Source organism: Pipistrellus kuhlii, unplaced genomic scaffold (assembly GCF_014108245.1).
Source record: "Pipistrellus kuhlii isolate mPipKuh1 unplaced genomic scaffold, mPipKuh1.p scaffold_m20_p_7, whole genome shotgun sequence".
Classification (NCBI taxonomy): Eukaryota; Metazoa; Chordata; class Mammalia; order Chiroptera; family Vespertilionidae; genus Pipistrellus; species Pipistrellus kuhlii.
Genome location: NW_023425573.1, coordinates 59,678,710 through 59,750,798, shown reverse-complemented (window position 1 = coordinate 59,750,798; position 72,089 = coordinate 59,678,710). Strand labels below are relative to the sequence as shown.

At 39.8% G+C, this 72,089-nt stretch overlaps 1 protein-coding gene and 1 long non-coding RNA gene across 4 annotated transcripts; one reads left to right on the top strand and one right to left on the bottom strand.

Moving 5' to 3' along the window:
- Positions 1–18,571: 18,571 nt before the first annotated feature.
- LOC118709876 lies at positions 18,572–44,238 on the top strand. Of its 3 annotated transcripts, none has more exons than XR_006740498.1 (5): positions 18,573–19,055; positions 19,640–19,728; positions 19,945–20,072; positions 21,136–21,295; positions 41,183–44,238. It is a non-coding gene; the product is annotated as an uncharacterized LOC118709876 (long non-coding RNA). The 3 variants fall into 3 exon arrangements; XR_004985176.2 differs by lacking the exon at positions 41,183–44,238 and adding an exon at positions 23,745–24,475; XR_006740497.1 differs by lacking the exon at positions 41,183–44,238 and having other exon boundaries at positions 18,572–19,055; positions 21,136–22,202.
- Positions 44,239–52,488: 8,250 nt separating this feature from the next.
- On the bottom strand, positions 52,489–53,136 carry LOC118709809 (60S ribosomal protein L12). Its single transcript, XM_036422086.2, has one exon. The coding sequence runs from the start codon at positions 53,044–53,046 to the stop codon at positions 52,585–52,587; it is 462 nt and encodes a 153-aa protein (XP_036277979.1). The 5' UTR covers positions 53,047–53,136; the 3' UTR covers positions 52,489–52,584.
- Between the last annotated feature and the right edge of the window lie 18,953 nt (positions 53,137–72,089).

Genomic DNA, 72,089 nt, shown 5'->3' with positions numbered 1-72,089 from the left:
CACTTGTTATTTTCTTGTTGTCTTTGTTGTTAGCCATCCTAGTGGTATTAAGTGGCCTAATTTTTAAAATCTTTTAAAGTCTTTTCAAGGAAGTTTTATTCTTTACTCTTCTGTTTTCCCAAGCACTGGATTATGCCTCCCTTAAGTTATTTGTCACCACATCCTGTGACCTCCTTCTCTCTTTCTCTGACTCCTTAGCTCCCTCTTGAAACCAGGATGCCTTTACATCCCCGGGAACAGAGCCCAAGCTCAGTTATAGGTTGTAAATGAATGAATCAAGGAATAAGGGGAGTTGTGGGAATAAGGAGGGTTGAAAACAAACATTTCTTTATGAGCACCTTCATCATATATAATCTCAATTAATCTTCCTAAAAATAATAACAATAAAGTCTTTATTTTACAGAAGAAACTGAAACTAGAGACAATCTCTTGTCACCCAACCACTAAGCACAGAGCTTCTGTTAATATACCCAAAACTTCTGTTAATTTCACAACAATATTACTACTCTTATTACTATTATCAAGACTTCCTCCATGTTTTGGATTCTCCCTGTGTGCCCCAAAAACCATGACAGGTACTTTGGGGATACTATCTAATTTAATCATTTGAAGAATCTAGTAAGTTAGACATTATTTTTATTTTAGACAATGAAATAGTCACTGAGAAGTCAAGTAATTTACCCAAGAACAAATATCTAGTAAGTGATGAGCTCAAGATCAGGTCTGTTGAGTTGCAAAGTGTTATGCTCTTCTATCAATGTAGGGAAAATGCACTAGAGATCTGAAAGGTTACCTGGTTACCTGACAATGTGGGTAATCAGGCAACCAGACTACCCAACAAAATTTTCTAAGTACTGTTTTTTTTTAATTGCCTCCAATCATAATTTCAGTGGTGTAGATATTCAGCTCAATCTATATATTATGAAAAAAGCATTCTGTAGCCCTACAAGAATGTTTTGTTCACTGGATTATTGTGTTTTAAAGCATCTTACCTATATATCTAAAGAATACTGATACTACACACCCGATTGAAGCATTTATTAGATAGTAATAAACTGTCTCCTGTTTTTAAGTACTTGATCATTCATTGATTCATTCATTCATTCAATATTTATGCCACATAGTCATTTTTTTCTTTTACCATATAAATTCTATCTTAGAGCTGTATGAAATACTGCTAAGAATCTATAGTAAAGATAAATAAGAAACATTATAACTAGATAGAAGATTTTAAAAATATATTCTAATTTTATAGGGATTTATATATCCTGATTATAGAGTTTCTTTCTAGGATTTATAGGCTATTAAATATTGAGAAACCTCGGTGTAACCATATTTTGGGATTCAGTATAAGTGGAAAAGGAGAGGCATCAGATGACTTTAACCTTCAAACACAGGCCTATGTTACCATTTGGCATATGTCCTCCTTGTCATGACATCTTAGAAAAAACCCCCCACAAAAAACCACCTCCCTCAGATGCATTCATACAGGTTGGCTGACTGTAACTGTGCCAGGCTTCAAATGTGTCACCTTATTAAATCCTGCAAATTGTTCTGAACATTGTCTCTGTAAATGCTTTGGAAGGGCTTTCCTGTCAGGTCAGCTACCTACGGGCTAGAAATATGTCAAACCTGGCAGCCCTACTTTTAGTTAAGAGCCAAAATACAAATAAGTCGATTACAAAGCAATCAATCAATAGGGCCTTGCAGGATGTTATGGTTGGCATTGACCTTGGAGTTCGGCCCCATCATTTAACAGATGAGTAAGCTCATCTGTAAACTCTGCAGGAGATGCTTTTTTTTTTCTGGACTCAGTTACAGCTGGTCAGGTAACCTTGGTTTACTGCAATGCCTCAGTTTCCTTATTTGATAGAGAGGAACTTTCCCTTTAATAGATAACCCCCCAGGCATTTTCCCACTGTGAGTTTCTAAATTCCCTATATTGGATGTGATGCATTTCTAGCCCGTAAAAAGCTTCTGAGATCACACATAAGATGGTTCTAATCTCTTACCAGGTCTCCTTAGACATTCTCTAGAAGTTGGGCACACTATCAATGTACAGTTCCTGGCAAATTCATAACTTTCATTCGCTATTGAAAGAATAAACACGTAAAGATCTTTGTTTCCTCGTTCAGAGCGTTTCTTCACTTTTCCCCCTCCCTGGTTTGTTGTTGTAGGGTTGCTTGGGGATATTAGGTTACTGATCTTTGTTTTCCTTTCTACAAGAAGCTTTCACTAAAGTATTTTTTTTGGGGGGGTCATATAAGAAACAATGACTCTCACATGCAAGTAATTAAAGGGATGTAAGGAAGGAAAAAGTGGCACAAATTTGAATTGCCTAATTTTCTTCTTTCTGAAAGCTTGTGGAATCTAATCTGAACATCGTATCCAAAAGTGCACAGGCTTTCTGAGACTATGCACTCTCCTACATTACATTGAAGCCTTGACTGAGTTTAGTACTCTTACAAGGCCTGGGCATGCAAGTTTGGCAAGCTTGGCAAACAATCTAATCTGATATGATGCACACTTTTCTACTCAACCGTAAACATCTCTTTCATTCAGATATCACCTGCTATTCTTATGGCAAGTCTTTGGAATAGAGATCCTAAATGTGTCAAAAGTGTGTAATATATCTGTGACTGGAATAAATAGAGACTAGGGTGATTTAGCAAACTTGTTTTCACATGTGCTGGCCAGCACTCGCAGAATTTTAAAGTAGGTTATGTTAGCCTTTCCACTTTCAGTGTCTTTATGGATGTGGTGTTTATATATCCTAGATTTTCCAGGGCAATCCTGGATTGTAAATATTCTGTCCTGTTGTTCCCATAAGTACGATCAGACTTGTCAAGCTATGTGTCCTGAGTTTTGGTTTGGAAAATATGGACTCCGTATGTCCATCAGAGCCTGTTTGTTCTGGCCCGGTGCCTCGTGCTATTGCTCTGCCGTGCCCTACCCCTAGCCCACTTCCCGTTCTCATCAAAACCTTGTTTCTGCTTCAGTCCACTTGCTCTCTCTGCCTAGTGTCTAGGGGGCAATGTGAACAGTAAAGTAATCTGTGCTAATGGGCAAGCAGGAGAAAATCAGGGTCAGGCGAATCCGCACAGCCATAGTGTTCTGTCTCCTCCTGGGCAGGCTAAGTGGCGCTCTGCAAATAGTGCCTTGGTTTCATTGGTCTCCAAGACAAAGTTCTTCTACAGATGGTTGGTGGGGGCAGATTTCTTAGAGGAGGCAGGAGCCCCCACATTTCACTGCAAAGATGGCTTCCTACTCTGTCCATATCTTGGGGCCATTTTGCATACGTGTCCCAGATTCGAGTAGGCTCCCGTAACAGTAGGAGAGGAAGAAAAGGCCAGTGTGCCAACTTTATTTCTCTGCCCTCAGTGATTTCTTCTGGTATGTGTACACTGCTCAAGTGCTCTTTTTACAAAGTTGGAAAGCAAAACTGTTTCTATGACAATATTTGCTGAGACAGCAAGACAAATCTAAGCCTCTCCATTCCCAACTCTGACTTAAAAAAAAAATTATTCTTTAACGAGGAGGCTAAGTTTAACATTTGTAGAACGATATTTAGGGTTCTTTGAAATATTCTGTAGATTTTAAGCTCATTGCCTGTCATGTTCCTTTTAGCCTAACCTTGTTATTTTTATTTATTTTTCTGAGTTTATTATGGAAACCTATAAAGATTTCCACTAACTGTCCAAACAGCTTGCTTTTAAAATCTCTGCTTAAACACTTCTATTTGTATCTTTTTTTTTTTTGCCTTGGTTTAGTACTTAACTGTGATCTATTTTAATTGAAGCTCCTCTAATTCTTTAAAAAATAACTCCTTATTCTTCTGTAAAACAGTTTACCTTTAGACATTCAACCAGTGTTTCTTCTGGCAGTTTATATTATCTTAGAAAGCAGCTTTAGGCCCTAACTGGTTTGGCTCAGTGGATAAAGTATCGGCCTGCGGACTGAAAGGTCCTAGGTTTGATTTCAGTGAAGGGCATGCACCTTGGTTTTGGGCACATCTCCAGTAGGAGGTGTTCAAGAGGCAGCTGATTGATGTTTCTCTCCCATCAATGTTTCTGACTCTCTATCCCTTTCCCTTCCTCTCTGTAACAAATCAATAAAATATATTTAAAAAAAGCAACATTAGTACCTTGACTTTTCAGTCTTGAGAGCAATTGCTCAACAAGTCGCTGTCAATATCACCTATTTTTTTTTTTTTTTTAATCAGACCTGGTTAAGTCTCAAGAACTATCACTTGATATTGTTGACTATTTAGGAAACTAGAAGAACAAGCAAGCATCTGGTGTCTTTAGAAACAGAATACAAATTTAGCATCATTCTTTTCCTAATCAATATCTGAGGAATTAAATTGACTTACTATCAAATCCATGCTTTCCTTACAATCTATTACCAGTTTGGTTTTGTTTTTTTTTTTTTTAATCTTTCATGTCTGTATTCAGCTAATGTAATGCTCATTGTAGAGTCACCCAGTCTCCCTTGTTAATTGTAATCTTCTAATAATTGAATGTAACTCAGGGCTTAGTATACATCAAACATATTAACTTCTAAAATTTTAATGACAAATCTGAGAGACTGGTATTATTATTCCCATTTTACAGATGAGAGCTTAGGTTCTGAGTGGGTTAATCATACTTTTTTTTCAGTCTCACAACCAGTGAGAAGGAGGCTTAAATTCAAACCAAAGTCTGTCTGACATAAAAACCCCCATTTCTAACCACTGTGTATAGTACTTCCTGTTCATGATGGGTAAACGTGTCTGTATGTAAATCCACATAATCATTGACAATGGACTTCCTTCTTTTAAACTTCAATGTGCATATATAAAATCACTTAATATTAACTTGTTGGTTTTCTGTTTTTTATTTGAAGAAAAAAAAAAAAAAGCCAAAAAAGAAAGCCCATCATAGAAAATAAGAAGTGAAAGACTTCCCTGTCCCTCCAAGGTCTCACCCTTCTTAGTGTGTGTACTTTCCAAGTCCTCTGAGGCAGAGTGAGATGTTACTCTATAGACATTTCCTTTTTAATTTTTAAAGCCTTATCTTGAGGTTCATTCCAAAATCATACATCGAATCACTTTCTGCTTGCATAGGAAACACATAAAAATTCATTTCTCTGCAAAACCTGATAAAATAGTTTCATGGATTGTTTTTTTCCTCCCGTTTTTATAAGAATTTTGAGAGTCCGAGTCTAAAATCTGCGACTACATCAGACAAATTGTCTTTTAGAACCCTGACTCTCCTCTTTTCTAGGAAGAGTGATAAAGTCAAATGCTTAATATTTCTTATTAATTTCTCTCTGAGTGGGTGGTTGGAGATTCCTGTAGATCCTTTCCTCTTTCAGATCAGAAATTTCTTTTAAAAACAGACCCTTAACACAGGTTTGATCAGACTTCCACCCTCTACTAAAAACGGGGGCGTTTTCATAATGAACAAGTTGGGGAGGCGAGGGTGAAAGGCTGAAGGAAAGACAGTCATCATCGCCGAAGTTCCAGGAGCAGTTGGGCTCCTTTGAACGGACTAGAGCTGGTCTTCCATGAAACTGAGGGCAGAGCGTGCCTTCACCCTTTCCTTGTCGAGGGCTTTCTCCCGTTTCCTCTGGGCTCCCACGGATGGCTGTAAATCTAATGTATTTCCAGGTACGTATCTTTGTGTTTGTTAAATGCTGGTTTCTCTTTGATGAACTGTCAACTCTGAAAGCCCAGGACTTTGTTTGAGTATCACAGTGCCTAGTCAGTGTTGTGTAAATGGGTGCAAAGGGAAGGCAAACGTGTATGGGAGTGATTGAATGATGACTGATTGCTGTAAACGACACAGGAATTTGTACTAAGGTATTACGTTAGTGTAAAAAACAGAGGTTAGTGGACAGAGCACAGGTTTGGAGTCATTTATATCCCAAACCCTCCACTTCCTAGCAGTGTGATCTTGGTTGAGCTCTCAGGTTTTGGAGCTCAGCTGTCCCATCTGTGTCATGGGCATAATATCACTCACAGCCTGTGCTGCTGTCAAGATTTCATGACAAAATGACGTGACATGCCTACCCTAATCTTCAGACAACATAGACTTTGTTGATTTCAACATTTAGAAATATTTACTTGTGGTAAAATACAAATAATATAAAATTTACCAACTTAAACATTTGGAAGGATAGAGTTCAGTAGAGTTAAGTACATTTACGTTGTTGTGCAACCAACCTATGGGAACCCTTTTTTCTTGGGAAACTGAAACTCTGTACTCATTACACTATAACTTCCCATTCTCCCCTACCTCTGGCCCTGGGAACCACCATTCTGTCTCTGTGAATTTGACTAGTCAAGGCACCTCATGTAAGTGGAACCTGACAATATTTGCATTTTTGCAATTGACCCTTTTCACTTAAAACCTAATGTCCCCAAGGTTCACCCACATTGTAGCATGTGCCAGAATTTCTTCCCTTTTCAAGGCTGAATAATATTCCACTGTAAGTATGCACCACCTTTTGTTTATCATTCTTTCATTCATTTACAGATGGGTTGCTTCCATCATGTGACTTTCATGAATATTACATTTATTATTATTATGGCTATACAAATATCTCTTCTAGACCCTGTTTTCAATTCTTTTGGGTAAATACCCAGAAGTGGCATTGGTGGATCACATGGTAATTCTATTTTTAATATTTTGAGGAACTGACACACTGTTTTCGATTGTGACTGCACCATTTACATTCCCACCAGCAGTGAACAAGTTCCGATTTCTCCACATCCTTCTCACCACTTGTTATTTTCTCTCTTTTTTGGTAGTATTTATCCTCATGAGCGTGCAGTAATACTTCACTGTGGTTTCTATTTGCATTCTTCTAATATTAGGTATCTCGAGTATGTTTTTATGTGCCTTGGGCCATTTGTTTATCTCCTTTGAGAAATGTCTATGCAACTCTTTTACTACTACATCTACTTTAAATGAACAGCAATTGTAACATGACTACATTAATGATCATTCATTAATTTGATAGTTATTTATGGGGCCTCTTCTGTGGCAGAGCTTATTCTAGGCATCAGTGATACAAAAGAGGGCAAAACGGGCCTAATTTCTCTTCTTGAGCTTACATTTGGGAAGACATACAAAATAAAGGCGTAAAAATGTAGAATATCTTAAGTAATGATAAACATGTGGGAAAAAAATAAAGTGGGGAGGGAGGACAGGAAGTGGGAAGGGATTGGCATTTTAGACAGGGTGGCTAGGAGACACCTCATTGAGAAGGTGCATACAGTCCTGAAGAGAGTGAGGGAGTGAGTGGTCGCAGTCTCTGAGGGAAGAACTTTCCAGACAGCGGACAGAACATAACTGGCACAAAGGTCAAAGGAAGAAGCATGGCTGGTATATTCGAGGTCCAGTGTCATTGCCTTTGGTCTGGAGCCCAATGGAAGGAAGGACAATAGGAGAGTAGGACTCAGGTGTATGTGTGAGCAGGTGCTTGCATGCACACCAGTGAGCATGTGCCTAGCCAGGTAAAGCCTTGCAGACAAAGTTGTCAGATAAAATATAGATGCCCCATGAAGTTTTAATTTCAGATAAACAATGAATACTTTAAAAAAAAATAGAGGGATGTCCCCAATATTGTATGAAACCTACTTGCACTAAAAATTATTCATTTAACTGAGCTTTTACATTTTTATTAGCTAAATCTGACAAGGGTCCTTGTAAGCCATTGCAATGACTCGGGGTTAGATGGGGTGTGACACCATCTGATTCAGTTTTAACAAGGTCACTTGCTGTTGTGTTGAGAATATACCCCAGGGAAGCAATGATGGAAACAGAGAGACTAGTGAGGAGGCTTTGACTAATCCAAGCAAGACATGATAGTAGCGTGGACCAGAGCAGTAGCAATAGAGATGGTGAGAAGTGGTTTGATTTTGAAGGTTATTATCAATTTGATGTATGTGCTTCTCCTTCAAGGAATATTTATATTTTTAAAAGAGGATACCCTGAGCCTACACGGTGTGGCTCAATGGTTGATCATAGACCTATGAACCAGGTGGTCATGGTTCAATTCCTGGTCAGCACACATGCTCAGGTTGCAAGTCCAATCCCCAATAGGGGGCATGCAGAAAGCAGTTGATCAATGTTTCTCTCTCATCATTGATGTTTCTATCTCTTTCTCCCCCTCCCTTACTCTCTGAAAGCAATAAAAAATATATTTTTTAAAAGAATGCTTAAAAAGAAGAAGATACCCTGAGCAGTCAATATTTTATCTAAAGGAATGAATCTTCATTTACCCAATTAACATTTATTTAACATTTGCTCTATGCCAGACACTGTGCTAGTTGCACACAGTTAAGTAAACACCCAATCTTGGGACTCAGGGACTGGTATTGCAGCTGGGAGAAATCGGACTTGCTGTGTGGGGAGAGGAAATGCGGAGGCATAGGTGTTTGGTGCCCTAGAAGTCATACCAAGTAGATGCCATCCATTATCCTAGAAGAAGGGTGGCCATGCCGAGACCGGTTTGGCTCAGTGGATAGAGCATAGGCCTGCGGACTAAAAGGTCCCGGGTTCAATTCCGGTCAAGGGCATGTACCTTGGTTGCGGGCAAATCCCCGGTAGGGGGCGTGCAAGAGGCAGCTGATCAATGATTCTCTCTCATTGATGTTTCTAACTCTCTATCCCTCTCTCTTCCTCTATGTGAAAAACCAATAAAATATAATAAAGAAGAAGAAGAAGAAGAAGAAGAAGAAGAAGAAGAAGAAGAAGAAGAAGAAGAAGAAGAAGAGGAAGAAGGGTGGCCATATAGTTAATCATGCAAACTGGGACTCCTTTGAGACTGTAAGGATACATTACTAATCATTACTCCAGGTAAAGAGATTCAAATCAACACTGTCCCAGGCAAACTCAGATCTAAAATCTTTGTCCTTCTGAGGTGCCCTCCAACAGTGGTTTTGATGACAGATGGTGGGAATGGGACATACCCTGTCACCAACTTTTAGATGAATTCCATATTTTACCTATTAACCACCAGCAAGAAAAGATTTACTATCTGAAGAACTTTAGAAATAACGTGCAGAGAAAGTAAAGAACTATTGACCACAGAGCAAATGTTTGTATGTTTCCATAATTGTTCTGATAACAAATGCTCCTTTTACTGAGTCCTTGCTCACTGAGTATAGAGAAATAAAAACATGGTTAAATGAAATTTGACCTGATTTCTTATAAAGAGTATAGAGAAAGCTCCCTATGTCTTCCTTTTCTTGAATGGCATTATTTTGACTCATCATGTTTTGCTTTTTGAAAAGTGCTTGTTATTCTTACTAAGTGACTGAAGGGTTTTTAGCCATCACCATTATGTTTAGATCAACGAGGCAAAGCACATGAAGGGTTTACAGCTTTATTGCAAGTTTTATGTGCTGGAGGTAAGGTCTATATAGACCCTACCTTGTGGACGGAGTCTGTTTTCCGCTACTGAACCAGGCCTGCGGGCGTTTTGGTCACAGCAGGGAGAGTGCTGGTGAGTAAATGCAGATGCACTTTAGTGCACTGTAATGTGATTTTTTAAATTGTTCAAACAATCAATTTACTGTTGTCATCACATCCCTTCTGATTTTCAAGTGCAAATTTGACACCACCGTACTTATTAACAACTACAAAAAAAAAGTTTTGCCCCTCAAGGTTCCATTATAAGGGATGCATTCTTGACGTGATGGCTACATTAAAATTCTTGCTACAAATGAAGCCAGCTAAAAATGTTTACCAACTTGAATGGAGCTCATCATGTTTTGTTTGCTGAATAGTGTTTTGTGATTTTACCAACATAAGAATGAATCTCCAAACTATTTTTAAAAGTGGAGCTTTTACTCTAAAGAAGTGCTTGCCTCATTTTCTTCGTGCTACTCCAAACAAGATGTTGTTTATTACTTTGAAACACTATATGTAAACCCCAGGAATATGTTAAATATGATTGAAGTCTTGGCTGTCTTTAACAAATTGAAGTTTCCAGAAATTTAGCTGTGTTTAAAAACCAAAGCCATGTTTTCAGGAAAGATTTCTATTTCCAAATATGTGGTTGCCCAAACCTTTTATATTTTCATGTCAAATTCAGCTGCCAAATAACACACACTGTACCTTAGCTATAATAGAAAAACACACATAGACTTCAGCTTTTCAAAAGCACTGCAAGAACAACTATGATCATATTTCTTGAACTGATGCTATTCGTATGCATGTAAGTGTGTTTGGAGTAAGGTCTGTAAGGCACCAGTCACTTATACTGCTACAAATTGACAGGCTCAGCACAAGATTGGCACCGTGTAACAGCCGATCTGGGAAAATACAGGAATTCCTAGCCAGACCAAAATGTGAGGTCAAGGAAGTCACTTTTATAATAACAGTGGTTATCTGTTTAGTGTGTGATCTGGCAGTGATATGATGCTGACCAAAGGCAATTATGTGTATTTCTAAACTGGTTGTGTGCAAGCCCAGTGTAAGAGAAATTCTTCCGTTTGTGATAAAAGGGTATTTATTGCCCTTTTACTTCCTTCATATGCTTTACTTGATCATTTATAAAAGACAAATTAATAGTGAATGCCAATTGCATTTTGTGTTTTATTATGTAGCCATTCCTATACGTTTGGGATATCTATTAATATGCGCTCTTAATAGTTTTGGCACAAGTTCAATGTCAACGAGTGAATGATGTACACATTTTATAGTCTTCTTAAGGGATTATAATGTGGTTCAGTGACAGTGTGTCTTGATTTGGGAAGGGGGCTGGGTACTCTGATATGACTCATAAGGGATAGAGACCTATTAGTTTTTTTTTTTTTTCTCATCTAGTGCAATGATGTAAAAACATTTTTTCCCCTCCATTATAGTGCATTTTCTTAGCATGGCATTCTCAGGATTAGTGTGTAGATTAATGCCTAAGAAAGTGGTTGATCACATGGGACTATCTTTTCCTTTATCCTCTCCCTGTGACTGAAAAGCCATACTCTGCATTTTCATATCGACGGCAGTGTGATGGCACAGCCAAGGAGTTATAGGGGCTTGGTGCACAGATCTAGCGGAATCTACCTTTCTTTGCAGAAAAATGTTATTTTGAACAACAAAAAAGACACCTGAGTGTTTAAGAATCAGGAAGGCAATGTGGGAGAAGGTTATTTACCTACTTCGTGAGCAGAACAGGGAGAAATGGGATTGCATTTTAGTAAAAGTGGTCTAAGTGAGCCATGCAGAGGCACTTACATAAGCCGCCCCAGTGGGCTGCAACTTCTGCCCTATTCCCAAGGACTCCAGGGTGGGCTCTCCTCACCAGGACTCAGCACAGTGCCCTGGGTGGGGGGTGGGGGAGGATGGCACCAGGAAGGGGCACGGCCATTATTAACTGAGTGAAGAGAAAGGACAGATTAGGGAGCTGCTTGTAAGTGGCAAAGCATTGGGTCCCAAGGTGAGGTATTCATTGTAAGGTTTAATGGAACATCTACAAGAAAATCAGAATTGAAAATATTGAAAGAACTTCCTAGAATTTTTAATGAAAACAATATGCCATATTTACCTACACAGTTTCCACATGTTCCTCAGACCATTACAAAAAAAAGTTTGTACAACAAAAAGGATGTGGGGCTATCACACTGGGAGGGGTGGGCTGGGCGACTCCTGCCCCCAACACAATTCACTGTTCAGGGAGGGGCCTGGGAGATGAACCGCAGTGGTTGCCTCCGAAGACTGAAAATGAGATGGTGCCGAAACTGGTTTGGTTCAGTGATAGAGCGTCGGTCTGCAGACTGAAAGGTCCCGGGTTTGATTCCGGTCAAGGGCATGTACCTTGGTTGCGTTAGAAAACAGTTTTTAGGTTCAACATTTCCTAAACATTCCTCTACATGCAAGCATTCCTCTACATGCTTATTGATCACTTGGAAGTCATAGTCAGTTACAAATGCAGCATATTACTTGAAGCCTAATATTTCAGAAACAAAATTATAAAAACCCTTTTGAGATTTTTACAGTGAAATGATCAATGTGGGCTATGAGTGCATTTTAATCTGTTTCATATAATTGGCCTCTGGACATAATGGCCCATAGGGTCTGCAGAGCACTTACATGGCCTAGAATCTGGGAGAGACTGAGCGGAAAAATAAGAGGTTAGGTATATTCTAAAGATATCACATATAGATGCCCAACAATATTTTCTTAGAAAGTGAAGTATCCCATGAGCCTGTTACTTTCAGTGAAATCTTTTATGGCACCAGACAGATAATTTTGGACGTGACAGATCCAGTCCTTAGGACTCATTAGCCAATCTGGATGAGGAAGGGATGGGAATGTGACCTCGTGTAGCTGATGCTGTGCAGTGCATCTTGTGATGTGTGCTTTTATGTTAAATGCCGAAAGTCGGTTTAATCTGTGCAATCAAGACAAGGGCTCATTGTCTCCCAGGGGAGTACAGCCCGTCGGTGTAACTCGTGAGTTGGGCAGGGCGATGACCACGCTGGTTTCAGCTGGAGGAGCTGTGAGCGAGTGCACAGCTCTCCCTGGGGTATTTCTTCGCCTGCTTTGAACTTTGCTCAGTAATGTGCAATGAAGGTTTTAAAGTATGTTTTGTTTCTTACATGACCGCACTGTTTGCACATCAACAGATAAGAACTCACAGGTGCTCCATGGCAGGCTACTCCTAGCTATGTTTTTAACATCCTAAAGAGCTATATTTATATTTCGGCAAGTCTTTCAATGCACAAACAATGGAATGCTCTTAATTAATCTAGTTGTCTAGTGCATAGATAGAATCAATTGCTCAGGATTTGTTTGTATCATTATCTTGTATCCTTCACAAGTTAGGACAAACGCTCAGGTACATGGAGGTAATAATAGCTTAAAGGTCCATTTTATCAACATGCACACATTTGGGAGGTAATATTTCTGTAGGATTTTTAGGTTTACTCTTTTTTTCTTTTCTTTCATACAACACTATGAAGTGTTTGTTGCAGGTATTCATTTCATTCTTAATAGATGAGACAACTGAAGGCCCGGACGCATGAAATGAATTGCAAAGAAGACCGCAGGTTTCAGTTGATCCCCAAACAAGGGCTGCTCTACGGGTTTCCAGATGAACTCTCCCGCAGCCACAGCCTTTTGTGAAAAAGAGGCAGGATGCACTGTTTGAGTCATTAGTTCTCCTGCTCCATGCTCTTTCCTTGAGTGGTCCCAGATAAGAGCATCTTCAGGTAGAAGCTAACCCACAAGCTTCATGAGGAAGGGGCTCTGTGTGTCCTGTCACCTGTGTTTCTCTGGGCACGAAAAACTAAGTAATTACTAGTAAGTATCTGTTAATCAATAAGTGCCTGAATAAATCAGTGGGAGTAGTGGCTCCTAACAGATGTTTGCCAATGGCAAGCAGGGATCTCTGCAAAGCTCCATTACCATGGGCCTCTATCTGACCAACGACCTGACACAACGCAGGAGCCACACCACTGTCGTAATGTCTCCCTTGGCCTGGTTTTGCCTGCTCTGCCCCTTCACTCAATCTCCTTTAGACAACATAGATGAGGGGATGAGGATCTGGTGCAGAGGCCACCAGCTTCGATCTTTTTTTTTTTTTTTTTTTTTTTTATAATATATTTTATTGATTTTTTACAGAGAGGAAGGGAGAGGGATAGAGAGTTAGAAGCATCGATCAACAGCCTCCCACTGGGAATGTGCCCGCAATCAAGGTACATGCCCTTGATCATAATCTTGGGACCCTTCAGTCAGCAGGCCGACGCTCTATCCACTGAGCCAAATGGGTTTCGGCAAGCTTCGATCTGTTTCTCTGCAGCAGAAGAGGTTAGAAAGCGTGAATCCTTTGAAGATCAGATGAAGTAGGTGTAAAGGGGCTTACTCCCAGGTGAAGATGGTTCAGGTGTTGTAGCAAAGGGTGTTAGAGGACTTAGCATTAGTGCGTTTCAGCTTGCACATGGCTCAGCATCACTCGCATTCAGCACAATCCTCACCTTCCTCCTGTTCTTTCCCGGAGACAACCAGTTTGTCAAAGAGCTGCCATGACTGAATTCCGCGCAGTGCAGAGCTGGTGCCTGATGCTAATCACGGTGGTACCACAAACAGCACTGCGCACAGTGCAGTGCTCTGCGTGCTGGGAGGTGCTGTTGAAGTGACCATTCCCTGCTCTATACCTTGCCTTCTCAAGGAGGGCCACAGCGACAAGTTTCTCTGTGGTCTCATAACCAGGCATCATTGTATCTCCCCTGGGCAAATGGGTGGTTCTTTGTTTTGAGGACACTGCAATTGATGTAATGGCAACGTTTCCCTTTTCACATAGCCTGTCTGGAGGCTCAGATTTGAATTTATAGATTATATCTCGTAAGTATTATATCAAGTATATAACACTTCCTTGCAACAATTTTGTTTCCCTTAATTTCACTGTATTTTCCCTAAGGCTCATTTTCAATTTAGTTCATCTTATTGTATCAAGTGTGTGTTTTTTTCTTTAAATAAACCAAGTTAAATTCTTTGGGAGAAATGTAGGGTGGAAGGAAATGAAAATGAAGACCAGTGTGTTCATGAAATACCTTCATTATAGGCTTTTTTTTTATTCCTCACACCTTAATTTATACCCTTTTCTACTCTAATCTTAACATCAATCCACCACTTTCTAGTGTCATAATCCCTTTCGGATTCATTTATTTATTCTTTTGGAGGGTGGTGGTAAAATTTGACCTTGTATTAAATATAAAGTATTAATAACTGATTCCTGCAGCTTCTACTTTCTAAAAACGTGAGTTTAGCTAAATTACTTAATATGTTTCATTTATAGGAAGAGTAATTATATTAATTTTTTTGTGAAGGTTGTGAGAATTATATGAAATATTATATGTAAATTATCTAGTATCTTCTGTGACACACAGTAGGCCTTTTGGTTCAAAACAGTCTACTAGTAAGTGGAAAATACACTGAACCTGGAGTTTAAAATCTCTTATTCAATCATTAGCTTATGACTTTCAACAAATCACTTTACTTCTTTGAACCACATTTTTCTCATATGTAATTTTACGGCATGGACCTAGAGTCCTTAGGATTCTAGCTTTACTTTTCTTGGGTTCTAAGGCTGGCCCTGAGTGAGACGGCTCTCTGTTCACACTCTTCATGGCATAAATATACTTACCTGGCCCAGAGAGGTCTCAGGGAAAGGAATTCGGTCTGAAGCAGGGAAATGAACAGGCTCCTTGCACTGGGATTTATGTTCTTCACTGGTGTTGAGTGTGGCATTTGCAAGGGAAGCAGTGTCTTCTGGAATACCCTGAATTGCTAAGGATTATGGTCCTGAACTCAGGTAGGTTTCAAAATACATGTCATCATGGATGCTGCTTTCTCTAACGAGTGTCTGTAACCTGGTTGCTTGGTGACTAGTTGAAGAGGAAGCAGTAGAACAAAGAGACCTGCTGCTGGTGGTCAATGGCATGTTGGTCAATGACCCCATTTGGTTCAATCATGGAGTCAGTCAAAACAAGTGTCTGTGTACAAGATTTGGTTTCTGTTCAGGAACTATTGGGCAATAGGAGACCCCCAAAGCAAGAGGGACCTCATTTATCAAAAGATAAATAAAGGAAGAGTTTGTAATAAATGATGTAGAAGAACAATCTACGCTGAAATGAAGCTGCACTCATAACAGTTCATCAAGATGCAAGGGAGCCTGTGGTTAAGAGCACAACATTTTTAGTGTGTGGTTTTGGCCAAGTTATTTAATCTCTCAAAGCCTCAGTTTCCTCATATCTCAGAGGGATATTGATACCTCATATGGTTGTTCTAAGGAGATAATATAAATGCCAAGATGTGTTAGTCATAGGTAAGTATTATTATTAAAGCTATTAATATTATTGCAAGCCTAAAATTCACACTGGATTTCAAGAACTTGCTATCCTTAATCTAATAAACTATAAGAATGAAGAATAAATGTTAAAAACAAACCATTAGATGATCATATGATTGACCTAGAATGCATATTGAGAGAAAAAAATTCTAATGAATTGTTTAAATCAGGGCACTGCATTTATTTATTTTTGTTTTGTAATTTTAATCTCTGGAAGCTTTTTTTTTTTTTTTTTTAAAGGTAACCATCTACTTTACATTTAATTATTTCATTCATTGTGTATGAGGTGGGATTAGAAATTAAAAAAAGTGTCTTCCATAAACTTCCTTCATTGTTCCACACTCTTATTTTGTCTACTTTTGTCTCCTAACTTTGTGTGGAATAAATATAAATTTGCTGAACTTGTTCAAAAAGAGAATTAAGACACTGAATCCTGAAAGAAAACAACAACTTTACTTTCTAAAAGAACTTTTAAAAACTGAAAAATTTAACCGGAGTAAAATGTTCAAAAAAAAAATTAACCCTGAAGAAAGTGAGTGTTAAAATACTGTGAAACTAGTCTTACAGAAACAGAGAAACCACTGAAAACTAGTCTGGTTTGGCTTCAAGTATTTTCATCTCAATGAGCTTCAACTTGTGTTTGGTCCACTGAAAATTCAGTGAAATTTTGAGAATCTAAATGGTGACCATGTGTGGTAGCCACGGCCTCAGAACAGAGCACCTGGGAGTGGGGGTTTTCTTGGGTTTCACTGTCTGAATCTTTCAGAAGAGAAGTGAAATTCTATAATCTTAGTTTCATTGATTTATTTAGTTTTGACCTGCATTTTTATGTGCAATTTCTTCTATGTCAGGTCATATGTCAGTCTCTTTGGATTTAAACACTTTATAGATAATTTTGCAGGCAGCATTTTCATAGAAAAGAAATTAGGACTGAAATGTAGGATTCTGGCTGCCTAATACAAAAATCAGGATATCCTAAATTCAGTTTTTAAAAGATGTTACATAATTACTCACTTATTATTGAATTGATGCACTAGTTTGTTTGTTTTTCCCAAGCAGTTTCACCACATTATTTTTATTTAAACTTTTAAAAATTTGTGGTAAAATAAATAGCATAAAATTTGCCATCTTAACCATTTTAAGTGTACGGTTTCATAGTGGTTAGAATATTCACACTCTTGTGCAACAGAGCTCCAGAAACTTTTCATCTTGCAAAACTGAAACTCTAGACCCATTAAAGGATAACTCTGCATTTTCTCCTCCCCCCAATTCAGTTTTTAAGTGGGGAATGTATATGTTTTGTGATTATAATTTAATGAGGTCAGAGGTCATTTAGGTGAATTGAAACTGTGGGGTACTGTGTACTTGGAAGTATGAACCATTAGAGGGAGGAGTGTCCAGTGTTCATAGGGTTTTTATTAGTTGAACTATAAGGATGCTACTTTAATGGAACACCTGCCCTTCTTGGAAGGCAGGAATCGATCCTAGTTTTGAGTAAGAAGATATACAATAAATATCAAAACCAGAAATGGAATAAGGCAGAAAACCCTGGTGATGAAGGAAGATAACTTTTGAAATATGTAAATAACCAAGAGAAATTGAGAAATATTTTCCATTGAGATATTAGAAAGGAAAATATTCAACTCAACATTGTGATTTAATTGAGGTACTTCTAGCATGAGGTATAGTAACAGATCCTTAACAAACTCCTTCCCTAGACTTTTCAAAGCTATGTTAAGAAGTCTGGTGTGGCCACAGTACAAGGCAACATCCAGAAGGAGGTGATGTTGAAATGTGGGTAGTGATATCTCACAGCCTTCCTTTGCTTAACAGAAATTATTTTTAGAATGCTCAGGTCCTGGTTGGGAAATGAACATCATGGAAGAGGTTTAAGTGCCAGAGAGAGTGAGGTCCTGACACTTTGGTGCAGTTGACAACACTTATTTTAAAAAGTCAAGACGATGTGGTATCTTCTTATTACCTACCATTATTATCTTCACAGCTCCCATGAACTAATAGGATGGGTGAAATATAACATGATAATAATGATAATGATGGTGCTGATGTGATAACGAGGATGAGACTAGTGATCATCTCAACTCCTGGATGTTCCATCTTTCCATCAGATCTCTTGCCTGATGTCTCAAAATTTAAAAACTCAAGGTTTGATGATACTTTGTAAACCACTACAGGGTTAAATTTGTAGATTATATTACCTAGGGTCACTTAAAGACATGGTTCTAGCATTTCTTTTTCAGGTACATTTTATTAAACAGGTTTTTATGTGTCAATCTGGGAACTTAATTATCATTTACAAACTTGTTTCCTCGCTAAAAACGTATTTTGAGTCCAAAACAAATAAATTAAAAATTTCAAGGAAATGCCCTTTTTAAGTAGGAAATTATTTCAATTTGTTCTTGTAATTCTATATGGGGATTTAATAAAATATTTTAATTTGGTTTTGGAATGAAAGTTATAGCTTAATTTTAATAATGGAGAATGGTAGGGTAGCTAAAAAATGAACAATACTGCATGTACTAAATATAAAGTCATTTATATTTAGTTATTTGACTTTGAAATATAGGATAAGAGTTTTTAAACTTCAGTTGCATTTTAAATAATGATGCTTTTCTTATTTTGATATTCACATGAATTTTCATGTCTCTAAACTCACAATCAGATGTTTTACCTACTCTGGGCTTGTTGTGAGTGGTGGTAAGAGTTCATCTAAAATTTAAAATATGTTGTAAACAATCTACAAATTAGTTGATCCAAACACAAATAATCAAGTACAGATGGTGTTAATGCTACTTGGGTGGTGATGGACCTGAGGAAAATGGAATGGAAAAGGAAGATGCAACTGCAGTGAGCTATTTAACTAAATCTGAGCTGTCATTATGCTCCTGAGAGTCATTTTTCTTGAAGGCCCTTCCTGTGGGGGAGTATACAGTGATAACTCCAGGTTCAATGATAACACATTGGCATATGAAGAAACACCGCATGCTACATTTTTCTACCTCATCTATTGTTTGAATTGACCAGCTGATTTGGTCTCTAGACCTGGGTCCTTTTCCTTTCTCAAAACCCTATTTGATTCTCTCTCCCTCTCTTGGTTGGTGGGGACAGTTCCTGGTTGGAGGAAGACTGTTTTTAAGACAACAGAACATGGGTGTCTGCTCTCCTCTACGGGGACCTACATCAGTATTAATACGGTGGGCACACCCTCTGAGAACTGTCATCTACAACTTGGGGACATTAAACAACGTGGAAAGGCTACAGGGAACAGTAGAGATGGCACCTAATTAGAACTCCAGGGACCTGTAGTTAGGTTAAAGGAAAGTATACTAATTTCATCAATATTTACCAATAGTTGAATGTTTTCCATGGGCCAGATGCTATGTGCATTATCTTGTTTAATCTTTACAAAACCTTATAAGGTAAATCAGATTAATATCATTTTGAGAGAAAAAACACACAAACAAACCAAAAACCAAAAAAAACAACAACCAGAGATTTAGAGAAGTTAAATGATCTTCCTCAAACTTATGCAGATGGTAAAATAGACCTGGAATTCAGCCAAAGATAGTCAGACACTGAAGCAAATATGCCAATTCTTCAGCCAGTGCTGGCTATGGTGGTAAGGGGATTTGAGACCTAGTTGCTGTTCTTTGGGTTACCATTTTGTTCAGTTATTGCCCATTAGTTAAATTTGAAGTTTTTTTATAGTTCTTTGGTCTGTTTCCTTCCTCTTTTTCACCTCTGGTTATTTTCTTCCCACTTCTCATATCACTCTCAGGTTGGGAACAGAGGCCGTGATTCCTGCCCATTCCCTCCCTGCACCACAAACCCTGGGTCAGTTAGGACAGAGGAGGAGCCAGGACCATGGTGAGGAATCCGTTTCTCTCTCTCTGCACTTTAGCCCGGCTCTCAGGACACATCTAGATTAGGCATACTCAAGGATATCCACGAGACATAACTATATACGCTTGGTCGTAGATAACTGTACTGGGTATGTTTAAATGTACAACTCTGTTTTCCTATTATTATGTGACATTTCATGTTGACTTGTCAAACTGAAAAATGCCCATATTGATTTTGCAGAAAGCTTCACATGTGAGATAAATGCACTCAAAGGCCCCTCACAAGTAGCTTCAGATGTAAAATGGATCACTCCTCAATCTGTAATAGACCCTTCCGTGGAGCTCTTCAATCAAACCTGAGAATTCAAGGTGAAATTGAGGGGAGGATGGGAAACCCCGAGAGGGGAATTTGAGTGAACTGGCTGAGAAAGGAACCTGGGGTACGTGCTGCCTCTTTTTTTCCCCCCCTTCAGTTCTTTTCTCCAGCATAGGAAGGCTGTCAATCAACTTGTGACCTTACACGCTGCATGTAATACCTGGATACAATGAGACTAGCTATAGAGGGGGTGTCACATGACCCTTTGATTTCTCTCCATTTGATTTTTTTTTTTTCTCCCTCTCCCTGACAACCTTTGGGTTATTTTTAAAGTGGCTGTTTTATACAGATTTATTATTAAAGTTTCTCTTTCCACCAAATTAAATTATTTATATTGCTGTGTTTGATAGAATAAATTTATTATCTATTGAGAAAAGCATAAATAATCTCTCAAAGAAGATAGTGATGTATGATAACTACTTCAGTTTGAAAGAATTGTCATATTTTGTTAAGTAATGATTCCAATAAGTACATCTTATTTAGGAATCGTGTTTGTAGATCATGTAATGACTTTTAATTAGTTTGCTCCCAGTAAAGCAATAAGACAGTTACCTCTAGGTAGGGAAACAGTGTTTTTCTGAAATTAGTTTTCATGTTACATTTCTTATTTATTTGGGGGCACATTTTCAGTTGGACATCTCCAGGTTAATAATAATAATAAAAAACCCTCTTTCGACGGGCTATTTAGTTTGGGGAAGCAGTGAATCATGGCACCAAACTAAATAATAAAAAAGTATGCTTGGGAATTGATGCTCTAAATATAGAATATGCTTGAATAATAGTTTTTGATGCTCAAGCTGCTATGAAACGATGGCTATCCCATAACTGGCATAGTTTTCCTAAGCCATGGAGACGCTGCTGTTTGTAAAACTCACACATCAGGCTGGTCTTAAGAGCATATTAATTGCTTGGGAGGTTTATATGTTTGCTCTGCACATGTGATTAGAGACCAGGCAGCTTCTACAGCATAATTTTAGAGATGGAGAAAATGACTATTGTAATACTTGCTACTCTCAGTTTCCTCTACAGCAATGCCCTTACACCTTTCTCTTTCAGGCGTTTTGTAGCATCCTAAACAGAAGGATATTGAAGGGAGCTGATTCGGCTTTGATCCTTGTGCTTGTTGTCAAAGCGCTTGGGATTGAAGAGACTGTTGGCTACAATTGACTGTGACAATTAGGAGATGATCAGAGCCCTAGAGTGGAGCACTTAAAGGGTAATTTACATGTCAGTTTGTCGAATAAAAAAAAAAGATATTCAGCTAAGGTTTTTTTCCCCCCCTCCAAGCCTTGTAAACTGCAATTTGTGCTCTGGTTAGAAAAACCTGGCAGAGGAGTTAGGATAGCCATTACCATTTGAAAAGAAGCAATCATAAGGCCGCTGCTGAGCCCTTTGTCCACTAAAAATGCTGATTTGCAGGCGGTGAGTGAAAAAGTGGAACTGTCACTAAATAAAACCTTGAGCTAGGTAACTACCTCCCTCCCACCCCTTGGTGGCTTTTTGATTGTTTGTTAAAGGTGCTTTAAAAAAAAAAAAGGATCTTAAATCCTACACTTACTATCATTATCACATTGTTATTGGTTATGAATGAACTTTCCTAAAAAATAAAAAAATAAAATAAAAAGGATGCATTGAGGAAGCGGTAGGTGGAAAACACGCCAACAGTCAATGGAAAGGGCTAAAGCTGGCTATCAGATGCATCTTATTCTTTTCCCTTTTGTACATTATCACAATTTTCCTCTAGTCCATCCTGTGCACTGTGCTATTTCTCCCCCACTGTATCAGTGTGCTCCTAAGTTTTTCCATTTATTTACATTCCAATTTTAAAGTGGGAACTGTATTTCTAACCTTTGCAGATTTAGCTATTTTGGGTGCAGTTGGATAAGTTCTTTCCAATTATTATGAATAAAACTGCTATGTATACTAAAATTAATGCAGGTGTAGTCCATGATGTGCAGCCATACACATGTGGTCATCTCTCTACTTTTCCATCAGGTATTCTGCATACACTAGTTAAAAAAAAAAATAGCTAGAACACTAAAAGAGGATAATTACCAGTAAAAATATGGTGATAACAATTGCATAACATCCATTTAATTGTGAAATAGAATAAGAAAAATTAGGTCCTTTCCCCACCCTGCCATGGAAATTATACTATCTAATAAAAGAGAAACATGCAAATTGACCATACCCACCAGCCAATCAGGAGCGAGTATGCAAATTTACCCAACAAAGATGGCTGTTAATTTGCATATCCAGGCACAGAACAAAGACTGAAGACAGTGTAGCAAGAAGCCAAGTGCTGCAGAAGGGAGCAAAACTTTGGAGAAGCAAGCAAGCGGGGCAGCGGAGAAGGGAGAGAAGCAGGCAGGATGGCAGAGACTGCCGTAGGAAGCCCTATTCTTGCAGGAATCTTCCTGCAATGGGCCTCTAGTTAAAAATAACAGTAATGTGTAATTACTAGTGGTTGCAAGATTGTCATTTGGATAAAAAACAAAAAACAAAAAACAAAAAACAAAAAAAACAAAGAGGTATTGTCTCCACACAGTCATCCTGTCTGGACAGACTTTTTTTTTTTTTTTTTTTAACTCTGTGAAGGATACTCTTTTTTTTTTTTTTTGTTAATATATTTTATTGATTTTGTATAGAGAGGAAGAGAGAGAGATAGAGTTAGAAACATCGATGAGAGAGAGTAATCGATCAGCTGCCTCTTGCACACCCCCTACTGGGGATATGCCCGCAACCAAGGTACATGCCCTTGACCGGAATCGAACCCGGGTCCCTTCAGTCCCCAAGCCGACGCTCTATCCATTGAGCCAAACCGGTCCCAGCTGGACAGACATTTAAACTCGCTGTGTGGGTATCTGATTCAGAGATGCATACGAACCTTCCATGGCAGGTTCCATTTTGCATTCCATTTGGCAGATGCTGGCTACGGGGAAGGGCATTTGTGGAGGGGCAGCAGAGGGTTAGGAATGAGCTGCACTTTATCCTAACTCTACAGCCTTGATTGACGAGAGTTAAGAACATGCACGGCTTTCCAAAGCCCATTGCCGTTCCCCGGGGCCTTCACCTGGACACGGTGCCTGGGGACACTCACTACTTCCAAATTAGAGGGCTTTATTTCTCTTCAACAACAAGATGTTATTTCAAGGGGTCCATTGTGAAAGGAGGGGTAGCTTACTTCAGGAGATTCTGAAAAATCAGTCGTCAGTGGGGGACCCCATTGAAAGAAGATAGTGACTCAAAGACAGATACGGGTGCCTCCTCTGACTGCTTTGCAGGAGAGCCCTGAGCTACGTAGTAATAAAGTTCATAGCTCTGTAGTGTGCCTTGCATACATGACCCCCTTTCCTGCTCCCCTCCACGCCCCCTCAGAAAGGACAAACAACCAGAAAGAAATAAGTGTGAGTAAGTGAATAGCTTATTAGGTGCAGAGGATAATGAGAGAGGGAGTCAGAGAGGGAGGGCTGGGCCTCCTCACTGTGTGTCTGAAGAGCACAGGCAACAGCAATATCTGTATCAAAACTCAGGCCCAGCAGGAGGTATTGGTCTCCCAGGTAATGGGTAAATGATGAGCAGATGAGCCGTCCTCCTATCGATTTAAGCATTTTGTTCCAGCCAGTCACAATTAACTTTGATTTGTTTTTACTTTCCCCTTATAGGTTTGCATTTAAAACACTCTCGGAGCACTAATGGTCTAAAATTCTGGTAACTGCACATTCTCTTTTTAGAGGGGTAATGAGTGAATGAATGAAAAGGCAGGGGTTATTTGCCATTCTAAGTGGGGATTGTCAGAAGATTTCTACTTGACTGAGTTGTTTTGGAAGGTGAGCTGGAACAGGACTCTTGCAACTAAAATGGAGTGGCTCTGTGTGTGGTTTTTCGATGTTTTTCCTCAGAGGGGAATTCTACAGAACTGTGCCGGGGGTTAGAAGTTGATTTAAATTTTTTTATAAGAGTTTATTTAAGTGAACCAAATGAAAACATTTGAAAGTATGTGTATTTGTCTCTTAACAAGTGCATGGGAGTCTTTTGCAAGCTCATTTGAAATGAGTTTCTCTGTTTATCATCATAGTGTTGTTGTTTTTTCTATACACAAATTGCCATGTTGTGACAAAATAAATTTTTGAAGTGCTTTGAAAAGTTTTTAGAAATGTGCCCAAGGAAACAATATGTAAATCGTTAGTTCATTCACACGTTAATTTATTGAAATATTGTTGCTACTTAAAAGTCCTAGAACTTTTAGCACAATATTCCAGAACATTTATTACTGGCTTGTTTTAATAAGCTGCTCATTCATTGTACCTGTTTGGAGGTGGCACTAGAATTGCCAGTTTTAGCCATTACAAAGGAAGCATTCCTAGTCAAATTTGAATTTCTGATAAATAATGAATAATTTTTTTTCAGTATAATTATGTCCGTGCAATGTTTGCATTTTATCTGGCAACCCTAGGTAGTGCTCTGATTGGGTAGATATTGCGACCACGCATTGACTGGATCATTTAGTTACTTATAAATTATGAGTAATCATTTGCGAGTCACTTTACTTTAGGCCAACCTGCTTGCTGCTTTCAAATAGAAACCAAAGGCTTTTTAACTCATTAATGCTGAGCTTAATTTCCCCCATAAGGTTCCCAGGGCAAGCTGTGACTTGTCATTTCCAGTATCATAATTTCTGCCTGACTAATATAATGGAGCCTTCAGAGGGGTCTGGCTTCCCTACGCTGATCAAGCTCTGACTGAAGTGTGTGGTGGTTACAGGGGTAGAGAAATGAGTGATGCAATGAGAATACATTATCTTGGCCAAGCCACATCTGTCCTTTCATGGCAATATTTTGACTATATAGGGAGCTGAGTTTGAAACCCTTATCATTCTGATTGTGGTAGGGGCTTCTGGGAAGGAAAGAGTCTATTTCTCACATTTCTATTTTATTTCACTTAAGTTTGTTGACAGTAATCTAGTTGCCATGAGAGAAGCTAAGCTAAAACTTACAGAACATCAGCTTTATCTTTGGGGCCGGCATCAGTTCAGGCTGCTATAGCAAAGTACCATAAACGGTGTGGTTTATAAACAAGAGGAAATGCTCATAGCTCCAGAACGGAAGTCTGAGATCAGGGTGCCAGCGTGGCCAGATTATGCCGCAGCCCCTGCTAGGGTTGCCCACCTGGTGGGGAGCAGGGCACGTGCCCCTTTAGCTCCATGGAAGGGCACAGATCTCATTCACGAGGGCTCCACCCTAGGGACCTAATCCCCTCCCAAAGGCACACCTCCTAATGCTGTCACATTTGGGGTTGTGATGGCAGCATGTGAGTTTTGGGGAGGCACACACACTCAGTCCGTAACAATTTTCACAGTCTGGATGCTTGTTGTCAGGGAGGACTGTTTGTAGCACAGACATTTGAAAGGCCTGTTTCCCATCCCCTGTGCCCCCAGCTACTTTCAGCCACAGCTTCCATGAGCGGACAGTTCCTCCAGGCCCAGGCCTCCAGAACATTTCCCAAATCTCCCTCATTTCTGCCTCAGAGCCTTTTCCAGAATGGCAGAAGGCTGCTCAGTATGCTTTCTTACGCTAATTGTGGAAATGGGGGGGAGTTCACCCCCTCAGGGGCAGCCCTCACCTAACAGGGGGCAGGATCCTGTGGACAAGTATTCCAGCTGCGTGTCCTTTGGACAGGCCTCCTGAAAGGCCCTGGGCCTGCTTCTCAAAGGGCCCATCTTCAACACCAGGGACCTGATGAACCCTAATAGCACATTCTTTGGATTTGTCCCAGTCCTTCCTCATGGTCTCCCCTCTCACACACCCATTTCTAGCGATGACCAATAGGCATCCCAGTCCTTGTCTTAGGCTCTGCTTCTGGGGGCACCCCAGCCAAAACACTCCTGATGCTCCCAGCACCACAGCTCGCTCTTGCTCTAGGTTTAGAGATTTTGCATCCTTTGTCTCCACCAAGGTTTGCTTTTCTTATTATCAGAAGAGAGTTCTGCCCTTGTACCTACCACTAAAACGGAGTCACATGGGTGGTTGCCAAGTCCTTCATGCCCATTCACCTCACCCGGACTCTCCTTTTCAATAAGAACCACTTCTTATCGAATCCCCAATTTGTAACTTTCCATGCAGTGAGGAGTCCACCTATATGACAGTTTCTAAAAACCTTCATGAGGTTGTTAGTTTTAAATAACAAATGCACTTTCTTTGTGTGCTTTACTGTTTACTGTTGCTTTCCTGTGGCAACTATAGTAACTGGTAGTCCCTCAAGAGTGAAAGTAGAAACTACCAGCCTCCTAGGGCCACCACCACTGGCAGGATTAGCCACACCAATGAAAAAATAACAACATTAGATGTAATGCGATCTTTCCATGGTCAGCAATGGGAGCTGAGTTACCAGCAAAAGTAAGCTTTGTGTATTGGATTGCAAAACTATAAGTGGGAATCTAATGTTTTGCCATTCAACATGTTGGATGGGAATACTTTCAGATCCAATACAAACCAAAGGAACCTCAAAATGTGTATAAATGTCTAAGGGAAACTTTTTGTGTGTGTGTGTGTGTGTGTATGTGTGTGTCTCGCGCGTGGGGTTGGGGGGAGGGGTGCGCACGCGCGCATATGAGAACCAAACTTCTCCTTGCCTACAGATTAAGTTATTTTGATTGGCTGAATTTCAATGGGTAACTTAAAAAGAAATTATTTTCTGTTTAGTGATAAACTGGTTACTATGCCTGAATCCTAATTAGAATTAGGATATATGAATCTCAGCAGATAATATATAAATAAACATAGACTACACAACTGATCCAATTAGACATATTAGATTCACATACGTGTTTGCATAACTAATGCTAACAGTGGGAACAGACTCCATCCAGAATATTTCCTAGACCAGTTTTAGGAAAGTCCAGGCATCTTCTCTTGAAATGCCTAAAGCCACATCAGCTATCCAATCTGTCTACAGATAAACTGTTTTTTGGGTAATGACACTTTACCAACTTAGAGGTGTGGATAACTACCTGATCTAATAGAGAGGTAATATGCAAATTGACTGTCACTCCAATAAACAAATGGCTGCCTCCATGTAGTCAAAGATGGCTGCCACAAGGTGGCCTGCAGGGGAGGGAAGTTGGGGGGGGGGGGGCCCAGGACTGCAGGGGAAGGCAGTTAGGGGTGACCAGGCCTGCAAGAGAAGGAAGTTGTGGGGGACCAGACCTGTAGGGGAGGGCAGTTGGGGCAATCAGGCTGGCAAGGGAGGGAAGTTAGGGACAATCAGGCCAGCAGGGGAGCAGTTAGGCATCAATCAAGCTGGCAGGGGAGTGGTTAGGGGGTGATTAGGCTGGCAGGCAAAAGCAGTTAGGGGCAATCAAGCAGGCAGGCAGGAGAGCGATTTGGAGCAAGCAGTCCTGGATTGGAGAGGGTGCATGCTGGGCTGAGGGACACCCCTCCACCCCGTGTACACATTTCGTGCACTGGGCCCCTAGTCTTAAATTATAAAAATGTATACATTACCTAACAAGTATTCATATTTGTCATTAGGCAGATATTTGTGACATTTAACTTTCACTGTTGGAAGCAGTCCTTCCTTTGTACTAATGCCAAATTCTATTTGAATTGGAACTCTGATTCTTGGGGTCTTGAAAGACAGAGTCTGAGGAATCCATATCTTTTCATAACTGAGAGAAATAGTTTCTTCTTACACGTATATCACCTATAATTGTTGGCAGAGTTAGAGACAAGAGGGGACAGCCATGGATCCCCACCAGCTTCTATTCAGAGACCAGTGAGCCCTGTGGGATATAGCCCAACCATCTTGTGAGAGAGCCATGCTTTCTTACCTTTAAACCTTGAGCTCAGGAAAGTGGCTTCAATTCTGTTAAGAAAGAGTGACTTTAGCCGGGACCTGTTTGGCTCAATGGATAGAGCGTCGGCTTGGGGACCAAAGGGACCCGGGTTCGATTCCGGTCAAGGGCATGTACCTTGGTTGTGGGCACATCCCCAGTAGGGGGTGTGCAAGAGGCAGCTGATCGATGACTCTCTCTCATCGATGTTTCTAACTCTCTATCTCTCTCCCTTTCTCTCTGTATAAAAATCAATAAAATATATTAAAAAAAAAAAAAAAGAGTGACTTTACTTGGGAATATTGGTTGTTCTCCCCATTTAGAAGCATATCAAGAAGTTAGTGGGTTATCATGAAGTGCAAGCTTGGAAAAGCCGACCTTTTGACTGTCTTGCAAGTCGATATTGACTCTAATGTAGAAAAGGTGTCCAGTTCATCCTTATCTATAATAATGAAAGCATAATATGCTAATTAGATGGGATATCCTTCCTTCTGGATAAAGCTGCAGCAGGTGGGGCCCAGGCAGAGGTGGCAGGGGCCCTAGCCATGGTGGCAGTGGGTGGGGGTCAGGGCCAAGGCTCTTGCACAAATTTGTTGCATAGGGCCTCTAGAGTGAATGATAAGTGGCATAGCCAGCATACTGGGTGAGTGTTTTCCTTGGACTTCCCTGCTAGAGAGTTAGGCAGAGGCTGGCCAGCATCTGGGGTCCCTACATCTGAGTTGTTCTGTGGTTAACAACACCCTTCCATAACTTCTGCTTGTCACCAGGGCCCTGATTGTCTACATAAATAGCTCTTTGACTAATAGTCCAGTGTTCTTAAAGAGGTTTTGACTTTATATCCAGGCAACAATTTAGGCACTGGTAGAATCCATATTATTAAGAGTTATTTTATTATTTACTTATTCTCTAAGTGTAATATTCTGTAAATATGCCATTATTATGTAATATGATATTTAGTATAGTACTTAGAGAATAAGTGACTAATTCATAAAATTAGTCCACTATACCTCAATATTATTCAATTTGCAAACAATGATCTGGTAGAATAAAGCAGGCCTCGAAAAACATTATTTTCCCACACACTTTAGATACATGAACTTGAATAGTCCTATTACTTCTCAGATTTTCTTTCCCTAATATTTTAAATAAAGGAATTGAAACAAATCATCTCTAATTTTTACTCAGCTCTAAGTTCTATGTATTTGTTGAATGATGATTAAAAATATCTATAATAATAAAAATATAATATGCTAATTAGACCGGACAGCCGAACGACCTTCTGGATGTCCTTTTGGACAAAGTCAGGGCTATGAGGGCTGAGGCAAACTGCTGTGCCTGTGAGGGCTGAGCCCTTACAAGAATTTTGTGCATCAGGCCTCTAGTAACTACATAAGTTCTATAATTGGAAAGATATGCTTTCTTTTTCTTGACTATTTCAAATTTTAACAAGCTTCATTTAGGTACTGATGTTCTGAAGAACTCTAAAAATACACTGTTTGCCTAAAACTTTGGTTTATTGATGGGTAAGTACAAAAACAAGTAAGAATTTATAAAATGATTCAGCCTTATTCTCATGTGTCAAAATCCAGCAATAAAAAAATGAACACTTGCTTTATTTAGAAAAGTGTGCACAGGCTTTTGTGAGTTTCAGGATGATAACAAGGTGTTAGAATCATAGAATGTGGAACTGTAGATTTGTTTGGTAGACTGCCAGAAACTACAGGGTCCAAAGAACATGTCGATTTATGTAGATTCTCAGGATTTTGTTACCAAGTCTCAGGCTGTTTGACCATTTTTGGGATTCATATTCTATTTCTAATTTTTAACCTCAGACTAATTATTTGAATAAAAATATGGTTGACTAGTAGTTTAAGAATGCAGATCAGCAAAAGTTAATTTGTCTGACCAAAACTAAGAAAAAATGAATTTTAATATGTCCTATATTATTTGGAACACTTAAAAAGCACCCACTCATCAAATGTGAAAATGTGTTAGAAACTTATTTTAAGTTATTAAATTATTAATTTTTATATTTTACATTCACAGCTTATTTATTGCTTTGCAAACTTTACATCTTTGAAGTGGGTCACTTTTATTAATATTTCACACCTGAAAGGCAAGTTAACATTATTAATGATGACAATAAATTAAGATTTGATTTATTCTGATATTTTCTACTGAACAAAGTTTACACTGTTATCAATAATGTTATTTGGTAGTTAAATGCTTTAGATTATCTTCTTATAAATATATTCTACACTATATTGTTCCTTTATAATTATAAACCACTTATCATTATTCTGTATTCATAATAAGGCAATATATAGTATTAATGCCATGCTAAAGTAATTTCCAGAGACTCAAATACCTAATAGTTGATGTAAAGTGGGCCAAAAGGAATAAAAGGAGACATTCTGGACTTGAGAGGGAAAACATTCAAAATTGATTTGATATCAAATTTAAGGAGAAATGATGCCAATAAGAAAATGCACTTTTTCAGAATTAAAATCCAGCATTTGTTACTTAATAACATTTGCCATTTCCAATTTTTCATATGTAGCAAATTAATTTAAAACCATTTTGCTCTTCCAACTGCCTTTGTGTATTGTGTTTCTTTTTTTCATACTCTCTTGGATAACATTTGAGAAAAGCGAAGACTACAACAGTCAATGGTTCCTGTCAGGATGGGAGACAGTTGTAAGACCAAGGAACAGGTGGAGTGTGTGTGATGGCAATATTCACTTTTTGTGCCACCATTTTGTAGCTGCTCAAAAAAAAAAAAATTTTTTTAAGCAAATGGTGGATATTGTTTCTTTACAAAAAATGGTTCTGTACTAGATCCATCTGCAGAGTATAAACATGTCATCAGCACTCATTTTCCATCTCCAAAAAACATTCGCCATGTCCATATTTGATTTTCAAGTGCATCTGTGCGCTGATGGAAGCCCTCCCAACATGCTGCCACACAATTGCAAAGCCCACACGTTCCTGCCTCTGAATCCAGCGTTCACCAGGGCCCGGCCTCCCCCGGGCATCGGCGTGTTTCGGAGCTGCGGAGGTCCCCGGGTGACCCCACCGAAAGGAGCTTCAGTGTCCCTGGTAAGGCTACGCTATTCCCTCCAGGGAGCAGATTCTGTCCACGATGTTTCTTTCCAACTTTGCTTAAAATTTTTTTTTGTTTGTATCTTAGAATTTCTCTCTTTGTGCCCACACGATGCTTCCTGGGTTAGCAGTGCTTGCACTCTTGAATTTCTCAGTGACTCCAGTCCCATTTAGGAAACGAAGTGGAAATCTTCATTTGAGTTTGGTTCCTCAGAAAGTTTAAATAGCAAAAGCAGGGAGGTTGTCTCAGCAAGTTGAGAGGCAAGCATCTGAATTCTATGAGTTCTTGGTGTTATGGATAGTCACATAATCAAAAACAAAACAGCCCTGAAGAATGTCATCCCTTCATAAACACATTCAGAAGGGGGCCTCCTTGGGAAAGCAGGAAATTTTATTTTACACCATTCTTTTCCCTGCACAGAATCAGAGGTACCTTTGCCAGAGAGCAATGGAGTGAGCCTTGCCTGTCATTTTTAATCAGGTTGTTTTAGGTAATTTTTGTTATGCCCCTCATTACTGAATTGTTTATCAATAGGTGCAGCAAGTGTCACTAGCTTTTCTCATCAAACCAGGTCTGACAAAGCAGCACAGTGCATGGGAAAGAGGCAGCTAGGTGAAACTAATGCCATAGATGTTTGATTCATTAGGAGCTTATTGTTAACGGGGATGTCTGATTGTAAAGGCTCAGTCAAGCAAAAGAGTGCAGAGTAATCAGTTGGATTTATAGTTTGCAGGGCTCAGGAGAAAAAAAAAATCAACATAAACCTTTGGATATAGCAGAAACAGAAAAATCCCCTTTGGGCAGCCCTAACCTGGAACCAGCCAAATAAGGTCATGCTACATGAAGGTTTCCTGTTAGGTGATGGGAGACAGAGGCGGATTAGAGCCATATGGCACGGCCTATCATACCTTCTGACTTAAGATAACAAAGCCAAGCTTTGTACTTAGCTGTTTTTGACTGACATCATCAATTTTATTTTATGTTGGTCACCTCCGGTAACAGGAAAAAATGGCCTGGGGTTGATAATACATGCTTTTTTTTTTTTTTTTTTAATTCCCCCTTTTAGTATTAAGATGCCCAGAAGCTAGTTTTGTGCCGTTATAAATTTCAAAGAATTAGTAGCTTGCTCTTCTATCACCCATCCTCCGGCAACTGTCAGCCCCACTCCCCCTTGTTTTCAGTTTGTACCTTGCAAATGAGAGGCAGCCTTATTCAGAACCAGATGTAAGGCTCCTAGAGAATGAGCATAAGCTGGTGTACTTTAAGCCTAATGGGAAGTTTTATATGCAAGGGCCTTGAACTGATTAGTATAATTCCCTCTTTAATACAGCTGTCCCTCCAGATTAAGGTAAACCAAATGTTGCAATCAGAGATTAGTGTACCTTGCCAGTTATTAACATCCCCAGTGCTCAGCAAGCACGTCAGACGCTAATGCTGTGTATTTATTTGCCACTTCCCCACTGTAACTTGAACTTCTGCACCTGTCAAAGCATTCCAGCGAAGAGAGGGGCATTATTGGAAAGCAGAAGTTTTATACCTGTACACCTGTTCTGCTTTGTCACAGCGCTGCTTTTCTGTGGGCATGCCAGGGCTGCCAGGTGCTTTAATCTGCTACTCTGTGTTTTTGTAAAGAGAGACTTTGTGGGCTAAATCGCATTTGTTGCTTTCACATGCTTTCCTTGATGCAGTTGGATTGCTGCTCACCTAAACTGGTGGCGGGTGTGCCTGCACGTGTGTGTGTGTGTGTGTGTGTGTGTGTGTGTGTGTGTTTTCTTTTAGAAAAGCGGTGAAAGGTGGGTGAGGTTTCTTTCCCAGAGGACACAACACATCTTCTGTGTTCCTCAGCTTCCTAGTCTGAAGTCACAAGGTGGGTCTCACAGCTGTAATATACTTGGCAGGATATCCTGCCTTCTTGCAACCCAGATGTCGAGAAAGACAAAGTCCTGGCTATCTCAGAAAGATCTGGCTGTGTCTCTTTCCCTCCTCAGCCACCGCCGAGGCCTGCTTGGACCTCAGGGCTGAGCATGTACAATAAACACACAGCAGAAGCGTGGGGGCGGCGGCCAGGGTGGGCTTTTTGGTACCATTTGGTCCAGTCTCAGCGCTCCCTGATCCTTTCTCCTCACTGTGGCATATGGTCCCTGCCCATAAGGGAAAAGAATGGGACGTTTGAGGAAGAGGCCTCGTGGTTGTCCAATAAAGTGTCTTTGTGATTTTTATCAGCATCTTTTAGTACTCAGAGGTTGAGAATCAAAAAGTGCTTTCTGTGAAAAAAAAGAAAAAAAAAGAAAAAGAAAAAAGTATAGTTTGCTAAGGAACCTCCGGGGTCATCTCAGGATTTGATTTTTTTATGTCGCTTTTCACATTTGGGTTTGAAGCACACCTGATGCCACAGACGTGGGGCAGCACCAGGCCCCCCGGGTTCTGGCACAGACAGGAAGGAGCCACCAGTCCCAGCTAGCCCGGGCCTCTGAAGGCTGTGCCCCTTCAGGTTGGGATTTGTGCTCTGCAGAACTTTCTCCCCTTCGCCCTCCTTTCCCCACCTCCATCTCAGTGCCCACCCGGCGATTGCCTGCTGCAGAGTTCCTCCATATGATAGTTTCATTGCAGATCTTTTAAAAAAGACAAAAAATATGTTCCTATCTTAGGACTTATGTCTTGCAGCCTACTAAATATGCTAATGCTGCACTAAGCAGGGATAAAGTTCTTGCCATCTCCCCACCCCCCCCAACAGTTGCGCCCAGCCCGCTGCCAAGTGATTGTTAATTGTGAAGCACAGGCAGGTTTTGCCATCCATCTTCATTGTCATATTTCACTTCAGGTTCCGTGATAAGGCCCGGCGTTCTGGTTAAAAGTGACAGGGGGACAGGGTGTGGGCCCGCGCCTGTGGCTCTGCGGGGCTGCGCGCCCCGACCTGCCCGCGGGTGATAGGGACGGTGGGGTCTGCGAGGGGATTGGGGTGGTCACGGGGTCCCCGGGCCAGCCGGTCTGCCCTGCTTTTCCCCTGTTAGGATCCTGCCACGTGGAGCTCTGATGAACTCAGCACAGGGCTGAATGGGAGCGTTTTGGCAGCGGAGGCTCGGGGGCTCAGCTGCAGGTCAGAGATAACACCGGCGGCGCGGCTCCTCCTGCACCCGGGCCTCCGCGCTCTCCCCTCCGGAGCGCAGGAAGCGGCTCCCCTCCCGTGAGGGCGCCCACTCTGCAGGGCGCCTTTCTTCTCACAGGGAGCTTGACAGATTGGACTTTTCCAGCTCCCCCCGCCCGCCCCCTTTTTCACCACCTCTGCTCTCTACCTCAGAAATACTCCCCAGGAAGCAGGAGTTAATCTCGGTGAGGAAACGATAAGGTGATGCTTGATGTTGGGGGGGGGGGGGGGGGGGGCGCAGGAGGATGGGCTGCGGGGCCGTGCCCTCCTCCCTGCGCTCAGGCTCAGGACCCGCCAGCGGATGTGAGGGGGCCCCATGCAGAGCAGGGTGGCCTGAGGGCGCAGGAAGGACACACTCTGCCTTTTACATGGGGGCTCTCCGGGTCTGAGGGGGCCTCCCCCGCAGGGTGCATCGCTGCTGACACCCCAATGCCTCTGCGTGGGTTGACAGGCGACCCAGGACCTGGTAGCAAGGCTTCCTTTCACCATCTCTGGCCTCTGGCCGGCTGTGTTCCAACCAAAGTGATGCAGGGAGGGTTCCCTCTGGTTTTGAGTGTCTGCCCTCCATTCGGGCTGCTAACGCTCCAGGTCAAGGGAAGGTGTTTAAAATCGATTCCCATGTGGTATTGATTAGTGACTGTGAAACTGATACATGGAAACTGCCTCTAAACCAGGTCTGGTTCTGACTCGGGGCGCATGCATGCGGCCTCTGTGAGGTGCGCATGGGCTCTTTTCTCTGTCTGAGTACTCCATACAGGTTGCAAGGGACCGGATGGGCATGCGTATAGGGTGTGTGAGTGAGTGTGAGTGTGTGTGTGTGTGAGTGAGGATGGGATACGGAAAGGGAAACGAAGTGGAGAGAAGGGCATGGGAATGCGAAGGCAGGAAGGCTTTCTGGTCAAAGTTCAATACTCTCCAGAGAATAAAGGGGTTGTGGGCGGAAGTGAGAGTAACAGTACAGTCCTAGGGCTAACACCTTGAAACAGGCAGCGCGATGCTGCCCTTTGATCTCTGGCACCTCTTACCAACTCTGGGCACCCTTTCTGTCCTTCTAGGGCAAAGTTGAGAGAGAGAGAGAGAGAGAGAGAGAGAGAGAGAGAGAGAGAGAGAGAGAGAGAGAGAGAGAGAGAGAATATGAGCCAGCGAGATGCATAAGAGCCAGAGGTGGTGAGTCAGTCACCCAGAGAATGATTCAGCGTTGGAACTCCATCAGCATCTGCTCTGATGCAGGGGGTGTCACCAGGCCTTCCATTACAGCTTTCAGTCCTCTCCTTCCGCTTGTCCTATGCAGCCTGCATTTTCTTTGAGTTTGCACTGCACTCATTTCTGGACTTCTAGATACCTCGCTGGCTACCACTGCTGGGGCACTTGCGAGGACATTTGGATTTCCCTAAGTTTAACTTCAGTGAAAGCAGCTAGACAGGACCCCAGTGCACTCACGGGCACACAGTGGATGCTGGGTAAACCCTCACCGTTCCTCCCTGAAGTACAAAGCCAGTTGAATTGCTTGTGTACCACCTCCTTTGGCTGTGTTTGTTGGTTGTAGCACAGCCTGAGGAAACTGGAGCTTGGAAGGGACTCCTATCCTGAACGGAAAGTTTAGGTTCAGTTGTGTTTTCCATCTGCATGGTCCAGACATAGCGTGAAAGTTTGAAATGACCCAAACTATTCTGATCCTAGAATACATGGGAGACAGCAACCTGCACAGTGCAATTCTAAGAGCCTGGATACTTGTCCTCCAAACATCTCCCCTGATTAACGATGGCACCTGTTAACATTCCTGACATTTCATTTAGGAGAGCAACTCCTGTAAGTAAAAGCATGTTTTCTTAATATTCTTCTATATCACGCAATTAGGACACTTGAGGGAGGCCACTTTTAATTATGTGGATGATGTTGACAAGAGGAAAGAGAAAAACTGGCTGCAAAGGGCAGTTCAATGGAAGTTTATTAAAGATAATACCACTCCTCACCCACAGAATGGGTCAATGGGGCTTGGTTTGTATTCCCCCAAATAATTTTGGATCAATATATTTAAAGAGCAGGAACATTTTGGTCAGCTTTGTGGAACAAACAGAGTTTAATTTTGGGTCCATTCTCCCCCCCCCCCCCCCCCAATAAGAGCATTAATTCCTGATCATCCTGCCCCAGCCCAGAAGAGAAACTGCTTGTGCCTATGTCATCTTGGCCTATTCAGAACCCTTCACCTTGAAGATGGGCGGCTATGGATTCTCAGGCATTTTTCTATTGTAGATGGTGTTTTTACACATTGGACACTTCCCTGGGCATACCTTGACTGTGGTACAATGAGCATTCTATTTAAGCCTTATTGTAAACATGTCTCCTTTTAATAGACATACCTTTTCCTGAGATTCTTCAGTGTCCCTTTGGACAGGCACATCCTTTTCCTTTGTTCATGTTCTTCACATCCCATCATTGGGTGAGCTGCTGCCTTAAACAATACCCTCATTATCTGGGTGCTTTGTCCACATAGTGTGTATGCCCTCGCCCTTTCTCTCAGAGCCTTACTCCCTGTAAGTATGCTTATGTGTGTGTTCGTGTATGTTGTAACAGTGGGTTCTATGCATACATATATATCTGTGTATATGTGTTTGTGTGTGTGTGTGTGTGTGTGTGTGTGTGTACACGAAATTAGCCCATCCCATGTGTTTTGCAACAGGTTTAGGTTAATGGTTATTTTAAACACCGAAGAGACTGTTAAGTCACCAGTGAGCCTTCTCTTCTTTGACCTTCTTTGTTACTGGCTTTTTTCTTGTTTTAGAAAGTACATGCATTAATTTTTTTTTTTCTGACTGCAATAGTTTTACATGCTTATTGTAGACTATTTGGAAATATAGAAAATTATGGGTGAGAATAAACTTACCCATAATTGCACCATCTATAGTTAACCATTGTTACAACTTTTCTGCCTCTTGACTTATTGTTTTAGGTATTGAGAATGCATGGGTTACTCTATAATTTTTAATTTTTTTTCCCTTTCCTTTTTAGACTTTCAACTCTCCAAGGGCTCCCCATTCCTTTTATGTTGATGGGTCCCAAGTGGGACCAACATAGCACTCCGGTATCTAAAGCTAGATCTGACTTGTATTCTGGGAAGGTTAGCTCACAGCCTCTACATTCTGTATTTTGAACTTCTTAATATGCATTTTCCTGCTCTGAATAAGTGATTTATTTTGTGATCTTTGTTAATACTTCTTTTCAAGCTTGAAACAAAAGAAATTATCTAAAAATAACCAAAGACTGTTATCCAAGACTTTAAAGTAGCATGAGCTAATAGGTTGACACCTTTGATCCTTAGGTAAAAAGTTACAGTTCTTTTGTTGGTTTTCTGCAAAAGGAGGAAGTTGGAGCAAGTTACACGGTTTAATGCTGTTTTATGCATGAAGGAACCTACTTTTGACAGCTAGTAAACAAGTTGCAACATTTTGTGTGTGTGTGTGTGTGTGTGTGTGTGTGTGTGTGTGTAAAGTAGTTTATCTATTTAAAAATTTATTCAATTAATCCCTACTTTGTGGCAGGCACTGTTCTAGACATGGGGATTCAGGGGTAAATAAAACCAACCAAATCCCACCCTTGTGAGAACTTACTACTTCAAAATTAAAGTAGTTGAACTTTTTTACTTTCAACTTAAATTCCCACTTAATTTTCCAAATTTGGTTTCAGTTTTGAAGCATGTGGGGAAAATGCTCTATTATTACAATACTAGAGGTAGAGGCCCAGTGCATGAAAATTCATGCACTGGAGGGGGATCCCTCAACACAGGCTGCCCCTCTCACAGTCCGGGAGCCCTCAAGGGTAGGAGGTAACCTGGAGATCAGGAGAAGGCAATGCACCCAACATACCTCTGCTGCTGCCACTGCTGGCAGCACAAATCTTGGTTACCTGAGCCTTGGGTGGCCCTGGGCAGCTGGGCAGCCACCATCTGAGGCTTGTCTGCACCTTGGGCAGGCCCTGGGCAGCTGGGCAGCTGACATCCAAAGCTTGCCTGTGTGTTGGACTGGCCCTAGGTGGCTGGGGAGCTGAGGGAAGGTCTGGCTACACTGCACACCTGCCACTTCCCTGGCAGGGCTGAGGGTACTGGGTACCGCCATTTTGTGGCTATGGGTGCTGCCATATTTGTGACGGTGTGATGGGCAATTTGCATATTCCCTCTTCATTAGATAGGATTACTATATCAAATATTCTCTCCTTCCAGAGACATCTCTCATTCATTACTCTCCAAGTTCCACGTTTTCAGTTGGCAAACAAATACAGTGGCAAAGACCAATTTTGATGAGTTAAAAGAAATGTCTGATTTTGACATATGTTGTTTTATTGAGCAGGAATATAAGAACACACAAAATGAAATAGAAAGGGAAAGAGTGGATATCTTCTTAACTACTATTTTGAGGAGTAAATGCAGGAGGCAAAAATAGGAGGGGTACTTCACTTTCCTATAGAGCTGACAGTTGTGTATTTGAGATTATGAATTTTGCTACTTAGCTTGAAAAGTAATAGAAAAATAACTATTAGTAGCCAAGCAGAGAAATAATGTGCAGCAGAAAACATAAGCCAAAACTTTGTTAATTTAAACCAATATGTATGCTATGGAGTTTCTACTAGATGTGAGGTCACTGAAGATAGAAAGAAGTATGTAGAAGCTAAGAAGTAGAGCAGAAATTGGTTTTCTCGGTGGTTTTATTACCCACTTGTTTCAGTTTCAGTGTGTTTTCAGTAGTTTGTCAATCAGACATCAAGAGAGATGAATTTTACAGACAGAATTGGACAAGTTTTTATCAGAATCTAGGCTATGCCATAGACACTTAGAGTGTGACATGGAAATATAGAGTTTAAATGGATGCTACATGAGAAATTATCCTGAATTCTTGAGTTTATGTGTAAGAATGGAGTCTTTGTTACTTTTTTTTAAGAGGTTGATGAGAAAAGTATGTGCTATAACTCAACCAAGAAAAGAAGAGTGTGCATTGGAGACAAGAACTTGTGCAGTTAAATAACTCAATCTGTGGAACAGAATGTAACTGCTGAGTAGTGACTGAAGATGCAGACTGTCATCTAGAAGGGTTGACCAAATTATTCACAAATGCTGGAATAGTTGGAAGAAGAAAGGAAAAAAATGGAGGGAATAAATGAAGGACAGAAAGGTGAAAAAAAGCAAGCAAACAAAAGAAGAGTATGATGAATTATATTAAGGCATAATTATGTTGGAGTTTTAATACTAGCTGATCACTAGGGAAAAATGATAGTCTTTAGGTGGAGTTCTGTAATGTACATCTATAATTAGTTGGATATGGGATAATCCAGGAACAAAGAATATAATAAAGTTATGTTTACTAGGAACTATAGGAAATCCTTTCCAGCTTAAGTGATACTTTGTGGAAAAAGATGTAGAGACTCTAAGTTTATCTTTTAATCCAGTTTTTATCCTTATTTTAGCATGGTATACTTAGTTTTAAAAAAGGTAGGCTAAAATCAACCCTTGATTTTGTTTCAAATTCACACTCCACCAGACTCTGTCCCTGTCATATCTAAAAAAAAAAAAAAAAAAAAAAAAAAAAAAAAAAAAAAGCCACAATCTACTTGCTCATTGAAGATTTTCTTTCTTTTGTGAGGTGAGATACAATACTATTTAGAAACCTGTAGAGACATTTTTTAATTACTTATGACCATGAGCATAGTCTTGACATGTCCTCACATTTAGAAAAAGTGTACAAAACACCCAGCATAGTGTGCTGAACCCATGCTTTGTCTAATATTAATTGACTAGAGGCCTGGTGCATGAAATTTGTGCAAGAGTAGGCCTCCCTTCCCCTGGCTGCCAGCACCTGCTTCCCTGTGGCACCCGAGACCCAGGCTTTCCTCGCAGCCCAGGCTTAGTCTGGAAGGTCACCCAGAAGGACATCCAGCCTAATTAGCATATTATGCTTTTATTATTATAGGTGTTGATGAAAGAGCACATGTCACTAACAAGAACCTCCTGCCTAACTTTGGGTCTTCAGAGGCCTGAAGACTAGAATGATGCCATATTGTGGTAATTCCCTATGTTTAGGACAAATGAAGAGAGAGTTTTCCTTTTTAAAAACAGAATCACTGATGAATTTATATATATATATATATATATATATATATATATATATATATATATATATGGTTGATGGGACTGTAGTAAATAAAGCATGTCATCAACCTGGAATACCATGATTTTAATTGGCGACTAGAACATGGGAAAATGAGGAAAGCTGATAAAAGTCCATTTTCCATGCATCAAGAACTGCTGAGGGACAAAGTTAAATAAATAAATTCCCACCTCATGTACCAGAGGAGGAAGAATAGAAGTGTTTCCCACAGTCATCTCCATCTCTGTTAATGGTTTGCCATCCACTCTGCTGTTCAAGTGAAAAACATGACTGTTATTTTGATCCATTTTCTTCCACTCACTCAAAAATACATCCTGAAGCAGCCATGGTTTGATATATATGTTTTATTAGGTTCCCCATAGAGCTGGACACCCTATGTGCTGTTTGAAAGCCTCAATCAGATCAAGTCACTTCTCTATTTAATATCCCCCAATAATCTGCCCACTGCTTTTAGAACACATTCCAACCGCCAAGTCCCTCAAACTTCCAGGCTTCCTTTATTTTGCCTTTCATTATGCTTCAGCCTTCCTGCCTTTCTTCTGTTCCTTAGACTCAAAAGCTCATTCTCACTGTAGGGCCTTTTTACTCATTTTGTGTGTGTGAGTGTGTGTGTGTGTGTGTGTGTGTGTGTGTGTGTGTGTGTGGTGGGGTGGGGCTGTCTCTTTTGCAACAGACAGTTAGCTCAAATATCCTAGCCTTCCCCTGGAGAACCAACCTGATTTGTGAAGGAGCAGGTCCCTGTCTTTGGGTTTAGAACATTTTATTCAAATTAGTCTCTATCCATCTACCCAGTTATACTTTCTTCAGAGTTCTTATCATTTCCTGAAATTATCTAAAACAATAATCTGTCTATATCTGTCTCTCCCCAGAATAATGGAATGAATTTTGGCTCAAGAGGAAAGGACTTGCTTTGTTTTACCCAGAGCTGCAAACTCAGTGCCCAGCAAAGTAGTAGGTGCTCAATAAAGAGCTGTTAAATGGATGAAGAATGAATAAAAAGAATGGGAGTGGGGATGGATTGAGTAATGGGCAGAGGCTTATGCTTTATCCAGTAAATGAAGTAGTTTGTAGAATAAGTCATGTGGATAATATTTCTAACTTTGCCCCAAAATTAACCAAGTTCCTTTCTTCTTTGCATATCAGTTTATTGATGGTCAGTAGGTAGACTAAAAAGAATTTCATGTTACAGGGGGAAAAACAAGCCTGAGATTTAAAAGAAGAAAAAAAAATAGTGTTAGTTAATCCATGGCGTGGGCGAGAGCTCAGCCAGAATGCTCTTTGGAATCCAGACAATTCAGTGACAGTGACACTCTGGTACAAGTGTTGGGCGGGTCAGATGAGATAAGTTTGTGACATGCGCAATCACTCTCCATGGGTTTGATTTTAGACAGTATTTCATGGTGACATTTAAATCTGCATGGGAAATGCTCCCAGTTCCCTGCCTAGCAGGTATAGGATTGCACCTTCAACAAATATGGGTATGTTGTGTCCAGTGTAGTTCTCCAGTATCTTAACAGATGGAGCTTATTTTCTAGGAGAAATAGTGATTTCAAGGCAGGGAAGCTATTTATTTTTACTTTTTAAAAGGAATACCTTTCTGGCAAGAAAGCAAATAAACAAGCAAGCCGACGCCACAGCTTTCTCGGAAGGAGTCAGCGCGGCAGGTACTGGAGAACTCCATTGGCCGGCCTTCGCTTCCTTGTGCTTTTCTCACACTTGCGTTGGCACAGTTGGTGGAGTTTATTATTAGCAGTGTGTCCCACAAGCCATTCATTCACAGAACATGGCCCTGGGAGAGAAATCTCCGTGTGAAAATAAAATTGTCATTGTTTTTCATTTGCGTAAGGGGCATTTCACATAAAGGAAGAACAACCCTATGTAAAAAAGGCCTCAATTCGGAAAACAAAACAGAACAAAAAGCAAAGGTGAGGAGAGAGAGAGACAGATGTTCTCGCTGGAGTCAGATTGGAACTGAAAAATGAAGATTTTGTCTCGTACGAAGCTAGTTGCCTTGCCAGTCTCAAGCTGGCACTGTGGGCCTGCTGGAGCCGCTGAGCCCGGCGGAGGAAAGCAGACAGCGTGCTTCGGGTTTGCTGCTCAGCCTCCCCATGCGTCTCAATATGTTTTTGATTTTGTATTTTAAAAACATGGTGAATGATCTCGAAAGAAAACCATTGCAGGTGATTTTATTCTTTGCTTTTTTCTAAGGGACAATTAAAAGGCAGTCCTGGTCCTATTCCAGAGATTTCCTCATTTCTTAGTACAACTGTAATTTAGGCACATAGAATAGTGCAATGGTATTATTAGATATTATCGTGTTTATTTTATTCATAAAAATGTGTGACACACCTTATTTGTATTCTTTTTGAGGAAATGTCCTGGAGTGGGTTTTGTCCGAGTTCCTTTCTGTGCCTGTCATAAGGTGTGTGTTAGAATGTTAGTTCCTAGGAATAAGAATAGCATTTCTTTTTTTTTGAGAAAGCATAATGATTTCGAGCTTTGAGGAGTTTCAATGGGCTATTGTTACTGTGCTCCAGCCTACCAAATCCCACTGTGACACACTTCCTACCTCCAATGGGAGATATTTATATTTCAAATTAAATAAAACTATAATTAATTTTCTTTGGAAAATTTTTGGGAATGTTGTTTCTTCGAGATCTAGGAGGTAATTGGAGATACCCAGGCTATCACAAAACCAGGGCTGGGGATCCCTGCTTTCATGATTAGCACTTTGTAAGCCTTTGAAAAATATTAAAACCAGGAGAGATTGTCTAATTGCTGGGGGGTGGATTCACGTTAGTATAGTGTAATGTGTTAACAAATACTCAGAAAGGAGGCTGTGGATCCAGGAAGATGGCTTTTGCCCAAATTAATTCAAAGACTAGCAGGAACCATTGTGTATTGGGGCAGAAGGAATAAGGTGACTCAATTAAGCGATAGAGAAATCTCCAGGAAAAAAAAAAATTGTTTTATGTCAACCCAATACTAACAATAAAATTCTCATTACTGAAATCGATAATCCTCTAATAAATGCATAATAACTTCAAAAAGGATTGTAAAGTATTTTTGTATGATTAAATATGCACTAAATATGGAAATCAAATACTGCTTTTCTTTGAGAATGGTAAGGTTCTCTTCTGTGTCTCTGAAGAGTATCTTAAATGAAAAGGATCAAAAGAGCAATTTGAAATAAATTCACTTGCTGAATTTGTGCCTGAACTGACTACATTTCTCTCATTTACTTTTGGTTTTTGCTTAGCTCTAACTAAGGTGACATGGAAAAACTAATGCCACAGTCTCCCGGGTTGCTGGGGGTTTGTACAAGGCAGCAGTGAGCATGTGAGGTGGTGCGTGCCCAGTAGGGGGGGCCTTGCTCAGTAGGGGGTCTTTGGCGTTGGACTTAGCGTGAAGAAAAACTGGGCAGTCTGGCTCACTGGTACCACTAGCCTGTTGCTATTTCATGTATCCAGGAAAACAATCTGATCCCTCTCTACATTCGAACTTGAGCCCAACAACTAATAGTGGTGGTTTGAGTGAGTTCAGAATCCACCTATTTGATACGAAAACCTACATTGGCTCTGTGACTCTCAGAAATAGTCAGGACATTTTAGTGGTATTCAGAGATACACAGTTCATAGACCTCCAGCTGTGTCTGCAGTTTGCAAAGCAAAGTAAGTAAACAGGTAGACTGAGAGAGGATATGCAACCCTGAACACACTTCTGCTTTGTCTTTTGGCAGAGATGTCTGGTTTGGGCTTCCGGAGTTTCTTGCCTGGTGTTCTGCAGGAAAAGTCGCATTCCAGGAGATAGGCTGGCCTGTCATGCTGCTTCTGAAATGTCTAGAGGTGCTCCGACATCTAGAGGTTTCCTTCCCCAGCCTGTTTTCCTGAGATAATCCCCACCACCTGGTTGATAACACCGGTCACATCAGTTTAACACTTTGGTAGTCTTAGCTTCATTCTCCCTGTAACTTTTTTGAGAAAGAGAAGTCCCTATTTCCTTTAAAAGAGGGCATATGTCAATAAAGCTGAGAGAGAGAGAAGGTGGGAAAGAGAGAGAGAGAGAGGAGAGAGAGAGACAGAGAGACAGAGACAGAGACAGAGACAGAGAGAGACAGAGACAGAGAGAGAGAAGAGAGACAGAGAGAGAGACAGAGACAGAGAGAGACAGAGAGAGAGAGAGAGAGAGAGAGAGAGAGACAGAGAGAGTGAGAGAGAGAAGAGAAGAGAAAAGGAGAGAAAAGGAGAGGAGAGGAGAGGAGAGGAGAGGAGAGGAGAGGAGAGGAGAGGAGAGGAAGAGAAGAGAGGACATCTAACAATACAGAAAGGGACCCCTTTCATTTTGAACCTCTCCTTATCTTTACCATCTCCACTTGTATTTGTACCTGTAGGTCTAGATTCTAGACGTACAGGTACAAATACAAGTGGAGACCAACTTCAGAACCACAATAATGCTATGGTCCTGAAGGTCCCAGCCTCTGGATACTTTTCTCTCTCTCTCTCTCTCTCTCTCTCTCTCTCTCTCTCTCTCTCTCTCTCTCTCTCTCTCTCTCTCTCTGCTGTTTGACTTTCATTTGTGTGGTTTACCTCTTAGCTCTCTTTTATTTTTGTATTTATATCTTTTATTTTTATTTTTATATCTTATATTTTAGGATTTGGGGTGCAAGATACATTGCAAACTTGAGGGAGAACAAAACTAGATAGGCTCATGAAAATAGCCACTTCCTTCCTAGTGCAGAAATACTCGGAAGGGGAGCAATGAACTTCTGGGTGGCTCCCAGTCTGCTCTGGGCTACTTAGGCTCTTAGTGTGTGGCTCAGTTCACTGGCACGAGAAGCCAGTGGTTCCAAGATGAAGGTTTGAGCCTCACTTGGGCCGGGTTGCCGCATATGTTTCCAACAGTCTGTAGGGGGATTCCATGCAGCCCCCATGGGAATTCTAGTGTTTAAGGGGACTGGTGAACATGTAAGTAACAAGGTTAGAATCCAGCCCATTCCTGGAAAAACAAAGCCTGTGGCCTCAGGTCAATTTCTGCAATTGGACAGAACACACTGCCACTTACAAGTAAGCTTGTTTCTCAACCTCCCTGCATCTCTGTTTCCTCATCTGTAGAAAGAAGATAAGATTTGCTCCCTTTCTACCTCCCCAGGATCTGTGAAGATTAGATAATGGTTGTAAAGTCCTTGTACAAAGGTAAAAGCATTATCATTAAGAAGGAGATTAGTCAACAAATAAAAAGGAAAATATTGGAAGGACCTCCCAAAGAGCATTGCCTAAACATTTTCGAACCCGTATCAGCCCTGTGCAGTCTCATCCATTCCGAGTTCGGTTCAGTTATATAAAAAAAAAGTTAGATGTGAATCTTTGACCTTTCCATTTGTTTATAAGGTTAAAAAAATGGTTTGATAGCAAACATTTGTGTTAATAAAAACAAAGTGGGCTTTGCATCTGAAACAGGTTTTATTTGAAAAAGGAGGCGAAGCAGTAGGTCTCCAGGAACATATGGGCCACTGAGGAATATTTGCATGTATTTGATCTGCACGCATGCTTCGGTGATTTTCACAGTATACCTCGGCGTTTAAGTCACAGCACCGCAGCCTAGTCCGCTCTCCCCAGCTTGATTATGGCACACAGCGACAGCTTCATTTTTAGCATTTAAAAAAAAAAGAAAAGAAAAAAAAAATCCTCTTCACTTAATTCAGACAGTGACCTGCAGGCCTCATTCTGACTGAAGGAGCCATTCAGAATACTTGCAGACAAAAGCAGGGCTTTTTCCTAGCAACCAGATCAAAGCCAAATCTCCCAGAATAGCTCCCTCCCAGGTTTCCTTTGGCGCATAGGTTCACAAGGATTCTCAGGCCTGTGGTATCCAGTTCAAACTCCCCTTTCAAAACTGAAATGGCAAGGAAAGCGGAGGAATTTTTGCAGTCTGAACACTGGTGAGCATTGGAGAAGCACTTAATCTTGGGAGAACACGGTGGTCATTTGGAGCATCCCTAACTTTATTATCGCCTGCATCTGCGTGTCCATTCTGTTGGACTCCCACAGAATGAGGTCTCTGTTTCCTCTCTGCCAGTACCTAATATCAGCTATGCCCAGGAGCCGGCTGATGAAGACTTCCTGTTTGTTTTGAGTCACTGTGAGAGTGATAAATATACTTCAGCTTTCTGCTTCGAGAGGAAAGAAACCAGCTGCCCTGAACCAAAGGAAAAAAAAAATGCAGAAATTCCACTGAATGGCCCTGTTATCATAGAGTTTCAAGGGCAGCATCAAAATGAAAACTATAAGCCAGGACAAAGTAAATAATTTCCATATTAAAGCGTCTTGCTGCATGCAGAGGCCTAAGTTGTTTGTCTTTAATCATTTAGGCGAACCATGCATTTTTCACTCTTCTAAGGCTACCTCGGGAATGTTTAGAATTTTTTTTTTAAAAATGTGAACTTACACTACAGGGTAATGGTGAGCTATATAAATAAACAATTACAGTTGTGGTTTTTTGATCTGACCACAAGCTTCTAATGCCACTTTTACATGAACATATGATGCTTCTGGAAAAAAAAAAAACAACCAGTACTGTTTACACTGTCAGTGGCATCCAACATTGCATTGAGTCATTTACATACGTGATTATTTGGATATAGACTAGTCTGGGAATAAAAGAATACCATACAATTATTTAAAACAAGAACAACAGGCAGCCCTTGATAGCTTAAATAGTCCTTAAATAAAGCTGTGGGGTTTTGTGTTTCATCTCATTTTTGTCCTTTTATTTTGAACAGGTTTTTAACTTGTGTGGAAATTCCATCTTTACTTTGACCTGCAGAACAGTGAATGTAGGAAGCCTGTTGATCTGAATGTCTTGATCACTGTATTCTGGCTCCTGTCTTTTTTTTATTTATTTTTTTTACGTTGAGTGTAGGCTTGACTTCCAGAGGTCATAAGTTGAAAAGGATGGCAGCAAGTTGATTGTGCTTGGAGTGGGTATGAATTACAATACTTATTTCCTCCCAATACCTATAGTGTTTTAAAGCAATTTATAATAGTAGAAGGAGAAAAATTTACTAATAATCTCCAGTAGAAATTTTGTTCAAGTAAAAGAAATGTCTAATAAGCAGGTTCAAAATAAAGTTATCAATAACACTTTTAATTTGCCAAATTATTGATGTCGATATGGAGACAGGATGCTTTGTGTGTTGGCCTTCTGACAACTTACCTGGTCATTTTTATAAACTCAGACAAGTGCACATGAATGGTTGTGTATAAAGTTTTTCCAACATCTTAGAGTCAATAACTGGAACATGGTGAATTCCTGAGAGGGAATTACAGTGCTAAAGGCTTGTTGGAGACTGGGCCCTTACTGTTTAAAAGCTCACATTAAACACATGCATGTGACACTGGCAACTTTTCAGGAGGCTAGGCATTTAGAAATGTTCAGCACATTAGTTAAAACAAAGCCAAATATAGTAAATACATGTTTTACTTCATAAATATGTTGTGATCTGTGTCTTTTTTACATTCGAACTTTGCTGACATGAGGAAGAGGAGAGAAAAGCATTTTTAAGCATGATTAAGGATGGAAGGATCAAACGGCTAAATAGTATAGCTTCTGTCATGATGGATGACCTTAGAAAAAATAGAATCAGAGAATGGATGTTATTAGGAGAGGAAAAAGACAGTGAAGCCAGCATTTCCTACATTCTTTCAGGTAGGAAAGAAGGATATAATATAAACTTAAGAGATGAACGTTATTTGCTAAGATAAGTATAGTGGGACAATTTTAGTGGGTATATTGGCCTCTGTACATTAAAAAATGAGGTTAAATTTGATAGAAATACATGAGATGGGGGTTTAGGTGAGGGTTTTTTTTTTTTTTTGTAAAACCTATCATTTAAAATAAATCCTAACTCAATTGGGTGGGACCTATCACTTACCAAATATAAAAAGGCGTGAAAAAACCGCCCATTACCTTTTCAGTGCTATCGAATGTCAAATATTTCGTGTTGAAGTGAAACTATTATGGTAACATTCTACAAATATAAAGCCACCATCCTTCTCAGCAATAGCCTTTGCTTAGTAGGTTCAAAACTGGCTGTGGTTGGGATGGCACACTTGTGATCTAGCCTTAGGAATGATGGATTTGTAGGAATTCCACCTAACCAACATCCATTTCTCTTTTTCCTATCCTTTCCTTTCCTTTCCTTTCCTTTCCTTTCCTTTCCTTTCCTTTCCTTTCCTTTCCTTTCCTTTCCTTTCCTTTCCTTTCCTTTCCTTTCCTTTCCTTTCTTTCCTTTCCTTTCCTTTCCTTTCCTTTCCCTTTCCTATTCCTTCCTTTCTTCCTTCCTTCTGTCCTTTCCTGTCTTGTTCTGTCCTTTCTCTTCTTTCTTTCTTTCTTTCTTTCTTTCTTTCTTTTTTCCTTTCTTTCTTTCTTTCTTTTCTTTCTTTCTTTCTTTCTTTCTTCCTTCCTTCCTTCCTTCCTTCCTTCCTTCCTTCCTTCCTTCCTTCCTTCCTTCCTTCCTTCCTTCCTCCCTCCCTCCTTACCCAAGGATATTTTCCCATTGATCTTTAGGGAGAGTGGAAAAGAGAGGGAAAGACAGAGAGAAACATCAATGTGAGAGAAACACATCGGCTGGCTGCCCGCCCTGCACATGCCCCAACCAGGATCCAGGCAGAGGTATGTGCTCTTTACTGGAATTGAACCCGGGACCCTTTGATTCACAGGCTGATGCTCTATCCACTAAGCCAAAATAGCTAGGGCCCAACATCCATTTCTCATGATTGAATAAGAACACAGGAATCACAGCCTAGATTTGCGTATCACACTACAATTTACACGATGCGTTCGCTTGCAACATCTCCCATGTTGTCTCCCATGTTACTTGTCTCTGGTTCTGACCGTAAATGGGAACAGGAACAGCTTGTCTGTCTTGTGCCAGTGGTGGTGACTCCAGCAATGAAGCTCCTTTTGGAGGCAGAAATATTCCTCATGCTGCCTAACAACATGCCAGGAGTATCTTCTTATGCAGCAGATGCTGCAAACCAGTATTTCCATGTATATATAAACTAGTAACAAAGTGAAATGCAAGTGCACTCCATAGCAACTCATTCCATATTTCCCTAAACTTAATCATGACACTGCATTCCTGATCCCAGGAGTTTTAGGTAATTCTATTGAAGAAGGTGAAGAATAGGCAAGGGGGAAAACAAACCTATGGGGTTTTTAAAATCAATCATTGTCCGAGTGAAAGGTTTTAAAAATCATTCATTTATTGAAAGAAATAGGGGTGACAGGGGGGATGTTTTTCACACCTGTTTTCACACTTCTGAGGTGATAAGTCCAGCCCTTACCAAATAAAATGGCAAGTTTCACACCGAACCCACCCAAGTATATTCCTATAGTCTCCGGACTCATTTATTCTATGAGAAAGGCAATGAGACCTCTTGCACAAACCAGTGGCTGAGAAAGGTCCCCGCCATCTTTGCTCTGCCCTCCCATCTTCCAGATGTGGATGCCATCTTCTGCATCTCATAGATGAATCTCCCGGGCAATGTACTAGGCCTCTCATGACATTGGTTCTAGATCTATAATCGTCTTTTTTAAAATTGATTTTAGAGAGGGAGGAAGGAAAGGAGAGAGAAAGCATCTATGCGAGAGAGACACATCCATCAGTTGTCTCCCACACACACCCTGACTGAGATGGAACTTGTAACCTAGGTAAATGCCCTGACTTGGATTCAAACCTGTGACCCATGGGGAAAATGTTCCAACCAACTGAGCCATACTAGCCGGGCTCTCTTATTCTTAATACTCAGTGAAATAGACATCTGAGTTGGCAATTTTACCAGTTTCTGTCTTAGATTTTATGTTTATCCTACCTTAGTCATTCACTGACATAGATAGAATTTATTTTTCATCTCATCTCTCAAAATGGCCTATCTGATTACAATTTAGCCTCACATAATATTATTGCTGGAATAACCTCAGAGATTATATAGGACAATGCCTAATAACCAACTAACAGAACTCTTGATTTACAAACCCCAAACCTGATCTTCACCATTTTTTTCAGCTCAGTAAATGCCAACTTCATCTATATAGGAATTGGAAATGACTTATCTTTGATTCCTTATTACCTTTACCACCCTATGTCTAATCCATCAGTAAAAGTTATTTATTTGCTATCCTTAATATATTCTTTCCCAAAAGCCACTATCACCTCTTGCCTAGATATGTTAAGAGCTTGTAATTTATCCCCTTGCTATGTATTCTCTCACACTTCCCCGTGTTGTTGTCTACATGTTATTTTCTGAGATTTTGTTGATTCCTTTGAGATTTTCTGGCTCTGCTTCCTACTACCAGCATGTGGAAGCTCCAGGAGAGTGGAGGGTAGAGAGTACACTGTAGCACATATAATTGTGCCTACAACATTGCAGATTCTCTCAGTGAATATTTGTTGAATAAATTAATCTCCTCCTACAGAGACTGGAAATATAAGTCACAATGAAGTTAAGTGAATTTCATAGTCTCACAAAATTAGTAAATCTACTAACTACAACTTAGGTCTTTTGAATCTCAGTCTAAATCACTTGTTGTTGTACCACACTGTAGTTACTATTATTACTACCATGTGAAACTATATTATATTGATGTAAGGAATCCAGTACTCATAGCTCCTGGCTTATACTGTGAGGCTGACTGGGAAGTGAGTGAAACTAATTACAAGGTCAGTAACTAAGTGGGTGGCTAATGTCCAACACAGACCTATTGTGCCAATTCTACTGTTCAACAAAGTCATAGCATCCCACCCAGTGCAGGTAATTAGCTTTAAAAACTCCTACACACTTTAACCTTATGATGATCATTAAATACTATTTTAGTTGTGATGTCACCTTCTAATACAGAAGCATTTAATGTTCATGCTTGTCTCTGAGAAGTAAGTACAGTTCCACCTTCCAGGGCATATTTTTCCTTCTTTTATTTGTGTTTTAACTCAAAATTTTTTAGCTTCTTCTGAGACCCTGTTTATTCAAACAACTGCAGCTCTTTCTTATATCCTTAGCTTTCCCCTCTTCACTACCTTCATTTGCATGCATGGCTTTTAGAGTGTGGACCTCAGGTTGAACAAGGCCATCTCATTGACTAGCTGTTTGACAATGAACAAGTTACCTACTTTCTCTGAACCTTGATTTTCTTACCCATAAAATGGGGATAAGGAAGGACAATTGTGCCAATTAAATAAAAATAAAAACATATATAAAGAACTCACTGACACAGAGTATGCAATAAATGGTAGCTATAAATATTATTATCAGATTTCCTTTAACTAAGAAACATTAACATAAATACAAACATCACCCCATATTTTCTCAGCTCTCCTATCCCTAAATAACCCTCATTTGCTCATTTATATTTATGGGCAAAGTTCTTAAAAATATGCTCTATATTTATTGCCTTCCTTTTCTCATAACACTGTTGTATCTGAACAGACTGAGAAGCGTGTGCTTTCTAGTGTCAAATGTTACACTCTTGATTTTTCTATGCAAACCATGGTTATTATTAGAAATGTTCTATTTCTCATATATCTATGTTCTTTCATTGCATCATGAGTGCCAGTCCATCAGGAGAATGAGCCAATGAGCCAAAGTTCATGAAACTTGCCTATAGTTCCAGAGAACTGGAATTATCTCCTAAATTTCCTATAGTCTTTCATATCATGGGAAGAATGATGGAGGTGAGGTGAGGCATTGGGTAAACTTACTGGGAGGTGGGTTAGTAGACACAGTTCTAGTCAATATCAACATAGTTTAGATTAAAGGGGGATGTGCAATTATTTGAGGGAGACTGAAATAGAAATTCAGACAGAGCTTAGTTACTAATAAAGGAAATATATCTCATGAAGAGATACTTCCCAGGGTAATGTGCCAATTTATAAAGGTAAATATGCTACTGGAAGGTGAATCTGAAGAAGGGACTTTCTAGGAAGTTAGTGGACAATAGCACCATAGCAAAACAACTGTTAGGAAAAGTGAGAAGTAAGTGGTCTATTCTTTGCCGCCAGAAAACCTGGGCATAGATTGGGTAGGTCTCTCCGTGGCAAGAGACTTCATCCAAGGATTCTGAGCAACACTAGGCAGCTGGCTCAGTGGGGTGATAGGTAGCAATAACTTAATATATTTTCTTTCTTTCTTTTTTGCTTGTCAAAATGATCTTTATTTGAGTTCTTTTCCTTTGTAGTTCTTAACTAGCCGGACATTCCACTGTACCACTGTTGATATCATCTATATGATGTCATGAGGGTGGCGGCCATCAACATTGCACCCCACAGACTGGCAGTCCCCAGGATCTCTTTAATGGTTCCAGAGAGTTCTCTGGCTAAAGATTGGTGCCGCATCTGTCGGGCAAGGCTGACAATCTCATCGAATGTGATATTTCCACTGTGCTTAATGTTTTTTTGCTTCTTTCTGTCTCTTGGAGGTTCTTTGAGGGCTTTGATGATCAGGGTAGAGGCAGAAGGCACCACTTCAATCTGGGCCTCTCTGTTCTGAATGGTCAGTTTCACTGTAATCCTCAGACCCTTCCAATCACCAGTTGCTTTGGCGATGTCATCACCAACCTTTTTTGGAGACAGGCCCAGGAGGCCGATCTTGGGGGCCAGGGCAGACGTGGCACCCACTTCCCCACCGGTGCACCTCAGGTATACGACTTTGATCTCGTTGGGGTCGAACTTCGGCCGCATGGTGGAGGAAGCTGGTGTCGGATGAACCCGGATTCGGGACGACCGAAGAAAGTTGCACCTGAGCCTCCTCCGAGCCAAAAGCCGAAAAAGCAATAACTTAATATATTTTCGTAGTTTCTTTTCATTAAGAGAGCAAAGCAACCATATTTCTTGCAAGTGTATTTTCCAAGTATCTGCTGGGGATCTCAAAACCAAAGACATAAAAAGTTTCTAGACCTTCACTTGGGTTCTCAGTGCCACAGGTGTATCTGGATAAAAGGAAGCTACTCAGAAATTGAATTCAAGCATCATCATAGGCTGTGCTCCAATCTACCACTCTACCCCCAAATGCTTAATCATTTCCTTGGTCAAGCACAAACCATCAGCCCCCTGTTTGCGCAAACCATGCTTAGTGGATAAAATACCTACAACATCTTTTCTTCTAACAACTAAAATTGTTTTGACAAAGAGTTTCAAATGTGTTATTTTAGTTGCAACAATGCCAAAAGCCAGTTCTTGAAGATTAAATTGTGTCCATGTTATCAGAGTAGGGTATATCCCTGTCTTATGTGAAGCATCATGGACATTTTGAGGTCTCTGAGGTGCCTTGCTATGTGGTCCTTCAAAGGTTCACTTGCATCTAGGATGAGTTTGCTTGAATAGAGAATCTATCTCATTTTATTGTTTTGTATTATATTTATCATTCTCTTATCTTCACTATGTGCCAAACAGTTTTCCGTGGAATGATTTATTCTAATAATTAAAAGAAGGCAATATTCTTTTGGTGGATGACTGTTTTGTCTGAGTTATAACATACAATTTGCTTTTTTTTCTTTGTACCATTGTTCCAGAAGAGATTCATCTTTAGTTTGAGGTGTACTGTGGCTTACCTTGGTCTCCAAGTAAAAGATTTTTTTTTTTTTTTTCAAAATCAGGTGAATTCTGAGTTGCTAAGGTAAAAAAAATCTGTGGTAAGATTAAAAATGCTAAGATTTTCCATTAAGAAGTTACTTCTATGTTGCTATAATTTAGCACTTCAGCTACTGAACACCTATTAAAGAAATGCTTGTTTGCATTATGTTAGATGTAAATTAGGTGACTCACTTTCTCCATCTCTTTCTCTATATTTATTTTTAATTCTATTCTAAGGCAGGAACTAGAACCAAATGAAATTAAAGCCTCCTTTTGGTTTGATTGATTAATATTCTTGAATGAGCTGAGTATGACTCACAGCCTGTCCCCTTTTTTATTAATAATTAAATTGAGATGTTGAAAGATTATATAAACTTATAATAGCAGATTAAATATCAAGACTGTAGTCCACTGAGCAGCACTGCTATGTTTAAAACAAATATTTCCAATATTGTCCTCAGATAATTTTAATATTTGACATTATAGGATGGATATTGAAAAATACAGTAATTAAAAACAAATATCCTGTTTTATTTTAATTTTGTTGGAAAGGGGTTTTCACTTTGGGTGGAAAAAACATAAGATCCATAATGTGCCTTTACCATTTATTTTTTATGCATTTGCTGCATTGACAAATACTTCTGTTATATGGTGGTGACCAGTTTTTCTTTATTTTAGAAAATGTTTTGGTTTTCTCTTACCCAAAGTAAAATTCAGGTTTGTTATAGAAAATTTAGTAGGCAATGATATGAAATAAAAACTTTAGAAACCACCCACAATTACACAATAACAACTATTGTTAATATTTTGGTTCACTTAATTACAAGCGTTTCATCTGTGCATATTACATTATATGCACATTTAAAAAATATAAATCCTACTGTAATTTATAAAATCTCTTTTTATGTAAGATCACATATTGAATTTATTTTAGTATCATTAAATATTCTTTTACACCACTCTTTACCTTGGCTGCATCATTATTTATTTAGTTAAATCCCTATTGTTGAGCATTTAGTTTGTTTCCAATCTTTTCAAGAGTCTAAACATGCTTGACAGAAATATTTCATGTAGTCAAATATTTGTCTGTACTCTTGATTATTCTCGTAAGACATATCTCCAGATGCTTTTAGTTCCCATTAGTAGCCTTTTCTTCAGAAAGATTACACTGATTCACATGTGAATTGGGTTGTAGCTCATTACTTTAAAACCTCAGAGCTATTCCTCTTGTGGCAACCAAACATTCTTACTTGGATGGTATGGCATGTTGGTAATATAAGGGTCAGAAATGAATGGCTAAATTCTGCAATGCCGAGATTATTTGAGGTATATTAATTTGGCACAATTCCTTTCGCTGCCTGCTTTTGGCTGGTTTTTATCTGGATCCATCAGATGTTTTACTATTCTCCTGCAAGAGGCCTCAAATAAATTGAAAAAGGGAGCTTGTCAGTTGCAGTCTAACATGGTATATTAACACTCAATCCAAATCCAGGCAAATGTCATCCATTAATCACAGGCCAATAGAACAAGCAAGAATTGTGATATTAACCAGGAAAAGGTTCAAGGATAACTCTGCAGCAGAACATCTGACCTATTCACCCAGGAGGCTATCCTAGAAATTAATGTGCTCCACATTAGCACTGGCAGTGCTCCCAAGGCTCGTCCAGGTTTGCCGCTCAGAGGACATGGGCAGGAAGAAGACGCAGGCATAATTCCATCTTTCAATCTTGACACTTCTTTCGAAGCTTTGAGCATTTCCTCTGCAAATTTTACTAGATGGAGGGTGGTAGAGATCATGTATCATTCACATTCTTAGATTCCAAATTGTGAAATAAACAAAAATGGATACTAATACTTTTATCAGTGTCTATGAACCTCTCCATAAGGCATGTAGTCTGTTAGTCATGCAGCAGCAGAGAAGAAAAAATGAAAATATCCAACCTCCCCCCACTTCCACCCCTAAAAAAAAAATGTTCCTAGCCTCAAAAAGGAACTTAGTTCTCGGCAATTTTAGCCTAAAAATGCTTCTTCAGCTTTTCTTAGACTGGCCACCTCAAAATGCAAGTGAAGACAAAACTGGCCCATACGATTAATTTTTGGTAATTGAATTTACATCTGAAAAACTAAGCTGTTTCACTTCCTCATGAAAAAACACACACACACAATTTCTTGAAGATAGGTTTCCATTCCATGTTTGTAACCCATGAAGTGCCTAGGCTTATGTGTGTATTTTGTGGGATGAAGGAGGATGTCCTGTGTCTTCACAAAAGGAAGGTGTTGTTATTACTGGCAATGCCTTGTGGTGGCGAGAGCACCTAGATATGCCAGCTCGGACCCCCAGCTTCTCCTCCCGGCTGTTTCAGTACGAGCTGTGCCACCTCTGCCACATTAATAAGTCTCTGTGAACTTTAGTGTTCATGGTTCTAAGATGATGATACAAATTAACGTTTCTCCTTAGAGAACAGGTTGTTTGATGATTAGTACATTTCAAGTGATAATTATTATTACTACTATTATTATTTTGATCAATGTGTTCCTGTTTTCCTTATCAAGATTCTTATTTCCCTGTGTTGGGGTTGGAATGGTAACCTAACTTAAGTCAACCCTTTTTGTATCCAGTGTTTTATTTTCTTAGATTTTGTAAATTTTTAATTTCTTAGATTTTATTTTCTTAAAATTTGAAATGATAATTTTTTTACTTCATTAATTATTTTTCTCTCTCTTCCTTTTCCTTTTTTTTATTTTTTAAATTGAAGGATAACAAACTTAGAGAAAAATGCCCAAGTCCTAGATGGAGAGGCCATATAAACATCATCCTTATACAGGCATCACTCCCTTTCTAACCTGCCACGGGAACTGGAAGCCTACCTCCCAACACTATTCCTTAGTTTCCCATGATGCCATGCCAAAGTGCAGTAGCATCAGGGCACCTACTAAGTTGTGTGACACAACAAACTGCTCACACTCTTGCTGGCTTCAATCCTCATTGTTGAAAAACAGGTGGTTGAACTTTGAAGAATTTTTTTCCATCTCAACATGTAACGATTCTTCTAAAGGACACTCTGTTGATCTAGGTTCGTATTATTTTTGTACAACATCTTCTGTGGTTTGTTAGTTCAGGTGGAGCTTCACTGAAGCCTGTTCTAAATGAGAGGTGTCCAGTTAACCCTCTCCCCTGCCCCAGATACAAACACACCTGTGACCTCACAGCCACATGAACATGGTCCCAGAGGAGTAGATGCCAGAGGGCCGAGGAGCTGAGGAATTAAGGGAGCCCCACCTCTCCTCTGCTTGGAGCATTGGGCAACATCACATCACACATAGTGCAAAATTCTCTATGACTTAATTGATTTAGATCCATCACTCAGTTGTGCCACTTAGCAACTGAAATACTGTTTGGGTAGCAATACCTACTACTTCAATACTAGGAGTGACATATCCTTTCTGCCTTAGTGGTCTCTCTGCAGGTCTACGACTTCTGTCCTCAGTAACAGAGTGAGGAAGAACAGATTAGGATAACTTCCTCCAAAAGTCAACAGAGTAAGCACTGCCACCATCCTCCACAGTCTTGCAACACGTGCTCTGCCATGGGTTGAGTTTTCTGTAGTTCTAAGGGTCTCCTAGCTTGAGCCGTTTATTTAGTTACTTTTATTTTATGATCTTTCTTGAATGATTCCTTCAAAGGGAAAGATTCAGTTTGACAGCCACCAAAGGAGTGAATCAGAACCCACTTTTCAATCGACCCAGAAACCCAAGTACTATGTCCCTGCTGTTAAATGTTCAAATTTTCGGTGCTCAGGGGACATATTTCCCTAGAATTTCTGGTACCAGTCCTCACTCAGGACACAGGTCTTCACCTGGGACCCAAAGTAATTTCTTTCCCAAGATGCTCATGTGGTAAGAACTCAGATTTCTTTTCCTTGAGAAATACTGGGTAGAAATGCATGGCCCAGAGGAACAACAAGATCATAATTGCTCCCAATCAGGATGCCTCCATGCTTATTCGCCATTTATGATCACAGCTGCCCGGGATAGGCGCCCTGGTGCGCCACAGATTCACAATAAATGCTGTGCCACATCTTGATCCAACTTTAGGAAAAGTAGGAGGCACATTTCCTCCTCTGGACTATTTTGGAAAGGGACTTTTAGCTCCTCCTGCAGGGGAAACCCATACAGTATTCAACCGGGGATGGGCATTGTCCCCTCCGCGCGCAGCCTTGTTGGTTGAGGAGAATGCCTTCTGCTGACTTTTGTCAAAATTGCTTAAATACAATTACACTCCCAAGAAGCATTTCCCCCAGGTCCTCCCATGTCAAACAAGAAACCCAACCCCCAAATCTAAACACCAGACAAGTAGCTTGAAAAATGAAAATAAATTTTCAAATCCAAAAGCCGTGTGCTTCTGTGATTGAAAATCTTTTTCTTAGCGAGTGGGAGTCGCTTTCATCATTGCTGGTCATATGTTTTTGTTTTTCCTTTCTGGTGAAGTTTTCTAGGGTATTTTTCAAACTTTCCAGCTTAGCAAAGCGTTGGCTAAAATTGAAAAGAGAACTAGGCGTTGGGTTGGAGGCAGCATTAGGTTTGTTCTTGGTGGGGGCAGGTTGCTGACACAGCGAAAATAAGACAAAACATTTGAAACTTCTGGCTTTGTACTTCTCAAATGCCTCTTTTAGAAATCGCTTAAGTCGTTATTAACATCCACCACCCACCTTCCCTTTTCGGTCCTGACATTGGGTAATAATAGATAATGTTGACATATGTTCCCTGCTGGTCCGAAATACTATACTTCTGTGAAAGGTAACATTTTCAAGCTATGACAAAATGTATTTTACTTGGACAGAACATTAGTTATTGGACTAATCTCCGAATGTGGGCTGTGGGGTAAAAGTTTTAACATTTTAGTTGTGGGAGAAAGTTTGTTGGGAGAGTAAAAGCATCAGTATGGGGTGTGTTTAGCTTTCACCATTTCTAGAGGTATTGGCTTAGTGTCAAACTCTTATGTCCTTAGGAATGTGAAGGAAACATTCCCAGGATGTATGAAGAACAGCTGTCCATGGACACAGCAACTTTTAAAAACGATTATACCCAACTTTACTGCAGTATGGATTATGGAATCAAAAAATATTTTTCACTGTGTACCCAAGAATTCTGTTTTATGGGCCAGTTTTAAAGCTTTTAACTGCATGAGACATATGCCGCAGTTCTGTTGTTTGTTCTCCATGTGATGTATTCTGAAATATGTTGAGAGAGAAAGAGAGAGAGGGAGAAAGAGAATGAAATTCTTCTGATAAAATGTGGCCCTCAAACCACGTTTGAAACTAATTTAGGGGATGAATAAGGAAATGCCCCAGCTGGCTTCCATGCTACTGAAGTCTGAACAGCCTTTCGCAAAACTGGAAAAATTGATTTTGTTTTGAAGGCTCACACAGACTTTAGTGTTGTGAAAGTTGGACAGAGTTTTTATTGAATCTGGTCCTTTGTGTTTTATGACAGTCTGAATGGGTGTGAAGATTCCACAGATAAGCCTCTTGCCGTTTCTGAAATTCCTGATATAAACATGGGCTTCATCAATTTGTTCTCTGCACAAATGTCTCTCAGAATGTTAACAAACATGGTGCATCGATGGGTGGGCTGGCCTATGGGAGAGCAGTCTGCCTTACTTGGAAGGGCATATGCAGTGGTTTTTCTGTTGTTTTTCAAAGCTGGGCCATCGAGAACTAAGGACTGATGTGGGGGAGGTGAGGTGTTAGTGTGAAGAATGGAATTTAAAGATAAAGAAGAGTTAGCTCTGGGCTATTGAGGAAGTGATGTTCCTGGCCTTCAATTGGAAATCTGGCCAAGACTCTACATCAAGGGGATTGTGGGTTGGCCCTCAGGCAATGAATTAGTTATCTTGTTCAGTGCTTCAGGTGAGTCACTGGGAGGAGCACAGGTAACACTGTATTCTAAAAATTTAGTCGCTATATTCTGTATCAGTTTGTGATTTTGAGTGTTCTTTAAATTCAAATATCAAATTGATAATATCTTAAAATTATGTGTGTTTTTTTTTAAAAACAAAATACTGTAATTTAAAGCAAGCAAGCAAGCAAGCAAAAACAATCTCAATTTTTATGATAAAAATTAGGTCATGCACTATATCAAGACTGTTGAAGGAGAATTGCGATTGTATTTCAGAAAAAGGTTCCTCAATTAACGGTACTGAAAAATTGCATATTGTGTAATTACTGAAAATTGTATATTATACAATTAGAAAGTCTCTAATATACAACTATCATTATAACTATCATTCTGAACCTAGTATTGGATTTTCATGTTGAAGCACAAGTGGGCTAAATCTTATTCTTCAGATATTTAATGTTGAAATTGGAGCTGTGATGGCTCCTTTTTTTGAATCAACAAGAATTTATGATGTAGTTAACCTTCCAAACAGCATCCAGGTCTTTCCTTAGTTTATTCATAGTTGCTCTTCTAGGGTGATTATCTGGTATATGGAGCCATTCCCTAATTGTCTTCTCCCCTACAAATGGTCCTTCATGGAGAGTTGGTAAAGGATCTGAGTAGCCATTTTGGTTGAATTTATATTCATGATGAAATCAACGAGCTAACTGGGATGCTTCGAGGGAGACTTTAATGCTTTCTGTTATTGGCATTATAACGTTGGCCAGTTCCTTCATGTGCTTCTCGTTGTAGGCCAAATTCTGCCCTCTGTTTCTTACTTGAGATTCCCACTGAAGTAGTAATTACCAAGTGGAAGAACACTAAAAATGTTCAGCCAAATTCTGTTCTAAGTTGCTATCATGTAACTCCCAATGAAGTTAATTATGATTTAGTAAGAACTAGGGCTGCAGTGTCTTAAGGGCTTTGGAACTCTGATCTGCCATCCAAAACACCAGGCCAACAGTCTGCCTTTAAATATCTCATTTTAAGAGGCAAATTGACTCCGGTGAAGGTAAGAAATGGCTATGCCAGTAACTACATATGTAATGGGTTTAAAGAGTAGAATTTAACGTCTTAAAACTTCAAGAAGTTTCATCTTTTTGCAGTTTCCCTTTTTAAGGGAGAGTCCTTTTTTTTTTTTTTAAATAGAAACTTTAATTCTATCTTGCATTAGAGTCCATTGGTATGAGTTACCTCCTGTCCCATTTTCTCAGCATCTCTTAGCTATAATGATATGTAATTTTTATTTCCATTAATTGTAAAACATTTGCTTAAGTCATCACTGCTTAGCTATTATTTCCTGGAGCTAAACCATTATCTTCCTTAAATACAGATGTTTATATTATGCGTAATATAATTTCTGTCATAAGAATTCATTGTAACTTTTCAAAATACTTTGGCTCTCATTTAGCATATGTCTCAGTTTAGCCTTTTATTATTTTTTAATGGAAAAAAAGGACTTACTGAATTTGTAGGCTTTTGTCATTTTGCAAGTAGGGTAGAAGGGACATGCCATCACCCATGGATTGGTGTGAGCAGAACACACTGCTATGGGGACCATTTACTGGATTATTTCAGGTTACGATTCCTCTGAAAATTGACATGTAGAGGTGTCCAGCTTCTGGGATCCCTTGGCTTGCATCGGAGACCTCAGTGACCTAGAGAGTATGTGTTAGAAACCAGGCAGGTCAGGAAAGATAGTGGGTAGCGTCTAGTTATGTATCCTGCAGGACCTCGAAGATGAGACTGGATTCATGTTAAAAAAACCTTTCTAGGTTAGAGCTGTTGGAACAATCAGCCCATCCTTACAGTAACCTGGGCTTCACAAGGACTGATTTTAGCTGCCTTCAGAATTACGCAAGTTAAAAGCTGCCTTTCTATATATTGCTAACAAAGATAGAAGGCAAAGGGGGCATTGAGAATTCCCTTTCAGAATTAGAAGCATAGAATATGAGGGTTAGAAGGAACTTCCTTCCTTGTTCCCTCTTCCTTCGTTCTCCTTCTTCTTTCCTTCCATCTTCCCTAACACCCAGTTTTTCCTCCTGTATTTAAGCATTGGTTGAATTTCTAGTATTTGACAGGCATACTAACAACTGGGTATAAACAAGGAAAGCCACAATTCATGTTCAGTAGGAATTCGCATTCTAGTTGGGATGCGGTTCAGAAAAATAACAATTATAGGGGGGGATCTTCCTTATGGGAACACTCACTGAGGAGGGATGTTCAGTGTGTGCCACAGAAAGGATAATGTTGTATGTCCTCTTTTGTAATTACACATAACCATAATGTTTAACATTAAAATCAGAACAATGAAGGATAGCAAATTTTTTACTTTGTCTGGGATAAATATTTTATTGCTTTAAAGTTTAAACAAAACAAAAGATTTCAGACTAATTTTTCCCCCCTCAGCTTGCTGGTGCGACTCCTATTTGGTGCTATTAGAACACGATGGGTATATTGGGTCATCTAGCAATGGGCACTCTTGACCCAGGTTGGATTTTCAAGGAAGACTTACAAGGGTAGGCGATTCTTGAGTTGAATCTTGAATAACTTTGGAGTTAGGTAGGTGATGGAATTGGTGAGGTGCTCTGGCTGGGCGTAGGATAGAGAGCAGGATTTTGAGGAAGATGTGTGTTATGGGAAGGTAAATTCTCCATGAATATGCATTGAGGAAAAAAATGGTGCCCATGGTTTGGTGTGGGTGAGCACAGAGTAGAGATTGGTGGACATTAGGACCTGTATGACATGTTGAAGAGTTTGAATGCTTTCTGAAAGAAATGAGGACACAGTGAAAATTTCAGCAGAAGAACAATAGCATTATGCTTTAGAATGAATGGTTCATTTGACTGTTGGTTGAGGTTGGTGGTGGTAGACCACCTGAAAGGCTGTTGTTATGCTCCTGGTAAACAATGGGAGAGCCTAAAAAGATATTTTGATGGTTGAATCGCCAGGATGTGAAAATTTAAATGCTGAGGATGAGAGTGGGTAAACATCTCAGACTAACAGTCATGTTTCTGGCTTTTTTTTTTTTTTTTTTTTTACTTGGTGGACAGTTATTTTATTAATTAACAATTTAAATAGAGTTAGAAACCTACCCAGAAGGGAAAACAATGTAGTCCCTTTTTTTTCCGCCTTGGACTTGACGTCCATCTGAGACATTGAGAAGAGAGCTCTTCTTTGGTCTATCCTCAGCCATAAAGTTGGGGCTGAAGAAAGTTGTGGGACTTTGTCTGGACCATGCTAAGCAATTTGGACTTTATTTTTGTTTTCCATTTCATTTATTCATGTTTAATCCAATTTACTCAAGAGTTTACAAATCTCTATTAATACATGTGGTTTGTGTGTTAGCTGGTATGAATCTCTATTGATTATGGAATATTTCTTTTCAGCCATGAATCAAGTCCTCTGCTCTCAGGTATATACAAAGGAACTCTGCTGTTTCCCATCACGTATGGCCTGGTAGGTGGCAGGACAGATGGGTGTGGGGTCCATGTGGAAATTGGATCAGCTGCAAATGATTACCTTCTATTCCATTGTAGGTCTATCTCTGTGTACTGTCCACATGCTGCTTCTATATAAATACTTTATTGACAGAAGAATAGGAACCTGGGAACAGACTCATTTTCAGATGAAGGCTGCTTAGCTGGGGTCCATGATCTACCAGAGCCATTGTAGGGAATGGTTAGGAACATGCTCCATGGGATTAGCCTAGGTTGGAGCCTCAGCTCAAACACTCAGCAGCTGTTAAAAAAAATTCCCTGCAATTAGATTTCCTCCTTAAATAAATAGGGATGATGATATCTATCTCATAAGATTGTTGCTAGGACCAATGAGATAGAGTTTCATATCTCATTGACAAAGTGCCTGGTACTTGGCAGCATGCAGTAAAAAAACAAACAAACAAAGAAAAACAAAACAAACAGTATTAGTTGTATGGAAAGGTTTCAGAGAATTTGTGAAGACTGGAAGTTGTATGCATTGTTTTGTGAGAATGCGTGGAAGTACTATTATTTTTGGGGTGGGAGAGAATATATGGCTATCATTGGAGTATCAAAGGAGCCATAACTTTAAAACAAGTACAATAACAAAGATTATAGACAAACAAACAAAAAAACAGAAAATAAAGATTAAAAAAGACTATCCTTGACAAAACTGTTAAACAGTTACTTAAAAAAAAAAAAGAATTGATTTGTTAGGGCAGTTTTAGGTTTATAGCAAAATTGAGTGAAAGTACAGAGAGTTCCCACATTTCCTTGACCTCACACACACAGCCTTTTCCACTATAACATTCCACTAGAGTAACACATTTGTTACAACCAATGAACCTACACTGATACATCATTATCACCCCAAATCTATAGTTTGTCTTAGGGTTCACACTTGGTATTGTGCATTCTGAGTCTGGATAAATGTGCAATGACATGTATCCGCCATGATAGTATCAAACATAGTAATTTCAGTGCCTTAAAAATCCCGTGTTCTCTGCCTACTTTTCCTTCCCTCTCCCCTGGTCCCTGACAACCACTGATCTTTTTACAGTCCCCATAGTTTTGCCTTTTCTTGAATGTCATATACTTGGAATCACACTGTTGTAGACTTCCACAATGGCTTCTGTCACTTAGTGAAATGCATATACAGCTCCTCCTTTCATGGCTTTTCTTTTTGGCTGTGAATAATACTCTATTATCTGGATATACCACAGTTTATTCACCTGCTGAAGGACCTTTTATTTATGATTTAAGATGCTATAAACATCCTTGTGCAGGTTTTTGTATGAACATAACTTCTCAACTCGTTTGGATAAATGGCAAGGAGTGCAATAGCTAGAACAGTCCTCCCTGCCCCCCCCCCCCCCCCCCCCCCCCGTGTTCTATAATAACACTTTCCAGTCATCCTTTCCCCATAGACATTCCTGATGGTGTCCAACCTGTTCCAACAAGTCTCGTCATCCTCTCATTCTTCCATCTTCTCCCACTCACCTAGGTGCCAGAGCCATACCATTATCCACAGGGCCCATGGTCTCCATTAGCATTCAGTTTCCCTAATAAGAATCCCGCTCTGAATACTTTTCCTATTTTATTCTTTACCTAACTCACTTTCCACCCTGGATCCTATGCTCTGTAATTCCAGATCTTTGTTAGGGAAATGAGAAATAAATTCCTCCTAATGAGTTACAAAGTATGATATTCACATTTTAATAGGTCAGAATTATCAAGACTTTTTAAGGGGTGGGAAGGTTGGCCTGGAGATTTAGGCCACCTGGCCTATCAGGAGAGGAGGTATTTTTGGGTTTGGAGGCCTGCATGGACTTCTGAGATCCGCATTCTGACTGATTGTTTCCTCTGTCTTGAATAAGAAGCACACCTGTGGATTTTCATCCTCTTGCAGCCACTAAGACTTTTTTAGCCTCAGAAAAATTAATACATTTACTTTATCTCAGTCATTCTTTCGGCAAAATGGGAATGGCTTTAGACTGGCTGCCTAAAGAATTGTTTACTGATTGATTCTTTTACTTTCTCTTTTGTCTAAGGCCAGAGGAAGATGGAAAGTGCTAAGTGTTCTGATTTTAAGTGTGAGATTTAAAGTGCATAAGGATAGATCAGATTTTTTAAGAAACCTCTTCCGGGAAGTTAAACTTCCATTTTAAAGGTGAAGGTAATATTTATCTTGCCCCATAGTGTTATTTTGTAAAATCTACCTTAAAATAACACAAATGGGCAAACGTTTCTTCCTTACGAACTCTTTAAAGGTCATGAAAACAGTTGTAACATTACTTTTTGTATGGCATGTGAAAAGAAAATCCTGGAAACATATGTTTATTTTTTTCAGTTCCTGACCACTGTGTTTGGAGAAACTGCCAAGTGTGACTTAAAACTTACAAATACAGTAACTTGCTCAGAATTTTGGACCCATAGTGTGTTGGGCTGTTTTCTGTAGAAAAGAAATTGTTATGTTAACTTGACTTCTTCTGATCACTTTGTTTCCCTGAAATCAGTTGCATGCAGATTAACAGGACAGATTCCAGTGAATGAATACACTGAACAGAACTGACAATCCTTAATATACAAATACTGAACGTGGGACATTATGCTTTTATACAAGTGCCTAAGAACAGACTTAAAAAAGGACATTGAAAACGTGCCAAACCTTCTTTGTATTTGGAAAGCCCACATCAAGAAAGGGTAGTAAATAGTCATTGAATATAGGAAAAAGGAAACTATTAGCATTGTTTTCTTTTAAAGATAAAAGGACAGTCCCAAGGAAAAGCTTCATAATCTTTGAAATATGAATATGTTGTTTAATCAGTTTAAACAAACGTCAACTTAAAATTTATGTGTCTGTATAAATAGACAAAATATCTCATTACCTGCTAATTAAAAAAAAAAGGAACTAGCTGTTTACTGAGGCCATATTTCAGGAAAACCATTTTCTCCATTACAATCATTTGGCAAGTTGCAGTCAGAGTGAGATAGACATTAGTTTTGAATATTCAAAGCATATTCAAATTTAGCTCTGAAGAAAACATATACGTAGTCTACATATACCTAAATAAATGTTCTTCTTTTTCAAAATACCAGAGCCAACCTTCCAACTTTTCCTTCTCAGCTCCTCATTTTTATCTCATAGAAACTGGCCTATTAAATATTAACATTAAAAAATTCATTTGATTTGCCAACAAACATCATTATGCAAAATTTTAAAAAGATACATTCCACAAAACTTCTATTCAGAAACTAAAAGCAGAGATATAATAAGGTACTTTCAGCATCTTCTTACTTATACATTTTCAAAACTTTATGAATTTTTACCCATTTAAATCAACAGGAATTTCTTTCTTGTTTTTCTTGTGATATAATTGACATATGATATTATATTAGTTTCAGGTGTACAATATAGTGATCTGGCATTTGTATACATTGTGAAATGTTGACTTCAATAAGTTTAATTACCAAGGAGATTTATGTAATACTTTAAACAATAAAGAGTAAAAAAATAAGTTGAATTAAAAAGTAAGTTTAATTACCATCTGTCCCTTTCCAAAGTTAATACAACATTATTGACTATATTCTCTATGCTGGGCATTACATACCCATGACTTACTTATTTTAAAACTGTTGTACTTAATCCCCTTCACATTTTTCACTACCTCAACCCCCCTCACACTAGCAACCACTAATCTGTTCTCTGTATCTATGAGTCTGGATTTTATTTTGTTTTTTAGATTTCAAATATAGGTAAAACCATGTGATAGTTGTCCTTCTTTGCCTACTTATTTCACTTTGCATAATGCCCTCAAGATCCATTCATGTTGTACCAAATGGCAAGATTTCATGCTTTTTATAAAGCTGAATAGTATTTTATTGTGGGTTATGTTGTGTGTGTGTGTGTGTGTGTGTATGTGTGTATCATATTTTCTTTATCCATTCTCCCATCCATGGACACTTAGATTGTTTCTGTATCTTGACTATCCTATTTAATAAAAGAGTAATATGCAAATTAACAATTACCCTGCTATAGCCACAAGCCCCAACCACCAGCCAATTAGGAGCGAATATGCAAATTAACCCAACCAAGATGGCTGCAGCCACAGAGAGAGCAGGAGGCTTGGGTTTCCCCGGCAATGGAGGAAGCCAAACTTTCCACACACCCTGGCCAGCTCAGGCCTCCACTCAAGGTTACAAAGTTTCAATTATAGAAGATAAATAAGTCCCAACAAAAATGGCTGCAACCATGGAACAAGCAGGAGGCTTGGCTTCGCTCAAGGCTGCAAAGTTCAATTGTAGAAGATAAATAAATCCCAGATCCCAGGGCCTACACTTGGGTCATTGGGGTGTGTGGCCGGCCTGCAAACCACCACAGGCCCCTTGCCCAGGCCACCCCACACCCCAAGGGAAACCCCATCCTGATCCGGACACCCTTCAGGGCAAATCAGCTGGCCCCCACCCATGCACTAGGACTTTATCTTATCTAATAAAAGAATAATATACAAATTGAGCATCACTCCAACAGACAAGATGGCTGTCCCCATGTAGTCAAAGATCCTGCCCCCATGTGGACACAAGATGGCCACCACAAGATGGCCAGCAAGGGAGTGCAGTTGGGAGGGACCAGTCCTATAAGGGAAGGTAGTTAGGGGTGACCAGACTTGCAATGGAGGGCACTTAGGGGCAATCAGGCTGGCAGGGGTGCAGTTAGTCAGCAATCAGGTTGTCAGGGGAGAGGTTAAGGGATGATCAGGCTGGCAGGCAGAAGTAGTTAGGGGCAATCAGGAAGGCAGGCAAGTGAGCAATTGGGAGCCAGCAGTCCTGGATTGTGAGAGGAATGTCCAACTGCCCATTTAGGCCCAATCCTAAACGGGGAGTTGGACATCCCTCAAGGAGTCCCAGATTGGAGAGAATACAGGCTGGGTTGAGGGACACCCCCCAATGCACAAATTTCTGGCACCGGGCCTCTACTTATAAATAATGTTGCAATGAGCATATAGATGCATATATTTTTCCAATTAGTGTTTTCTTCCTCCCCCTTACCCCCCATCCTCCCAGGAAGATACCCATTAGGGAAATTGCTAAATGAGAAGGTAGCTCTATTGTTAAATTTTTGAGAAACTTTCATAATGACTGTACCAATTTACATTCCTACTAGCAGTGTACCAGGGTTCCCTTCTTTTTACGTCTTTGCCAATACTTGTTATTTCTTGTGTTTTTTTTTATAATAGCCATTATTACAGGTGTGAAGTGGTACCTCATAGTCCTTCAGAATTGCATTCCCTCATGATTAGTGATGTTGGGCAGCTTTTCATGTGCCTGCTGGCCATCTGCATCTCTTCTTTGGCAAAATGTCTATTTAGCTCCTCAGCCCGTTTTTAAAATCAAATTGTTTGTTTTACTACTGCACATTTTTGACCAGCACTAGAATATAAACATATTTGTAAAATCTTCTGTGGTCCATTAATGGCACAATATGCTGAATTTCTAAAAGCCAAGGTGCTGCTGATATATGAGTTTTCTCTATGTAACAAGAATAAACTTTAAAAAAATAATTCTGTATAGTTTACTAAGAACTCTGATATGTATCATCTCATTTAAGTTTAACCATGGCTCATACAGCAGGTGTTATTACTCCCTGTTTTTGTGATGAAGAAAGAAGATAGAGAAATTAAGCGTGAGGCAGAGATTTATCACCCCACCCCAATTCCTGCTGTCTTTAAGAAACAACAAAGAAACAGGCAAACCAGCTCATATTTTAAAATCATCACTTCTATCTTAGTCTTGGAAAAATTCATAACGAGGTTGTCTGTCTCTTAATCTTATTGGCACCTAATAGACAAGGAAGAGGATTTTGCCTAATTGCTAATTTAAGTCCTATAACACGCATTCCCGGTGGGGTTTGTATTTTAAGTTTTAGTTCAAATGTGTTATTGAACTTTTTTAAATGAGTAGGGATCACCTAGATATTTTCTGAAAACACTGGTTCCAATTCAAGGAAGCCCAGAGTGGGGCTTGAGTCTGCATTTCTAAGAAGCTCCTGGTCGCTGATGCTACTGGTCCAAGGATCACACTTTGGGTAGTGAGCCCCTGAAGTGTCTTGTCTCCTTTTCCTGGGGCTGCTCCTTGCAGGTAAGCTGTTTTCCCCTTTGGTGCTGTGAGGGAAAGGTCTTTGATTTCCCAGGTCTTCTGCCTGTTGTAAGTGAATAGTTTAATTCAGGGCTGGTGGTAGGGAAGATGTGGGGTTGCCACTTTGCCTTGGATAGCAGCAGCAGCAGCAGCAGCAGCAGTTTCCATGAACTTTACCAGGAATAAAGGAAAAGCCTTGGAGCTCCTTTTGCCCTCCTATCCTGCTTTCCAATTGGTCCGTAACTGGGAGGGAAAAGATTTTGGGTTATCATGTTCATACTAGTGGTACATTGCTCAAGAATCTGTTTTTGTATCACTGTGATTTCATTATAGAGGAGGCAAACAAATAGTAAACAAAGTCTATGGTATATGATGTGAGTGTTTGATTTTTTGATTTGGTGATCAGGGAAAGTCTCACTGAATAAGGGACTGCTGAAGATTAAGATGATAAGATTGTCAAAGAGACTAGTTTAGTGACTGATGAAAGGTAGTTGTTGAAAAAGGGTCCCTTCTCTTCCCTCTCCACACCTGAAGGCATGGCCTGTATTTGTCTATTGTGTTCAGAGTAGGATGAGTGTTTCCCTGTGGGTGGGAGCCCATGTATGCTGTGTCCCCTAAGTTATATCTTGGAGGAAGTCCAGTGGCAGTTGGAAAATCTTCAGTTGGGATTTTACCAGGTTGTCTGGCATTTTAGCTCCTCTATGATATGAGAGCTTCCCATGAGAGTCTGTCATAAGTGACTGATGACTATCATCCTGAGGAAATCCACTTATTCCATCAAATAATTAAAGGGAAAATGCATGAAGGTATGCTGTTAAGTTAGGAAATGTCTTCTAGTTCCTTTATGGATGGACATTCTCCTGGGATCCTTAGGTGCTCTAAGATGAGAGAATTAGTTCTACAGACTCATGGATGACTAATTTGCTAGAGAACATTGCCCAGTGCCTGGCACGTGGAATGATTAGGTTTTTTTTTGTTGTTGTTATTTTTATTTATTTATTTATTTATTTATTTATTTTTAATAAATAAGAGAGTAGATGATTGAATGCTAAATAGGCATCATCTAATGAATGAGGCATGTAAGCTTCCTCTCTAATCCTGGACGGGTCCAGCTAAGGACACTGTTTTAGAAAACATAGTGGTGATGGTGCTGGAATTTGTTTCTGGTTTAAATGAGTGACATGAAGTTATTGTTTTGCTCATCACTTATGAATAACCATTTATTAGTGTGTATAACTCAGTCTTAAGTGCAGACTCTGTCCTCGTGTCTTTAGGTTTACAGTAAATTAAGGTTGTCACACTTACATGGGAGTTTCACAGAAGTCATCAACTAGTCACTGAGGAACTTGTTCTGAAAACCACTGTATTAGCTATTTGTTTTAGGATTTTCTCTTAGCTATTTGAATATGTCTTTCACTTTGTTTTCATTAAAAATGCATTATACTTATTTCTAGGTCAACATTAAAATAATCTGCAACTAACTGAGCTCATTTGCCACTCAGACACACAATGTTTTAAAATGGAAGTGCTCTGAATTTGTTGTTCTAGATTTGATATGGTCAACTAAAAGTCTGTTGACTCCCTCTTTCCTTTCTTCATATGTACACCGGGCACAGTGTTTCATTCCTACAGAGGAGGCTTTGACCATCAATTAGGTACTTGTTGTAAAGGGCTTTGATAGCTTGAAAGAATGACCTTTTATAAAAACAGGATACATTGTATTTATCCTTAGAGTATTTTCTTGATTCTAATTATAACTCATTTTTTTTCAACTATAGAAGGAGAACGGAAAAGGGAAAATGTGAGTACAGAAAGTGGCACTGATTTCCATCACAAAAAAGATTCTACAAAGCTCTAGAGGAAAGTCACGCCACAGCTTAGTGTGGTCCTGGGTGGGTCTGGTGTTAACTTTAAATACCGCCTTGAAGTAAGACAGTAGGGACTCTCTCTGGGTGCCTACTTCTGACAAAAAAAAAAAAAAAAAAAGTTGTTATTTGTTATTTCCTATTTGTGAACTTAAAAATTCGTATGTTGTCAAATTACAGGAGGCACTGTAGACCTTTTACTTTAACCTCATTCTTTCACAGATGAGGAAAAGCTTTTATAACTTGCCCCGAGAAACAGTAAAATTTCCCCCTGATCTCTATTTAATGATCTTTAGTTTGCATATGGGTGCGTAGTAGGATACTACAAGCATCATTTTTAAAAGACCTAATAATACTGAGATAAATCTTAATAAACCAAGCTGAGACTGGGACACATTTCATTGCGGCACATGAAAGTGACGTGTTTGACCTACGAGTAAGCTTCTTCACGTGCATTTCTGCTGTGGTATTAGTGCTTAGGTCCCTGTATCTCTTAGCATTCTTGCGTATCAGAAATGGACTCTGGCTAACTTAAATACGAATAAAAAATACATTAATAAAGAAAGTAAGAGTGTTATTGGAAAGATGTGCTGTAGCCCACAGACAAAAAGAAGAGGCTGAACCGTGGGGCTCAGAAGACTCCAGACTAGCACAGCTGCAGTGATTCACGTGGCAAAGCCTAATGAAGAGTCTACTCCCAGCTCCATCTCTCCCCTACACCTTGTCAACTCAGGTC

What these genes read in the sequence shown, in the direction of transcription:
- LOC118709809 (XM_036422086.2), bottom strand. Translation starts at nt 53,046, where the DNA reads ATGCGGCCGAAGTTCGACCCCAACGAGATCAAAGTCGTATACCTGAGG.